At 40.2% G+C, this 52,079-nt stretch overlaps 3 protein-coding genes across 5 annotated transcripts; 2 read left to right on the top strand and 1 right to left on the bottom strand.

Moving 5' to 3' along the window:
- The first annotated feature begins 2,662 nt into the window (after nucleotides 1–2,662).
- Nucleotides 2,663–25,870, top strand: psme4a (proteasome activator subunit 4a). Of its 2 annotated transcripts, XM_029449321.1 has the most exons (47): nucleotides 2,663–3,338; nucleotides 4,588–4,728; nucleotides 4,970–5,086; nucleotides 6,435–6,491; nucleotides 7,911–7,955; nucleotides 9,032–9,181; nucleotides 10,977–11,040; nucleotides 11,134–11,208; nucleotides 11,587–11,709; nucleotides 11,809–11,901; nucleotides 12,975–13,240; nucleotides 13,405–13,591; nucleotides 13,697–13,786; nucleotides 13,890–13,954; nucleotides 14,306–14,456; nucleotides 14,547–14,645; nucleotides 14,743–14,812; nucleotides 14,934–15,001; nucleotides 15,121–15,336; nucleotides 16,023–16,180; nucleotides 16,346–16,441; nucleotides 16,845–16,900; nucleotides 17,009–17,065; nucleotides 17,198–17,253; nucleotides 17,651–17,749; nucleotides 17,844–17,906; nucleotides 18,001–18,096; nucleotides 18,275–18,406; nucleotides 18,530–18,739; nucleotides 19,773–19,909; nucleotides 20,143–20,196; nucleotides 20,278–20,407; nucleotides 20,494–20,575; nucleotides 20,679–20,832; nucleotides 20,964–21,033; nucleotides 21,159–21,284; nucleotides 21,375–21,527; nucleotides 21,748–21,852; nucleotides 21,959–22,050; nucleotides 22,133–22,264; nucleotides 22,372–22,580; nucleotides 22,690–22,775; nucleotides 22,923–23,051; nucleotides 23,661–23,816; nucleotides 25,170–25,332; nucleotides 25,420–25,553; nucleotides 25,730–25,870. In XM_029449321.1, the coding sequence occupies exons 1-47, from the start codon at nucleotides 3,142–3,144 to the stop codon at nucleotides 25,862–25,864; spliced, it is 5,544 nt and encodes a 1,847-aa protein (XP_029305181.1). In that variant the 5' UTR covers nucleotides 2,663–3,141; the 3' UTR covers nucleotides 25,865–25,870. The 2 variants fall into 2 exon arrangements, with proteins under 2 accessions (XP_029305181.1, XP_029305182.1); XM_029449322.1 differs by lacking the exon at nucleotides 6,435–6,491.
- A 2,006-nt stretch (nucleotides 25,871–27,876) lies between these two features.
- On the top strand, nucleotides 27,877–30,843 carry gpr75 (G protein-coupled receptor 75). Of its 2 annotated transcripts, none has more exons than XM_029449323.1 (2): nucleotides 27,877–28,171; nucleotides 28,511–30,843. In XM_029449323.1, exon 2 carries the CDS (start codon nucleotides 28,630–28,632, stop codon nucleotides 30,262–30,264), a length of 1,635 nt encoding a protein of 544 aa, XP_029305183.1. In that variant the 5' UTR covers nucleotides 27,877–28,171; nucleotides 28,511–28,629; the 3' UTR covers nucleotides 30,265–30,843. The 2 variants fall into 2 exon arrangements, with proteins under 2 accessions (XP_029305183.1, XP_029305184.1); XM_029449324.1 differs by having other exon boundaries at nucleotides 27,895–27,946.
- A 731-nt stretch (nucleotides 30,844–31,574) lies between these two features.
- On the bottom strand, nucleotides 31,575–37,345 carry erlec1 (endoplasmic reticulum lectin 1). The gene is made up of 14 exons (XM_029450587.1): nucleotides 37,036–37,345; nucleotides 36,776–36,880; nucleotides 36,033–36,113; nucleotides 35,751–35,828; nucleotides 35,587–35,650; nucleotides 35,455–35,501; nucleotides 35,121–35,344; nucleotides 34,844–34,988; nucleotides 34,591–34,752; nucleotides 34,446–34,505; nucleotides 33,769–33,893; nucleotides 33,608–33,685; nucleotides 33,393–33,468; nucleotides 31,575–32,538 (listed from the first exon to the last, which is right to left on the bottom strand). Exons 1-14 carry the CDS (start codon nucleotides 37,174–37,176, stop codon nucleotides 32,467–32,469), a joined length of 1,458 nt encoding a protein of 485 aa, XP_029306447.1. The 5' UTR covers nucleotides 37,177–37,345; the 3' UTR covers nucleotides 31,575–32,466.
- Between the last annotated feature and the right edge of the window lie 14,734 nt (nucleotides 37,346–52,079).

The following is a 52,079-nucleotide window of genomic DNA, read 5'->3' as shown; positions in this document are numbered from 1 at the left end:
GTGTGCATGTATAGCCTAATAGTAATAATAGCAGTTGTGAATAATTACTCTCCAGTAAAATGCCCAGTAAAGGATTTTTATAAAAGAATAAATCCTTTTTAAGTAGTTATTTCAGCAGTTTCTACCAGTGCATCTTCAGATTATTTTCAGATGTGGAGGCATTTTGAATTTGACCGATTATGAAAACTAAATATATAATATATAAAACATCCAGAAATAAATCAGTTTTTTGAGATTTTACACTGAACATCCAAAGAAAAGAAACAAAAACTACATTTTTTATATGTTTGAGGTACCGGTGTCGGTGTTTGATGTTCCGTTTTCAATATACTGTATCTAGGGATATTCCCTGTAATTGTTTAATGGCATTCAAATTACCTTGAAACATGAATCTCGCTAACATTATGTTTTGTGATATTTTGTATAAGCAATGTTTACAAAAACTGGTTGTGTTATTTATGTGAAACATTCATATGATGAAAAAATGTCCATTTTGTATTTGTGGTCATTTTAAACATATCTATACACTACATCATAGTTTAGGTTTTCAATATTCAATATATCAATTATGAGAGCTGAATTGAAGAACAAATTTTACGAACTGTTATAATAATGATTAAAAAGGGATTATTTTTGTATGGCAATAAAGTAATTCTAGGTGTTATTCAGAAAGCCCCACATTGAATACGCCAGCCCTGCATGTTTACTTCTGCCTTAACTTTTACTTGAAAATGGCTTAATATTTGGTGGTGGATGCATGTAGAGACTGTATAATAAAGCAGTGCTTAACAGTATTCTCTTTTCTCTCTTGGCGCTGGACTTATGCTCTCAATATGGATCCATTCCATTCATGTATTTCCAAGCAAACCAAAGTACCTGCTTTGACTAACTGGGAGCTACGTGATATCTTCCAAAATAAAAAGGGGGAAGTATTGCAGCGTCCAGCCAGATCAACCAACATAGCCGTCAGTAATAGATATGCAACATTGGCAGAGAATCTCCTCCAATTTTAGCAGCTGTATTCGACTGGATGTTATGATTAGACAAGAGAGCTAGCTTAGATGCTACACTGATGCAACTTGCAGCACTACAAGTCTGTATGTGTCAAACAGGTGAAGGTAATCTGAAATACAACCACAAAAACCAGGCAACTCCTCCATCTGCAAAGAGTCAGATGAGGCTAAATCTCCAGCTATACCTGTGGTCGATGTTGTGTTTATCGACAGTGCTTTTTTAGTTCACATGCTGAATCCTGGTTCTGAAGACCTTTCAGGAGTATGCAGATGATGTGTTTGTTCCCTACATAGCATGCCCTAGATAAATGTAGGCGCCTTGATGTCATTAGGGATGTGTACATGCCAGGCACAGACAGCTTGAAAACATGACACAAGAGGGGCAAGAGTGTCAGAAGGCGAGTCCTACCAACGACTGCTTTATGCCAAAGAACTCAAAGGACTTCTTGTGGAATGATGAAAACAAAACTGAGCTGTCCAGCTTCCTTTCCCCAAGAAATCCCCAAATGTCTACAGAGGAGGGAAAGGAAACATATACAAAACAAGGAACAACACGTTCTTCCTGAACAATCACCACGTTCCCTGGTAGACCACCACACCAAAACAGACAATCCCACCACTGTTGTGCAATTATCACTGCAATGTGCATTATTCACTTTTACAACTTTTATCAACGACTGTGTACTTATACTACTGTTACTCTATTTTATTCTATTTAATTATTGTGTACTCGCCAATTTACTTTCTTGTTCTTTTGCTGTAACAATGTAAATTTCCCCGTTGTGGGACTAATAAAGGATTTCTGATTCTGATTCTGATTTCTGAAATACTGTGCTCTGCTCCCCCGCCACTTGTGACCTGTGACCAAGGAAGCTGGCACACGTCTGTTTCTGCACGCCGTATGTGCTGTAAATGTGCCAATTGCAGCCCTCGAGTGAACTGCTCTGTGTAATTGCTCAGAACGTTGCAATTACTAGAAATTACAAATATGTTCATCCTGAATCATTGGACTGTATGGAAAGAAACACATATTAACATTAGCCTTATCGTAGCAGTGTTCAGATATTGTCTATAAAGGTACATTCACAATATATACTAAGCTATTGACAATACTGACATTTAAGTTCTTAAGTATTTAAAAAAAAAGAGTAACTTTAAGCTTTTTCATAAATTAATGAACAATATTTGAATATAAAATGTGTCCTTGTGCTTTGAATATGACTGTTAACTTTAGTGTATAGGCCTACATTTAATGAGAATTGTATAAAATAAATAATGTATCAAGGGTATAGTTGTAATAAGCACACCTTTTGGGACAGTATACATTTGCTTTGGTTTTACACTTTTAGTGACAGACCTACTAACACTGGTGAAAATGTCATGCTTCTAAGATAAAGTGCACAATAATAAGCTTATAACGGATGTACTACGGCGTACTAACAGCAAGTTAACTTAAATGCAGTTGCAGTAGAAAAGACATCAGAGGACACGAAGTCTTAAGTAGATTGCAGGTCATCCTGTTTGAGTGGCTAAAGGATAAGTAGTTATAAAAAGGACGAATGGAGAGGGGAACGATGGGAAGTGTAGTTCCTATTAGTCGCTAGCGGATATGACGGTGTGTTATGTAGCTTGTAGCTGGGTGTCGTCTACCGTCTGCTTTGCCGTAGTTGGATGAATCAGTCGACGTTGACAGTCCTTGGGATATGACTGTGCTTTTGTAGTAGAAAGCTAACTTTAGCTAGACTGTTAGCTTGTTGTCAGGTTTTTAGGATTTCGTTAGCCGAAAGAGAGGAATTGGAGTACAAACGCATTCACTAGACTAACTCGTGTTTTTCGTTAGCCTGAATATTTTTAAAAGATGACATTGGTCATGTTAATGTTTTCCGGTTAAGGAAGCTAACTTAACTTAAGCTATATGGCTAGCTATTGTGTCATCAACTTGTGAATCTCGTAACTTAGTCACTGTGTGGGCCATAACAACCTTAACGAATCATCAGAGAAGGTAGCTAGCTGTGGAATCGCTAGCCGTTGTATTTGCCAAGTAGCATAACAACGTGCACTTAGAACACGAGCGAAGTTAAACAGAGTAACATTTGCTAGCATACTGAAGCTAGTTAGAATTTGTGATATGAAAAAGGCGCAGTCTGATACATTGGGGTTTGTTCCTCAAAAAGACATCGTATACAACAAACTTCTACCGTACGCGGATAGGCTAGATGAGGAATCCAATGATATTTTGAGTAAAATAAAAGGAAACCTGTGCCGAGCTGTTCAGCTCAGAGAGATATGGCCCGGTGTGCTGTTTTGGACAAGGAAACTCTCCACGTAAGTAACTAGCTAACGTTAATCTTTGGTATCTTCACGTACCATTAACAGTTGTTGCACACTGCATATTGTTTTCGGTCTTGATCATTTTGAAGTAGATAACCAAACTTTTGCGTAACATAAGTTATTGTGCAACACATCTCTGTGTACATTATGTATTTGGCTGTAGGGCAACAATAAATATATACTGTTTACTAGGCTTACAGTTGGTTCCTGCTGCAACTGTACACTCTCTGGACAATGTCAGGCTCAGAAACTATCCTGTAAAAGCCTGTCATTTTATGGGTTCACTCTAAATTTTTATAACGTTGGCTGTTTATGCCTTGAAACTACAAAGTGCCCAGCGTATCTGATAAGGGACTGTGTCAGTGACTGTGGCTTCATAATTGGGGCAATACAGTGTAAATAACTCAACCTGACCCAGTCAGTTCATTGTTGTTTACTGTAAGAATCACATGTACTTAGTCTTCCTGGGGTTCTGGATATAGAAACACAATACAGATATACTTTAAAAGTAGGTACAACTTAAGCAGATAGACAATAATACTACAACATAGTAGACTAATCAGTGATTCAGGCGTCAACACAACAAATATCTAAAAATATAAATAACACATTTTAATGTTATGGTCTCACAAGTTTCTTTTAAGGTTGCTTCAAATACACAGTTTTTGATATTCAGTGTAATGTTGAGATCATCATCGGTTGAAAGTTTACTCCTATCCTTGACTTTATGAGACAATATATCACAATATTATATGCATTTATCTTTCAGTTATTTAATAATGAGTCACTTTGCGCCAGCCTAAATATTATCCATATAACAGTGGATTATTAGAGTATTGTTTCATTTAGTTGTACTTGGTTGCTGTGCTGTCTTTAATCCGTTTCAGTCTCCAGTGCTGGCGCAATGCTCCGTCCAAAAGTGAGTCACTGCCGGCTCACAGAGATGGAAAGTTTACTGTGGAGTTGACCCAGATTCTGTTCCCTGGTATTTTTGCAATACAAACAATTTTAATGGTCAATTTCAAAGGTCTCAACACAGTTTATTCAGCTTTAGTTGTGTCTAAAACAATATGAACCTTAAATGAACCGGTTTGCTTATTCCTTTTGTCTTTTCTTTTTTACACACAAGAGAACATAAGCACCTTACATTTGTGTTGTTGATGCTGCTCATAGGGGTGCTAACTGCATGTTGAAACTGGATGAAATCATCCCTGAAATTCCTAAATCTGTACTTTTTATTTAGGTACATGAGACTGTATGGGCGGAAGTTCAGCAAAGAAGACCATGTGCTGTTCATCAAGCTGCTCTATGAGCTAGTGACGATCCCCAAACTGGAGATCAGCATGATGCAGGGCCTTGCACGGCTTCTTATCAACCTCCTCAAGTAAGAATGTGCCCCATCTGTTCTACTTAAAAACGTGTACACATGTTAAACATGCACATTTAACTCATTAGTTAATCGTTTTTTTTCTCTAAGAGCTAAGCTTTGATGCTAAAAATGCTGCAACCTCTATTGTTAATACATTTTGTGATCTTATCCATTTTCTTTCATACGCAAAGGCTGTATGATGCCCTAGGATCTGTGTGTTATTCTCATCCATCTGCATGTTTGATTTATCCTACAGGAAAAGGGAACTACTGTCAAGGGATGACCTTCAGTTGATGTGGAGACCACTGTATGAGCTGTATGACAGGATTCTTTTCTCCAAGACAGAGCATCTGGGCCTCAACTGGTTTCCCAAGTATGCCCTAGTTCTTGACTGTTGCTGTTTATTAGTTGTTGTTTTTAACCTCTTAGAGCATGCTTAATCATATAACATCGGAAATGCTATTGACCTATCCAATGAGGAAAGTGCGTGTACTATAATTAAATTGTATACGTTTGAATGTGTAGTACATCAGATAATGTTTATTAGCCACATTTGGACAGTTAAGTGTTTTAATTTGTATTTCCTTCAATTACACCCTCGGTAGTCCTCAAGCTCCAGCAGGACTTCCTGGAGTGTGTTCTTCGCCCTGCAAGTTGAATTAATCAGATCTTGTTGATAGTAAAGTAATTATTGTGGGAAAATACTTTAGAAAGTAAAACAATCATTATGGCATGTCTGTACTTTCGTACATGGAAAACAGAACATATCAAGTGACTGAATTCCTCTTACTGGAAAAGCTAATGTTGAAACGAGTAAGACTAAAATCCCTGAAAATTAAATGTAGTGGGTAAAAGTTTTTTAATCTTGGAACTGATCATAAACTGGGATTTCTACCTTGTTTGGGTTACACTGTTAACCAATACATTGCCGACCATTTCCTAATTGTCCAGATGGCTTTTAGAGTATCACACACCCTTGTTATGTAATTAAGAACCACCAATGACTTAGAATATTACAATAAGTAAATACTATATGATGAGAGTCTAATCAATGTTAAAAATCAAGGTAGCACATTTTTCACTTTGTTAATTTTGTGCTTTGACGACTTAACTAAAATAAACTGTACACACAGAATATTTTAGTCATCGTAGAGACATAGATATATTTGTATATCGAGGGAAATAGTTCCATAAGCCAATTTTGCCAACTTTGATTACTCTTCTTAGGTTATGGGTTTCAGTAGTTTGAATAAAATCTTATTGCGTTTGCATGATTGGACCAGCTTTTGGGGAACGAGGAACATTTTGTGCGCCACATACCTTTCATAACTTTTTACAAGGAACAAAGTCCTATATGACCTTTTCACTTTTAGCACAGTTTTGGAGACAAGCTTAAATGTCGGTTTACCCTATACAACACCCTTATACATTCCTTATGAAGTAGCAAGCAGTGCGAGGTGCTCTTTTATGGTGCTATGGGAACATTGTACGTTTTTACAAGCACGTAGGTCACTTTTACATTACAGCTGATGAAAGCAAGCTCCTTTTGCTGATTGCCAGCTCACCTCTTTCAAAACTATACTCATGCATACAAAACATGATACTCTGGTATGACATAATAAATTGTATAAGTTGATGCATAGTATGTTCATATTTTTGAGTTATTGGCACTGTCGTGTGCTGAATGTGTTCTTTATGCCTTTGTCTCCTTTCACATTCAGTTCTCCAAGGCCTCGTTCATCCTCTAAACACATAATGCTAAAATTGGTTCAGAGGTGGTAAGGAAAATACTTCTCTTTGTGTTTTTACTTTGAATTCATTCTTTGAGGCACTTGTTTTTGTTTTATTATTTTTTTATACATTGCATGTGAAAACAAAAACTGGACACCCCACATTGTGACAGGAAAAATCAAGACTTAAGCAATGTTAACATTTCACTCATATTGGAGACTGTCGCACTGCAGCTAACAGAGTTTTTTACCCTTCTCCTATCCCCCATATCAACCATGAGAGACTGATGATAGACAATAGTGTAGTTTATTTTTTATCTTATTTCTAAGTGGCAGCAATATAGTAACAATACGATGATGACAATACCAGGAAGAAAAACAATTTATAATATATAACATGTATTTCTTCATAAGCTTAGCAGTGGCATTAGTGTTACTATTGCTGATTTTTGTTTAGTTTTGCTGTAACTTATCCCTACTTAGCCATACCTGCAGTACTACACAGCATTTTCAGGAGTCACGGAGGAGCGCAAGCTCTTGTCACGTTTCCTCCCCTCCTGGAATGCATTGGGGTGAACGCGAGGGTTCATTTCAACTCAGATACAAAGGTCATATAGTGTAGTCTGGGGTTCCTTCTGCCTGAGTGTCTGATCAGTTTGTAATGGGACACTCAGTTTGATTAGTTCTTGCTGTTGGATTTGCAGTGCATGAGTTTGAACTTGGTCTGTGGCCTGTGTGTTTTTGGTCTTACAGTGCTAAGCATTGGGCTAGACCCATGCATTTATATAGTTGCAGTTCGGCTTGAGTGTCACCCATAATTCAGCTTGTGTTAAATGTTGAGTATGTCACCTACAAAAAGGCTTGAATGATGTGGAGAATAAGTGACCAGTTGTTGAGTGGGATTGGCAGGGCATTTCCCACATGGCATGGCTTGAGCTTGCATGCAAGCAGATCGGTGGGATTGTGGGCTGGGAGCTCAAAAGCTGTGGTTATATCGGTCCAAAGCTTTCAACACAGTTATGTGACCATGTGAAGATAATCATGTCAGGAGTTTGTGATGTGTAAGACATTTTATTATTAGTCCTAAATCCAAAACCACTTCTAACGAAAGTGTTAAAGATGTGATTGAATTCAAAGCGACGTGTTATGAATGAACAGTAAGTGAAATATAAGTCTGTATATTGTTATGAGGCCGGCCAGAAAGGTCGACAACAACAATTAGCATGTTTATTTTCTGTGAATTGACTACAGTCCATAAATAATGACGTATTATTACAATTTCCTCACGACACACCAGTTCCTAAGATTTTCTCGTTCACCGTACACCAGTCAGGTGTTTTTAAAGAAGTTTATGTGTGCATGCAATCAGAGTCAAGTTGCATTGGTGTGAAGATTGTTTAACATCAGTGTTTCTGAGGTTATTTTTGACATGTCATGACATTCCTCTGTCGTTTTGTTTTTTTACAGCTCTGTGGAAAATGTACTGAAAACACTTGTGAAAAGCTGCAGACCGTAAGTACATCTCTGTCATGTATGTGGCTATGACTGTCTCTTCTTTTAAAATGTTGGCTCCTACAGGGTATAAATGAGATTGCAAAATGTTTGTATTTTTTTTTTTTCTGAGAATTCATTGATTGTATCAAAATTGATTTTAGTAAGTTGAAAAGACATTCAATAATAGGAAGAAGGATATATAGAAAATTACAATTCTGTTAATCTGAGCTGAGAAAACCCCCTAACGTCGGTTATATTTTGGCTTCTGAATAATTTGATTGTTGTGCATTAGGCTTTGCTATATTGGTTCATCATTCCAAAGCATTGCTGTCACCAGCAGGTCCCTGATTGTTTTCCCTAGTTGTGCGCCTGCAGATATCTTACGTGATTGCTAGGACTCGTCCCTCAGTTTGCATTTAGGCAGATAATCCTATTATCTCTAATTCTGTCTTGTGTGAGGGTTTTCTGTCAGTGTGCGGAAGTTGTGGATCAGCAGTGAGACAGAGGGGAAGTGGCCTTGGTTGGAAGTGACAATTCTTTTTCAAGGCCTCCAATAGATGTGGAATTGCTAATAAGGTTTTGTAACCTGAAATAACCTGCAGTGTTACACAAGCACATAATAAACCATGAAATCCCCCTGTGGGACCACACACTTTACCCTAACAGCTAAAAATATGCCAGGTGTAGGACTTGTAATCTCATGTTTGTGGACTGTTGCGCTCCAACATTGAAATTTCAGTAGCTGCTGGTTCATACAGATGGTGTTGATGAATATCAATTCAGAATGAGGACAGTTGTATGCTATTGCTTTGAAACTATTACATAAGGTCTTATTAATTTAACTTTATATGAATGTAGCCTACGTTTTTCTTAAAGTCTGACAGTAGAGCCTGGTCATCATAAAATCATCTGTCGTGTGTGAGAATGTGATTTGTAAGGAACCTAAGAGCATCTCTAGTGCTTTCTAAGTGGCTCTTCTGGTTGTGATGCTTCAAGTGTCCATACATACCTATACATAAGCTGGTGAATGACTTGTCAATGCCTTTAATTTGACAAAAAAAAATCAAATTGCTATTCTCTCTCTGTTTATACAGATATTTTCCAGCGTCTGCTTCTCAGGAGATGCTGGATGAATGGAGACCACTCCTCTGTCCCTTTGATGTCACCATGCAACGAGCAATCAGCTACTTTGAGCTCTTTCTACCCACAACTTTGCCTCCAGAACTGCACCACAAGGGTTTCAAGTAAGAAACTTCTCATTGTCTCCTACGTATGGAGATCCAAGATTGCTCGAGTCTGAAGACTAACTAGTTCTGCTAGTTTGCCTTGAGATCTGGTGGAGAATAGCTTGGCTTCTAATGCGAGGAGAGATTAATGAATGAAGAGCAGCTCTGTGTCAGCCATATATAAATGCTGAGGGTCATGACTGGCAGCAGCTCAGAGCTGGCATAATGAAAAAAGTGCCTCTGTGAATATGTGCGGGGGAGAATTGCATAGTGCGACATTGAAACGAGAACCAAGATCCAGTTGCAGTTTCCTATATTTTCCTGAATGAAACCCTCATTGATTCCTGTTACTGATTCTCAGTATTTTTTTAGTAATCAAACCCATTTTTGTATTCATTAGCGTATTGTCGGCTTTCCAACCCTCCCACATCATCACACCATAGTGTAGAGATGTGGTGAGTGATTTCTTAGGTCCCCTTAATTCTGGCGGAGCATCCCTTTTTTTTTGTTTTGTCACCGTCTCCCAAAAGCCTCAGCAATGTTGCATAGGGCAGAACAGATGCATCCTTTCCTGTACACCAGGGGAACAAAGCAAGTGATCACACTCGTGCCTCATTTCCACTGCATGGTACAACTCGACTCAACTCACTTTCATACTGGGTGCATTTCTAGATTTCGTTTTCCACTGCAGATAATATCCTGTCAATATAGGTAGGATTATCACTGATAGTCATAGCGATGCCGCGTGAAATCATCTTCAACGCGACACGCAGGAACGTCTGCACCTCGTCAATTGACCATGTCGTGATCATGCAGGCTGCCATCTTTACAAATGTCCTTCCAGTAAATTAAAAGTCGAGTCAAGCCGTTCTGTGCCATGCAGTGGAAATGGGTCATAAGATTTTATAAGGGACATCAGTGTACTTTTCAGATCCCAACCCAATAGAGCACATTTGGGATGAGCAGCAGTTGGCAACAGGAATGCTGGGCACTGTTAGCACGGACAGCATTTTTCTCTTTATTTTACGGGTCCATAATTTCCTATGAAAAAACGGCTCCATTTCAAACTTAATTCATTTATCATTAATTGTTTTTGGAAAACTTAATTTCCCATCTTTGTTGAATTGTATACAAGGCCAGCCCATATTCACATTTCAGCAGTGCACTGACGAAAACATTCTAAATTAGCTTAAACTAGCAATTAATTGTATTGAATTAATTGTCAGTTTACACATTGAAAACTATTTGTTTTATTTTCCTGATAATTAACACCAAATTACATAGTTCATAATTAACTTCTTGGAAATTATTCAGAATTATGGACCCATAAAATAAAGCACTATCCTAACTTGTTTTACACTAGTGTACCTATTACTGAGTACCTTTCGGCTTATGGTGTGTATTTCATGGCCACTGCTGCTTGTCAGAGAAACAAACTATCAAGTTTCCTTGTTGATCTTTCTCTTGGTAACTGATTAGAGGCCACTTACATCATGCTTGCGTTTCCACAGAGTGGCTGTTCTGATCCCTTTTGACAACATCAGTAGTATGTGTTACTAATAAGCACAAACGCACTCTTGACCTGTTAAGCCCAATTAGGAATGAAAACATGAAACATATCGACCCATAAAATAAAGTTCTACCTCAGATTGTTTTAGGCAGGTGTACCTATTAAACTAGCCAGTGAAGAGTGACATTAGAAGAACCCTACGTTCACTGAAATGTCCCTTTTTAACGCCTTTCTGTTAAATGTCACATGTACGTACTTAGTAGGGCTGTCTTCTGCGTTTGTAACCATGCGTTTGTCTGACAGGTTGTGGTTCGACGAGCTGATCACCTTATGGTTGTCTGTGCAAAATCTTCCAAGCTGGGAAGTGGTGAGTAGATTAAATTGTTTGAAAGATGCCTCCATGTACAATAGTCAGTATTTCTATCTACCCAGTGTAACATGTTTTCCTACATCTTTGCAGCATCTGGTCAACCTCTTTGCTCGCTTGGCCAATGACAACATTGGCTACATTGATTGGGACCCTTACATCCCGAAGGTTTGTTAAAAAAAAATGTTCCTTCACCTACTGCGCAGTTTAGTACCGATACTTGTTTGTTTTGAAGTTGTGACACATGCTCTCACGTGTGGTCTGACCTTTTATGATTTGCGCTCATGGTGTGTATTTCATAGCAATTGCTGCTTGTTGGCAAACTATCGAGTGTCCTTGTTGCTGTTGCTCACTGATGGAAAGTGGATTGCATCATGCTTTTTGACAACACTAGCATGAGTTATTGATAAACATGAATGTACACTCCTGACCTGTTAAGCCCAATTAAATGTAATGGGCTTTTGCTTTTTACATCAAAAAAGTCCACATGAAAATAATCAGACATGGCTTATTAGACCCTAATTGTTGTTTTTTTCACATTTTCAGATTTTCACAAGAATTTTGAGGAGTTTGAATCTCCCTGTGGGGACCAGTCAGATGATGGTACCGCGATATGTCACCAATGCCTACGACATCAGCCATGTGGTGCTTTGGGTCTCATCGCTCCTGGTTAGTTTGTTGGTGATTAATAACGTGTTTGGTGAATAATTGCAGTGACAGTTGTGTAGAGATTTCTTGTCACATTGACCCTTACTATGTCAATTTCAGGGAGGACCCAGCAAGGAAGCTCAAGCACAGCTCAGTGGCCTTTTCAACAGTATTACATCCTTCTTCCACCCGTCAAACCATGGCCGCTGGTTGGTGAGTCACTGCTTACTTGTTTGGCTCAAAGAGACTGCTTCATTAGACGGTCTGTTAGAAATATAAATGTTCTTGAGCAGCAGTTCAACATAATTGGCTCTGAATCAACAACCTTTTAAATGATGCAACAGGGTCAGCAGGTCCTATTTTTCTTTGGTAAATAAATAGTACAAACATAGCTGAGGAAAAGATAATAATTTGTCCATAGCCTTAGATATTCATGACTAAATACGCAACAATCAAAGTAAAAAAATCCTAAAGGTGTAGTTTAATCGGAGATGATTGACAGTGGTGCCAACATAAGCAAACAACCCTCACAACTATCATCACATTTTTAATTGAAATGTAGCTGTATATGTAACTCTGATTGGTGCACGGAAATATATGACATCATGTTTTTCCAACAACGACGGAGTGTGCAGTCACTCGTCATCAAGCTTCCTGAATCTCTGTATCAACTTCAGAAATAACATGTGAGTGAGATTGCTACAATGCCATTAAAGGTCACCGGGAGTGAGGCCAAATACCTTTCTGTTTTTGAGGAACCACCGCTACTAGATTTGAAGCAACACAGGCAGCAATGTGTCCTCATACATGAACCTTTATTTTTGGCAGGGGGATGTGTTTGTGTATATTCTAGGCTGTTGCTTGGATACACATGAGAGGGTCATTTATTACACGTAGACAGCGTGTTGCAATAAACTAAGAGTAGAAAGTACTGCTGAAGTCAGTTCATGATATATCATTCATGTCTTTTCAGAGCCTCAGCTTAGCCACTGACTGGAGGAAAATTAGAAATTGAAACTCTTATGTCACTGTGTAATAAAGTTATTTTTTGCCTGATGACATTTCAGTCATACCCGAGTTATTTGACTTGTATTAAAGCGATCCTATAATTTGCACATACATACGCGACAAGGAGACACAGCTGTGTCTTGGTTTGTGTTTGTACGTCCCTTGTGTCAACTGTGTGTCCAGATCCTCTACTGCTCCATTTGTTCAGACTACATCGAGGCACACTGTCCACCTTTTGTAATGTATCCGACCTTCTGTCCCTCTGCCCTCATGTCCAGATGAAGCTCATGAGGCTGCTTCAACGTCTCCCAGCCAGCGTGGTACGGAGGCTGCACCGAGAGCGCTACAGAAAGCCCACGTGGCTAACACCGATACCAGACAGTCACAAGCTCACAGAGGAGGATATCACAGCATTTGTGGAGAGTATGATGCAGCCGGTGCTGCTGGCCATGTTCAGCAAGACGGGCAGTCTCGATGCAGCCCAGGCCCTGCAAAACCTCGCTCTAATGAGGCCTGAGCTGGTTATTCCCCCCGTGCTGGAGAGGTAAGTCTGTACTGTACTGGAGAATCTCAATGTTACATCTTTGACCCAAGTTCTGCTTTTTAAGAATCCGGAGCACTGTTGCTAGTTTTCCGCTTGAGATAAAAGACAAGGCCCTCATTTTGAAATGAACACAAAGGGCTAACTGTTCTCTGCCTCTACTCTAGAACATACCCTGCTCTGGAGACTTTAACAGAGCCCCACCAGCTGACAGCCACTCTGAGCTGCATGATTGGTGTGGCACGAAGCTTAGTGTCAGGTGGACAGCACTTTCCTGAGGGGCCCACTCACATGCTGCCCCTGCTCATGAGGGCTTTGCCCGGCGTTGACCCAAATGACTTCAGCAAGTGCATGGTGCGGTCTAGTATTATCCATGGTTATTTTCTTACAGCCCTCTTACTGTATTTTTGTTTTTGTCAATCTTCTTCAGTCTGATACAAACATCCCTTTCCCCCACAGATCACATTCCAATTTATTGCTACGTTTGTGACTCTGGTGCCTTTGGTGGACTGTTCGTCCGTCCTACATGAAAGAACTGACTTGACAGAGGTGAATCACAATTATCTTTCCTCGCCTCGGCAATAAATCAAATGCAAGGTGTTAAATGGTCCTTTGCGTATAGATTTTTCATATTGTTTTGTATGACTTTCAGGTGGAAAGAGAGCTGTGCTCAGCCTCAGCCGAGTTTGAAGACTTTGTGCTTCTGTTCATGGACAGGTGCGTGGAGGTTTGAAGAAGGTGTTCTGCATTAACAAACAAGTCAGCAGCAGATTCTTTAGGTCAACTTATTAATGCCTATCTACAATAAATTACTGGTCAAAGATATAGTTGCTAACACAAGATGTCCAGTTAACTGGAAGAAATTTCTGTAAAAGTTCAAAGTGAATTCTCTCGTTAAAGAGTAAGTAGAGACGGCATAATTACTGCTCTTTAAAACTTGTTTATTTGAACACACTTGGATGACTTAATATTCTTACATTGTTTTCACAGCATTGTAGATGTAGCATCATAACACACAGTGAAATGATATCTGAACATTATGACTCATGCTTTTTGTTCTCTGCACAGATGCTTTGCCCTGATAGACAGCAGTACTCTGGAACAAACTCGTGAGGAAACGGAAACCGAGAAAATGACTCAGCTGGAGAGTCTGGTGGAGCTCGGCCTGTCGTCCACCTTTAGCACCATCCTCACACAGTGCTCCTTGGACATCTTCAAGGTTAACACTCTTCACAAACTTGTCTCATTCCTTTTTTACATGTAGTATACATCTACATGTATGAACACATTTGTCACATTCTTTTGACAGGTGGCTCTGGAAAAGGTGTTCAACTTTGCAACCACCAACATCTTTGAGACGCGTGTAGCTGGGAGAATGGTGTCTGACATGTGCAGAGCTGCTTCCAAGGTGAGTCCGCTCAGACTCTTCATGTGGTTCCCGAAGCATAACCTCTGTTGGAGCTTATTGGTTTAATAGGGTCGTCTCCCTGTGCTTCTGTTTTCAGTGTCACCCTGCAGAGTCGCTGAAGGTGTTTGTGCCACACTGCTGCAATGCCATAAACCAAATTGCTGTCAGTAAGTGCTCGTCACACACAGGAATACGCATTTCTATAAGAGGAGGGTTTCAAACGCATAACTTGTGTTTTCTTCCATGAGTCTTTGTCATTTGCCTGACATACACTGTTTTTGTAAACAGATGAGGAAGTGTTGAACGAGGAGGAGCTTGACAAGGAGTTGATGTGGAACCTCCAGCTCCTGTCTGAGGTGATTTAGACCACTCATAATGTACTAACTTAGCCCCTAAGTTCCTGTATTTACTGCCACCCCCTCTATATAATTCTGTACTTCACTATATATTTCCCTCTTTTCCGTGGGCCCCCCAGGTGACCCGGGTGGATGGTGACAAGATCCTGCCCTATCGTTCTGACCTGGTCCAGATTTTGCAGTTGACGCTCCACCTCAAGTGTAAGCAGGGCTACACTCTAGCTTGTAACCTGCTGCACCACATCCTTCGCTCCTCAGCCCTCATCTACCCCACAGAGTACTGCAGTATGCCAGGAGGCTTCCACCAACCAATCAGTGACTACTTACCCATCAAGGTACTAATAATAATCAAATCGGTATAACATTTTCTTAAACATGTAATCAACAAGTCTTTCTTTCTTTAATACCAAACTTCATGACTAAACTTGTGTAATGTTTTCAGCATAATTCTGTTATCATCCCCCCAAATCAGTAAGAGATGGTGTTTTAGAGACAATGAAACACTTGCTGTTACAGACATTTGTTCTTAAACGAGACGAGCCGTACAACTCTGTGACCTGATTTGATTAATCCTCCTGTTAGACAGTTAGTCAGTGAAGACAGCTCGTACTTTGATTCCATTAAGACGCTTCCCTGGTGGAGGCCTGGATAGTAGAACACTGCTGGATTACAGTGTCCTGCACAACAACAGATCAGATGTCTCGCATGTAGTTGGCACATTGTCCAGCATTAGTGCATGATGTTTGGCGTCAGTCTTTAATTTTATGTGTTTAGATTAAAGTTGCATTTGCCAGATATTCATAACCCTATTTTGTATATGAATGCGATGCACACCAGATCTGAATTTATTTTGACCTGATTACACCTCTATAGTGGAAATCTGAGTTGTGCCACAAATAATACAAATTGGTTCACTTGTATTAAGTGGTATTATTGTAGCCTGATGTCTTTCTACTTAACTAAAGTTAATGTATAATAAGCATAATCTTTGCACATTGTTGTTTTTTTTTATCCCATGCAGGACTGGGGTCGGCCTGGGGACCTGTGGAATTTAGATATCCGGTGGCATGTGCCCAGTGTTGAAGAGACATCCTTTGCTTTTTATTTACTGGACCTGATCCTCCAGCCTGAACTTCAGCGCCTTCAGAGATTTGCACAGGGAGAACAGGACATGAGCAGGTATGGAGGAACAAGTGTTTACCTGTGCTCCCTACATAAATTACATTCTGATTTCTGCTGAAGTCACTATACGTAGACTGGGTTCATTCAATGTGTTTTATTTTGTTTGGCTCTATAATGCATTTATATATATATGAGATCAAATGTTGATTTTGTGTTTTTCAGAGATGACGTCCTTCAGAGCCTCACCATTATTCAGCACTGCCTCCTCGGAGCTGGGAGTCTGATGCCTCCACTGAAAGGAGAGGCCATACCCGAACTGTGAGCAGTTGCATTAACATGCTAAAACTGACCTGACCAAGAAAACCAGAGAAAGACACAGTTGGTTCACAAATGTTAGTTAAAGTCTAGGAAAACAGTTAGCGTATGTATGGGGTTCTTCTGGAGGGAGGGACCAAGGAGTTTGTTGTTTTCATATTTGATAAGAATTTAGATTAATTAGAAGCACCCAATACCAGCTCTTCTGGCTCATGCATTGAAATACATGGATCGAAGGCCTACTGAATTTGCACATTTAGATACTGAAAACAGAAACAATCACCTAAAGACTTGATATTGGACAGATTTGAGGCACATTTTTATTTCAAAATATTAGTTTTCAGACTCCACTTTATGTAGTAGTTAACAAGGCTTCGAACCTGCTTCCCCCCCCCCCCCCCCCCAGGGTCCATAGTATGGTGAATCTAGATGAGACCAACCTCTACACTGGAGTGGAGTATGGTACGCAAGTCACTTCTTAAGAACTGTTGGATGATAAAAGTGTTGCTCATAATACATGTAAATCATAGTGTTTGTTGTAGTGTAATCTGACACTATTTCTACCTGCAGATCAGTCCAGAGAGAACTACAGAGACATTGTCTGTAAAGTGATGAGACAGCTGCTGCGTAAGTGTTATACTCAGTTATACTCTTTCTACAGCTACATCCCTAACCAGGCTGTAGTCACATCCTAACAGGCTCACAGCGTACTGTAGGTCTCTGTCCTGCCGTCTCATGTTCCTTTACCTCTTCTTGCAGATTACATCCTGGAGCACTCTGAAGATGACACCAAGTCTCTTTTCTCCATCATCAAGGTAGGCAGGCAGTAACCTGTATACCTTTATGGGTATGTGTTGAATTATGTGCCGATATTAATGCTGTAGAGCAAATGTGCCCTGTTGCACTTTGCCACCCCCTACCAGCATCTGCTGATGTGCATGGCTCGTGTCTATTACAAATCATAAATTACAAATCCTTCAAACAAAACATACACTCGCATGATATCTTTTAGAAGGCCACAGTGGAGCAGTGTTTGTAAATGATCATAAGCGGCGTGGGACATTGTGTAGGCATAGGTTATCATTGCATTGATTTCAGTCACGTTTGCCGTCTTGAATCACTCAAGGTCTCGACGCAGGCTATCGCCAGTAGCTTATGTATTGATCCCACAGCCCAACACTAATCAATATATTCATCTGTGATATCTTTCAGATTATCAGCGACCTGTTGCAATTCAAAGGTTCTCACAAACATGAGTTTGATTCCCGCTGGAAGAGCTTCAACCTTGTGAAGAAATCAATGGAAAACAGAGTGAGAAATCTAACATTTTATTGCACTTGTGTTACTTTTATACTACTGTTATCTGACTGACGGTGTATAATACTTTGTTGTCGTATTTTTTTAGCTCCACGGCAGAAAGCAGCACATCAGAGCACTGCTAATAGACCGAGTCATGCTCCAGCATGAGGTAAATGCATTTTAAAAATATTACCATATTGGTTATAATTGTATTTTTTACCATTTATACCTTTTTATAACTTTGATTCTTTGTGTTTTATTAGCTGCGAAAGCTGACAGTGGAAGGATGTCAGTACAGGAGCATTCACCAGGAGCTGATGAGAGATCTGTTGAGGCTTTCCACAAGCACGTACAGTCAAGTGAGTTCCACTGCACAGTCCACAGCAATACATTATCTACGTCATAATGAGGCATTTATTCCTGTTTTGTTTTTGTCACGGATTAGCCATTACACATTATAAATCAAAAAGACATTTGACTAGTGTTAATACTTGTCAGTAAATGATACCCTAACTGAGACTTTTAATCACCTTCCAGGTACGCAGCAGAGCTCAAAATGTGTTGTACACTGCGCTGGGAACCTACAATTTCTGCTGCAGAGATCTGATCCCCCACGTCCTCGAGTTTCTCAACCCGGACAACAGCAGTGTCACACAGCAGCAGTTCAAAGTATTACAGTCCTCTCTGACACACCTGTAGTTGTGCTTTACAGCATAGAAACTAGCAAAGCTTTTACATGTTCAAGAATTAAATGTTCATATTTTCTCATTAACATTCCGTGTACCTCTCCAGGGTGCCTTGTACTGTTTCCTGGGGAATCACAGCGGAGTGTGTCTGGCCAATTTGCACGACTGGGACTGCATTGCTCTGACATGGCCCGCCATTGTCCGCTCTGGCCTCAGCTCAGCCATGTCTCTGGAGAAACCCTCCATTGTGCGGCTCTTTGATGACCTCGCAGACAAAATCCATCGGCAGTATGAGACCATCGGCGTTGACTTCGCTGTAAGAAAAACACTACGAACACTTTCACAAATGCGTCATAGAATCAAAGGCAATTGTTATATCTGTAGGAGCTTATAGAAGCACAATAAATCAAATACAGATACTTTGAAATGGTAGGTTAGCTCTGAGAGACGATAATCTACATCAAAATATCGTATGTTTTCCCTGATTGGAAGTATTTGGTGAAATTGTATTTATTGCAAAAATATTAAGTCATAAACATTAAAAATATCAGTGTTTCAGCACATGGGTCTAATTCAACTAAATTTAAAAAGACAAAATTCTGATGTAGAACAAATGATTATTGCTACTTTAGCACCAGAATAACAGCATCTCTCTCTCTGCCGTTGTCTTTGCCCTTGAATCCACCCAGGAGCAGCTTTATTGAAGCTACCAGAATCTTCTTTACTATGTACTGTAGGGGAAAGTTTAACCGACATTGACCTTACAAACCTCACACTTCCACTGTTGTTCATAAAAATGGTCCTTAAAAGCTTGATGAATGAAGAAACACTCAGGTCAGTCTCTGTTGTCTTAAATAAATGTATTACTAAAGTTCTGGTACCAGTAAGCAGACACATCAGAGGCTGCATGTATATTAATTCCTGTCCCCACCAGCGTAGTTATAGTAAATCTGCAAAGAAAACAAGGTCATAAAAAGAGGCGTTTATTGCTCCTCTCGGCTATTTTGTCTTCTCTAAACAAATCTAGTCAAAACCAGTTTCCAAAAAGCATACCCCAAGAATCTTTACGACTGGAAGGTCTCAACCTTCACTTGTTTCAAAGGTTACAAAGCTCATTTTGAGTTACTAAACAGATGATTTAACAGTGGTTCAGCAGTTTTACATATAGATTTCAGTCATTTGCTACCACAAAAGCTAGTCCCAAAAGAAATAGTTAAATAAACCGCCCCCCCCCCCCCCATTACTCTCTGCTCTCCTCCCCTCCAGCATAGCTATGCAAGAAAAAAAGGCAATATTTTTATCAGTCACCCCTCTGTGGGTTTTAACAAAATGTCTTTTTATCCCCTTAGATTGCTGGTGAGTGCTGTGTTGTGGCCAAACAACTCATGACTACTGGAAATCCTGTTCCCAATGAGCCTGTTCCTCCAGAGGAAGAAGTAGCAGAGAGTGTGAAGAGGCAGGAGCTCAAAAACTCCGAGTCTGTTGAGTAAGTTCACATCAGGAACAAAGACAAAGAATGATCACCACACCAAAGACCTATACTTGAATACGAAGACTCTTCTTTGAGCAACCACTTCTCAAGTTCACATCATGGTCTTTCAAATGTGAAAGTACTAACTCATGACCCACCTGCTTACTCTGCACACAACCTTAATGTGAACAAGATAGATTTGGTTACATAACAGGTGCAAACACTAATACTGTTCTACTTGTTTGTAGGAAATACAAACAGCTTATTGGTGATCTGCTGGACTTCCTGAACAACAGCAACATGTAGGTTCATTTAATATTTACTTAATCAAATCCTGTTTTATATTTAGTCATCAGTCTGTAACGCCTGCTTTAACATTACAGGCCTTGGAAGTTCGAACACATAGCAATTGGCTTCATGTCATTGCTGCTGAGAGATGACCACCAACTCCCACCACCTGCTGTTACCTTCTTTGTGAAGAGCCTCAACCATGACTCCCTCTATGTCCGCAAGGTGTGGCATACACCACTAATTAAACAAGTAGTAGCATGTCTTTTCTGTGGACATTTTTATTTGAAATGTCTTATGTTCTCCATTAGGTGGCGATATCAGCTGTGGCAGGGATAATGAAACAAATAAAGAGGCCGCATAAGAAAGTCCCCGTCAGCCCGTCTGAGCTTTGTAAGGATCGTAAGGTTTTGTTTGTCTACTGTGTATGAATATTACAGTTCATGTATGTTCTCTTATATCATTTTAGTTTCTAAAAATCACTCATCTTTGTTAGGTGGAGGGAAGGAGCTAAGTACTATTGTAGCAGGGGACCGTCAAGACAACAAATGGCTCCAGTATAACAGCAGCAGCCTGCCGCGCACACAGCAGGACTGGGATGTCTGCGTGTTTGTGGAGAAGACTCACTGGGGATACTACAGCTGGCCAAGGTTCACATTTTTCACTTGTTTTCTGCACTTGACTGTCTTTTGCTGCGTTGTTATATTTATTATTTTGTTACGTGTTGGACATCATCTTTCACTTTGTTTTTATTTGCCATCATCTCATTATTGTTCTCCAGAAAACTGATGATTTATGCACCACTGGAGGAGCAGCCCAAACAGAACCTGACCAGAGAGGAAATGACAGAGGTTTGTGCACAATAACACATCTCCCCCCCCCCCCCCCCCTCCCCCCCAAGGGAAATATACAACACTTCCAATAACGTAATGTTAACTGCATTTAGTAAAACAAATGTTCATGCCCTTCCTAACAGCGGGAACAGATCATCTTCGACCACTTCTCAGACCCAGTATTCATCAACCAGTTCATCGAGTTCCTCTCTCTCGAGGAGCGTAAGGGCAAAGACAAGTTCAGCCCTCGCAGGTTCTGTTTGTTCAAGGTGAGATTCCACCAGAGTCGTGTTAAATGCAACTGAAGTCTGCCAGTAAAGACATTTATTTGACTCCTTCTGCTCTTTTTTTTTTTTTAGGGATTGTTCCGCAATTTTGGGGACGTTTTTCTCCCCCTGCTGCGGCCACACATGGAGCGTCTAGTGGCCGACACACATGAGAGCAAACAGCGCTGTGTTGCGGAGATCATCTCTGGACTGATCAGAGGCTCCAAGCACTGGAGCTACTCAAGGGTACGGAATTGAAACTCTCATGTAGTGGTGGCTTTATGTTTCACATTGGAAAAGTCATCAGAATTTATACAAGGGAAAGTTTCATAAAAATACTATGTATAATAACATCATGCTCTGGTTTCTGATGGTGCTTTTTCTTCAAATCTTTTTTGAGTGTCTTTCCAGACGATAGATCTTACTACGCTAATAAACCGGTACCTACACTTGTGCTCTTTTACAGGTTGAGAACCTTTGGGAGCTGTTGTGTCCGCTGCTCCGTACTGCCCTGTCCAACATCACAATAGAAACGTATGCAGACTGGGGCACCTGCATTGCCACAGCCTGTGTAAGCTCCTGCTCGTTTATACCCATCATGTCTTTAGCCTTCCTTTTTTGTTGAATGTGTGTCACTCCTTCCTTTTATATGACTCTGTTGTTTTTGTCTCGTACAGGAGAGTAGAGACCCACGCAAGCTCTACTGGCTGTTTGAGTTGCTAATGGAGTCTCCCGTCAACGGAGAGGGGGGCTCCTTTGTCGATGCCTGGTGAGTGGAAAGGTTGCTGCCTGAAGCAGATGTTGATGTGACTGACAAAACTGTGATGATTGCGTTTCTTTTTCCTTTCCAGTCGTCTCTATGTGCTGCAGGGAGGCCTAGCTCAGCAGGAGTGGCGTGTTCCTGAGCTCCTCCACAGGTTGCTACAATACCTGGAGCCCAAACTTACACAGGTGTACAAGAATGTACGAGAACGCATTGGCAGGTGAGGTCCTTTTTTTTACACCCACTATTTTAGATTATCAACCTTTTTTATTTCCCTCTTCCCTCTGTCTCATGTTGTCCCCCTTTTTTGATTTGATATGCTTCCAGCGTTCTCACATACATCTTCATGATTGATGTCAACTTGCCATGCACTCGGCCAACCACATCCCCGCGCATCTCGGACTTCACCGAGCGAATTCTGTTGCAGCTGAAGCCTCTAACCGAGGGCGACGAGGAGATCCAGAACCACGTGGTTGAGGAGATTGAGGTGGGAGAGCAGGATGAGAGGACGCAGGCCATCAAGCTACTCAAAACAGGTGGGTCGAGGTTCTTATCGCCGTGAGTACTAGTTATCGTAGGAGTTCAAAAACCTACAACTTAAGCAAAGCCTCATTCTTTTAAACGTAAAAAATATCCTGTCTGCAGTGCTGAAGTGGCTGATTGCAAGTGCTGGTCGCTCCTTCTCTACTGCGGTCCCAGAACAACTACGGTTGCTTCCCCTGCTCTTCAAGGTGAAACTCCCGCTCATTCATTCAAAGCTTTGATCAGTTAGCCTTGTCACTACCAACTTTTACATTTTAACGCTTAATGTATACACCATGCAGGGAATTAAAATGACGCCTGCCTTTCCGTTAACCTATCTCTGTCCTCTGTGCCAGATTGCTCCAGTTGAGAATGACGACAGTTACGATGAACTGAAGAGGGATGCAAAGACCTGTCTGTCTCTGATGTCTCAGGGACTCCTTTACACAGAACAGATCCCAATGGTCCTCAGTGCTCTGCAGGAGGTGAGTCATCTGGCAGCTGTGGCTATTATTCCACTTTTTAGCTGCATCACACATGACTGGGCTTTTCACAGACCCTCACGTCTTATGACCTACAATGCCAATAAGCAAACGGATAAAAGGTTCAAAGGGAATGATGACTTAATGAGGTTTTTGAGGCTGCCCTGTTGAACGTCCATTCTTAAATGAATCTGTTCAATAAGGAATTGTCTCGGTACAATAGTGTTCAGCTCTCTGGAGAATAAGCGAGAGAACCTGAAAATGGTAACTGTGACAGGAAGATTCTCTGGCGATTTTTGGATGCGCAACAACATGGGCAACATGAAGAGAGAGAGAAATAGCCAACGTAATTAACAAAGTCGATTAACTAACACGCTGAACAGTTCCAAGCTGTGAACTGGTATGACACACATGATCGACTTCTTCATGCTCACAATTTCTGATTTAACTGTTGTAACCCATTGCACATACATTTTTTTAAATGGGTGGCATTCTCCAAAAGAGGAGCTTTTTAATGGTGGACTCATCCATGGCATGGCCTGTTCTACTTATGAAACAAAATGCTCAGAGTATGTTATTGATTTGGGATGGGTTTATTGTTGTGTGTTGCAGATTGCTGGCAGCAGCTCCTGGCACGCTCGCTACACGGTGCTCACATACCTCCAGATTATGGTGTTTTACAACCTGTTCACCTTCATGAGTGACCAGAAAGCAGTGAATGACGTCCGGGCACTGGTGATACGACTGCTGGAGGATGAGCAGCTGGAGGTGAGAACAACCATTCATTCACAACATTGGAAACATTAAAAATGTAAAGCTGAATCATGTCAGTCTGGCATACCTGTCACTGGAAGATGGTTGGAAGTTGAGCAAACGTATGGCACTTTGATTATATAATGATCGCCAAGCTATTGGCCAATACATGCTTGTTTATGCTAGCAGGCAGTCTCACTGTCTTTCAGCTTCACTGTAGTGATTCAGCACTCTCCTCCTGGCTCTCCACTCTCTACCCCCCCTTCAGTCCTCTAGCTGTTGCTATGGAAACCACAGGCTGCAGTAATCTGTTGCTATGGAGATAACGTTCAGATTGAAGGAGGATGAGAGGGAGAGGGATGGAGTAGAGACAAAGGAGAAGTGGGGGATGGATAGAAGTACCCTTTTTTATTTGGCCTCTTAAACTAACCTAAGGCTGATTTCATAGACCTTATATATGACTCTTCAGGATCACCTTTATTAGACAAATACAAATGTTCACAGAACTTGATTAGCTAACACGACACATTTTATGCATGCAGTGACCCCTTCCTTTTATTATATTATTAAGTAACCTGTGTTACACAAAATCCTCCAGCTTAACTCATGAGGAACCTTCCTTTTCTTATTAAATATGTTTTTCTTCTGCAGAACGCTGCTCAAGAATATGCATATTACCCATTTATAAGTTTACTCTCCATGCTGAGAATTTCACTGAGAAAAGAGACATAAAATGTGCAACAGACAGTTTTAGCTCACATTACAGAGAAGTATCCCCACACACACATCCACCCCCAGTCCCCAGCAGGCTGCTATTTCCATCCAGCTGGCCAGTGTACACACTAGTGGAACACCCTGCCTAATGACATCGTTGCTTTGCTATGTGTTATACAGCGCAGCAAGAGGTGGTAGGTAAGGTGCTGGGGCTTGTGTGTTAGTATGGGCAGTAAAAAGACCAGACCAAGATGCTACGCTAGTTAGTGATGGCATAATTGCCAGAATATATGATGAACCTTTAGAACACCTGTGACTGTATGATTCACACATGGAGAATCCAAGCCACACTGTCTCTCGATGACTCCGAACGACATAATTTCCCTCTCGCCTGTAGAACTATTTATCAATTTAGATAGATTTTTGGGGTCAGCTGTCTTTATGTACGATGTAAGCAAAGTCTGCTTTAGCTTGTCAATTTCCTCCTCGTTCCTTTTATGACATCATTATATTAAGTACTGGCAGAAATTTCCAGATTAATCCGCTATTTAATCCATTAACTCAGTTGCACCATTATGTGTGTTGTAATGCACCGTAGTGACACAATGCTCTTCAAATGTCCACATCTCCACTTTCTGCCTTTTTGTTTTATAGGTAAGAGAAATGGCCGCCACAACACTCAGCGGCTTTCTTCAGTGCAATTTCCTGTCCATGGACGCCCCCATGCAGGCACATTTTGAGGCTCTCTGCAAGACTTGCCTGCCTAAGAAGAGGAAGAGGGAGCTCGGCTCTACAGTGGACACTATACCCTCTGCCGGTAAGGAACTTGTCTGGAATATGTGATGACGTACTCAATATGCTGTTCTCTCATTTTAATGGAATCCCTCCTGTTGTGTTTTTGTAGACCTGGTGCGGCGCCATGCAGGTGTTCTCGGGTTGAGCGCTTGTATTCTCTCCAGCCCATATGACGTGCCCACCTGGATGCCCCAGCTGTTGATGGACCTGAGTGCTCACCTCAATGACACACAACCCATTGAAGTATGTGTGATCGCCTACTTATCCCCTTTATACTGTTGCAGTGGAATTATCTTTCAACCTCACTTTCCCCCAACAGCATAGCTCTTGTTGTCAACAGAACCAGTGCAATGTCATGGCAATTATTTACTGTGTTACAAGAAATGAAAACATAGCCATAACTTGTGTTTGTCTTCCAGATGACTGTGAAGAAAACTCTGTCAAATTTCCGAAGGACTCACCATGACAACTGGCAGCAACATAAGCAGCAGTTCACAGATGACCAGCTGCTGGTACTGACCGACTTGCTGGTCTCCCCCTGTTACTATGCCTAAAACCTGGTAAAGCATTTTAACTGCACACTGTTCTTCAAATATGAATATTACTGAATGTGTTCACACACACATCCAAATTCATTGTTATTCATCAGTGAACACGGTCAAATAAAGCTGCTGAAAGGATCTTTTTTTTTTTATTTAGAGAAAACTCCTCGCGCCACCTTTTTACAGTGATGTTTGTTTTTGATTTACTGGTATCAGTTTGGAACAACTCTAGACTTTACAGATACCAGCCTGCATTGGGGAGGAGGCTCCAGTTCTTGACTGAAAGGCACAGCATCACCCTGGAAGAAGAGTGGCACACAAAGCAACTGAGTTGTGACACACATAAGGATTGATAAGTTGTGTATTCATGTATTTAGCTCATTTACATTTCTACTATACTTAATATTTAAGGATCAATCATTGCAGGAATGAATGACCTGCAGTTTGTAACATTACTGTACAGTTTTATTTCCTCTTTTTTTTGGTTTGTGTGCATGTGCACTGGTGTATGTGTGTGTACATTTATCGGATGCTTGAAGACATCGGCCAGTGTCCAACACATTTCTCAGGATTCTATCCCAAGTATCAACTCTGAGCCAACACGATGTCCAGTGTCAGACATACTCTTTACTATCTCCGAATAGTGAAGTGTTTGTTACAAGCCACAGAGAACTGACTATTTTCCTGGCTGCAACACACAATGTTTGTGACTGTTTGATCTATATATGATTATATGCATTGTGTGTGTGTGTGTGTGTGTGTGTGTGTGTGTGTGTGTGTGTGTGTGTGTGTGTGTGTGTGTATGTATATGTCATTGTATAGCAAATATGCACAAACATATTTATTTATTTATTTGACTTTTTTGAAGTGGTAAGTTTTCTTTTTTTCATAGAAGGTATTTCTGAGGTAAAGTAGATGGCTGAGCTTTTAGCAATGGAGCCTATTGTCATCTACTCTTGCGAAGAAAGGGAGAGGGCAAGCTCCCCACTGCTGTTCTGTGTGATGCGTTTGCTGTGAGAACTGTTTGATTACCATTTCATGTGTCGCGTTGCAAGAAAATAACCTCACCGCCTGTCCATAATTGTGACCTTGTCCCTTTTATCCCTGGTATCACTTACCTTTTTCTAAAACTCACTGAGATGAAAGGAAATTCCTTTGGTTTGCTTTTCCCTGATGACTTGAAATCAGTCCAATCATTGAAGCATTTAGTACCTCACTTACGTATAGTGTAGTGCCAAAACTGCAGTGATTCTTTTTTTTTTTAGATGTACTGTTTGCTTATTGAATGAGATGTCAATAAATTGTTTGTAACAAAAAAAACAGTTGATGTTTTTATTTTAATAGAAGTTGTGTCATTAGTGTATGTGTAGTAAATGGAGTAACTCACAATTAATCATTCTACATTTTCCCCCAGATGTTTTTAAAAGTAATGGTTTATCATAAAAAAAGAAATTCAACTTAAACTTATGTTACACTGGTGTGACAAACAATGTGACTGTAATGTGGTGGTATTTATTTTTTTATTTCTTTAAAAGTCATTTATTTCAGTAAGTCAGACAGCTTTGAATAATCACTGAGAATCATCACTGTGCGTGTCGCCTAGCAACGACGTTGTTGAGCTGCCGTTCCCAAGGACTGCATGAAAAGCGGGGGAAAATAATAAAAAATAATTGTGAATTTTTGTTTTATTTTGCGAATGTATCGTGCCAAATGATGTTAGCAAAACTCAGTGTGAACCTATCCTATAATGAAGTAATTTAAAATACTATGGGGGCACCATTTGTCTTAGAAGCTACAGTGTGTTGATGGTGATGTTCACTGCGGTGATAAAGCATTCTGACGTGCCCCAAATATGCTGGAACGGTCTTTTTCACATTTTGTGACTTTGTACTAAAACTGGAAAAACGGCTTTTGTTACTGTTAAATTATTATAAATAGGGAGAAGTGGGGGTGAGTTTGAGTCGGATGGACTACTTGAATGCAGTGGTTATGCTCATGCCCAGATACGTAGGCAGTGACTTCATACTCATTTTTCAGTGCACGTCCAGTGGCCGTCGCTCCTGTATAAGAAAGGATATATCGCCAAGAAAACGAGTATGCTATCATTTCTTTGCGCTCTACACGCGTTAAAAATTAATGCATGTAACGAAACGTATTTTATGTCAGTGTTTGTCAATGGGTTGCTCTGTTTTGGATGGTTTGCTGCTTGAAATACGTTTTTTTCCAAAGCCGCGGTGCGTTCACTTACTATCATATTGCTTTAAAATCAAGATGGGCTTTATGAAATCATGATGATGGATGCACGATCGATTACAGATGGTAGGTTACATTTTCTCATCGTCTAGATTATCCGAGCCATTTTACGGTTTAAAATCTAGATACATTCGGAAAACTGTGATGTACACATATTCTCTCTTTCAGCAGACGCTGTGTTTGTGCGTGTTGGGGGGAGAGGGGGGAGTAAGGTATAATTGGCCGAATGCAGTGGTGCATAGTTATAGCCTACTGTAGCATGTAGTGCATCACAGCTTCTTATTAAAACTGTACCTACTTTACACTGGTAAATTGGATTGTTCCCTTTCATCATCTATAAATGTATTAAATGTGATCTTCTGCACAATAAAATAGCTAATGTATATATATTTCTATCCTTTGTAGCACTCCAAGGTGGCAGCAATGGTGGAAGCAGCAGATACTGTGTTCATCATGTCCTTCCATATAAAGGAATAATGCTGAAATTGATGACTGTGGGATCCTTATAAATTGTTAATAATACAATGAACACCACTGCTACACCATCAGACCTGGTGGATGTGCCAAGACAGCAGAACTTCAATGGCACACAGACCACGTCAGGTTGGGCTGTGATCCACACTGCTACCTTGACCTTTTGCTCTCTTCTCCTCATCTTCATCTTCTGTCTGGGCTCGTATGGCAACCTTGTGGTGTTCCTGTCCTTTTTTGATCCAGTGTTTCGCAAGTTCCGCACCAACTTTGACTTCATGATCCTCAACCTGTCTTTCTGTGACTTGTTCATTTGCTGTGTGACTGCTCCCATGTTCGCACTGGTGCTCTTCCTGGATGCGGGCGGAGGCGATGGTGTGTCCAAGAGTTTCTGCTTCGCCTTCCACCTGACCAGCTCGGGCTTCATCATCATGTCCCTGGAGACGGTAGCTGTCATTGCTTTGCACAGGCTGCGTATGGTTTTGGGGCAGCAGCCCAACCGCACCGCCTCCTTCCCCTGCACGCTGGCCCTCACCGCCCTGCTGTGGACATCCAGCTTCACCATGGCTGCCCTCCTTACCATGCGAGCGTACCCACGTAGAGATGGACCCTGCTTGCCCCACTTTGGCCTGGGAGGTGTACAGGCCAGGGTTGTGTTGTATGTCTACCTGGCAGACTTTGCCTTTTGTGTAGCTGTGGTGTCAGTGTCCTATCTGATGATCGCTCAGACACTGAGGAAGAATGCACAAGTGAGGAAATGTCCCGTCATCACTGTAGATGCCACATGCCCTCCACCCCCACCACCTCTCATTGCAGCAGGCTTTGAGAGCATGCAGTGTGCTGTTCAAGGCCCCTCTCTGTACCGTAACCAGACTTACAACAAACTGCAGAACGTTCAGACACACTCTTTTGTCAACAAGAACAGCCAGCCTCTGGTTCCAGGCGCTGCCCAAGGAGCCACCTGCTGTCAGTTGGTGTCTACAGTCAACTTGGCCACAGCCAAAGACTCAAAGGCGGTGGTCACGTGTGTAGTGATTGTGTTCTCTGTGCTGCTCTGCTGCTTGCCGATGGGAGTTTCACTGGCACAGGATGTTTTGTCACCAGAAAGTAGCTTTGCACACTACCAGTTTGAACTGTGCGGCTTTGTGCTCATTTTCCTCAAATCGGGCATCAATCCTTTTGTGTACTCGCGCAACAGTGCAGGCCTCCGCCGCCGTGTGCTATGCTGTATTCAATGGGCGGCCCTGGGCTTTCTCTGTTGCAAGCAAAAGACTCGTCTGCATGCGATGGGCAAGGGCAGCCTGGAAGTCAATCGCAATAAATCCTCCCATCATGAGACCAACTCAGCCTATGTGCTGTCACCCAAGCCACAGAGGAGGCTGGTAGACCAGGCATGCGGGCCCAGTCACTCCAGGGATTGTGCTGGTAGTCCAAGGGCCACAGGTGCGCGCAAACCTCGCCCCCCGAGTACGTCGACACCTATCAACACCCGCATTGAGCCCTACTACAGTATATACAACAGCAGTCCCTCTGCAGGGCCTAGCTCCCCCACCAGCCTGCAGCCTGTCAGCTCTCAGACATATGCCTTTGCCAAGTCTTATGTAGCCATGCACTACCACACTCACCAAGACGCACTACAAGACTTTGAAAGCACCTCAGTGCACCAGATTCCCATTCCCTCAGTTTAATCAAAGAGCTGCTAAACAGAAAGTTTTGGACAATCTCGCCATGGCTTTAAATCAAGAGGAACATACAAACAGCCCATTTTATGTATTTGGAATCTGTATCTACCTTTTGTTCTCTTCTACAGTGGAAATACATGTTACGTTTTCTTGAGTGAAAAAATGAAAGAACCAGTATTATAAGCATTGCCATGAACCTAAAAACAAGCAATAGATTTGTAATGACGGTGTCTGTTCCAAAAAGTTATTTACTGTTCTTGAATGGACCTTTCTGTTACAGATACTGCATTTTTCACATGAATCTGCCCGTGTTGCGCACGCATGTGCCATTATAACCCGATACTCTGCAGGTTCTCATTGCAGCCTGCAAGACTGCAGTTGCTAGATCACTGCTGTTTCCTCTCTGGCTGAAGTTGCTGAGCACTGATATAAGCTGCTGTGGTGTCGGGCTGCTATGAAACCCTGCACAGGCCCACACATGGCTGTCGATGGCATGTGGTTGCACTTTGATGAACTTTTGCTTCTTAAGAGAAATGTATTTGTGAACCTCATACACTTTTTAACACAATAAATGTTTGGCAAGTACAGTGGATCTGTGCTTTCACTTTTTTTAAATCGAGAGCTAAAACGATTAATTGATTAGTCAATTGACAGAAAATTGACTACACTGCATGATCGGATATAACTCCCTATAGGAATATTTAACTACCATATTAAATTGATTTAATGTCAAAAGGTACAGTAAGGTCACTATAATGTGGGCTACTATTCAGAACCACAGACTCATTGTAAGTTCCCTTTAGAAATATTAGGCTTGACTGATACAACAGCAGACAATTCAACAGAGTAAGGTCAATAGATTTAGGAACCTTAATGATTATCTGTGAATCTGTGTTTTCTATGTTGTATATATTGATTTAGGAGTCTCTAGATTTTTTTGTCATGAGAGAGAGAGAGAGAGAGAGAGAGAGAGAGAGAGAGAGAGAGGAGAGAGAGAGAGAGAGAGAGAGAGAGAGAGAGAGAGAGAGAGAGGAGAGAGAGAGAGAGAGAAAAAAAAAATAAAAATGTTTCTGTAAGTTATAAATAATAATTTGAATGTCAATGTTATGAATGTAGCTTCATACCATCTTAGCCCTACTGAGAATATTAAACAATAAGCATAGCCTTATACATTAAGCATGGCTGCTGGGTACCAACAAATATAAACATCTTCTTTCCAGGAGGGAAATAACAGCTTTAATATTGTACTTAAAAAATTACAAGAAAACACTAAATTACTTTCAAAACTTTAGAACTTAAAACTAACTAGACATCCAAATCATTTTTAAGAATAGACATTTATTGCCATAAAATCTTTATATCTCAGTCAAATCAAATGTTTTTTTTTCCCTTTGAGGTAATGCAACACTATAAATGAGATTTCATGTCTTAGTTTTATTCTTTGCTGCAAATGTTTTGCATCCGTGATTCAGCAGTGATCAGGATCCCAGTGTGCATCGTCATAAAACCACAGAATACCTCTTACAGGAACCCACAGACATTCTGTACATCCAACAAACTTATAGGAAATTTTAATCAACCATTCACTTTTGTTGCTACTCCACAGCAAACGAATGCATAAGTTACACTCACTCATCCTGAAAATCAACACAATACACATTCTTACTGCTGCAAAACATTTCCGCACACCTTTTCTCCCTACCTAAGTACAAGTGCTCACAGTCAAGCAGCTAATCATTTTCAAATCACACGCACAAATAAACCTTAAAAGACAATAAAACCACCATGAATAATGTGATTCCCCTGATGACTATGAATCCCCCGATTCATCACTCCTTCGTTTGCAATTAATCAACACAAAGTGAAGCACAGATATAGAGTACAGGCAATGAATCCACTGCCTTGAGGAGTGAGGCCAATTCACTGTGTTTTCACAAAGTCTGAGCCAGCCTGCTGGATTAAGGCTGTGATGTAGCATTGCCCGTTGCACAGATCAGGGCACCGGGGCTGTGCTCCTCGGCTACATGAAGTCCAGCCTCAGGATCAAGTTTAACCTCAGTTTAACCTCGATTTTGGCTTTTAGCGCAGTTCCGCGGGCATCTCTCTTCCTCCACCAAACAGGCTTCTATTTTATGATAAATGTTCTCTCCTCAAGTGCATCTCTCTTTGTCCTTTGCGCTCCATTGCTGGCATATGATCTTTGTTAGTTTAGCTGGAGATTGACAGAAGTCCATGTTCATCAGCAGTGTCAAGAATCCTGCATATGACCGGAGACTCGACCTGGGAAAGAGAAAAAACAGATGTCAACCACCTCCAATGTGGTGCCAATCATCTAGGCTGACCTCCGGTCTGCACACAGAATAGAATACTGTAGTTACTTCGTCGTCAGGCATAATGTTAACATAGGGTAGGAATAGGGTATCCACTCGTTATCAATAAATTGGCTGTAGGATTCACCGTCAGCCGACGTAGCCTTTATCTAACGTTCCTCTAACGTATTCACATACTATATTTACGTAGGTAAGTATTCACGTACGTATTCCGTATTCACGTATGTCTAACGTAACGTCACGTAACGTCTGCATATCTTATGAAGCACACGTCGGGTACGTCCGGTAATTTTGAACATGCTCAAAACATCAGTGTTCAACAACGCACCCCAGCGTAACACAGTGAGCTCTTAACAAGTACCACTTATACCTTACCTTATATCAACGTACACCAGCGTGTTGCCGATATTTAGTATACGCCATATTTTTGTATACGTTATGCATTCGTTTGATACATTTTGTATAAGTAAGTGATACTCTATCAATAGGTTAGACATGCGTATCTGTATACGTTTACTTTTCCGATCCGATTTGATGAAAAGTTGGACGTATTTGGACTCTGACAAGTCTTCGTATGCGGCGGCATACGTTTCTGTCATACAGATATGTGTGACAGGGCCTTTAGTATTTGGTGGGTATTAATACCCACATATGTTGGATTTTTTTGTACTTTCCTTTTATATACACTCAAAACTTCAGTCGGTGTAGACCTCTACCTAAGGTTCAGTTTTAATCTGACACACTGCTACTAAGCATACGTTTCTTTTTTAGTGACTGTGACTCATTGGTTACTAGAGAACTTACCCCAAGGATGTACTGACAAGGCTGAGGCTCCAGCATATAGACAGTGACAGCATGGGGAGACTCAGACTCCTTACATCTGACGGAGAGAAGAGAAATGAGACGAGTGAATCAGCTGGGAAACATCGGGGTGTTGTCTTAATCATGTGTTGACGCAGGGTTAGGGTCACTGAACCGGTGCCACGGTTCTTCCCCTGGACACATAACTGTTCACTCACTTGAGCTTGACAATGACCTGTCTGGGCTTCCCTGTCAGATCGCACACATCCCCGTAGCCATAGAAGTGGGAAACCAACCTGTCATGGAGCGGAAAGAATTAAACGATATGAATCAACAATAATCTCATCCAGGTTAGGCTTCAAAAATGTGAATGTCCTACTTGACTTTCTGCACTCCATCATCTTTGAGCTGGTAGGATCGGGCGACGTTCTTCTTGGCCCACTCAGTGTGCTCCATGGCGTTCCAGTTCCCGACCACCACCGTGTTCTTTCCTTGCTCTTTATCCTGCGGCACCAAGGGACATTTTCATCGCTGTACAAGTGCAATATAATCTCCCAAACAATCTTACGTGCACAATTCAAATATGGAATGAAACATTTTTCTTTAAATGAATATGTCGTTGGAAGTAGAGCTGAAACAATTACTCAATAAATCAATTAGCGGAAAATGAATGGCCACCTCATTTGTAAATTGATTAATCATTTAAGTCATTGTTCAAGGAAAGATGGCAACAGTTCTCCAGTTCCAGCTCAATACAATTGTGACAATCTGCAATTTTTCTTTGTCTTATGTAATAATAAACTGCATATCTCTGGCTTTTGGACTGTAGGTCAGAACAAAGCAAGCAATTGGAAGACAGCAGCTCTAGGAAACCTATTTTAGTTTTTCACATTTTATAGACCAAAAGATTAATTGAGTAAATAATCGGCACCTCATTGATTATGAGAACAAATTGTTAGTTGCAGCCCTACAGCCAAGTTTAACTGATATTAAAAATATACATGTATTTTATTAACCAGCTTCCACACAGACACACGAACAAGGAGGGACCCTTACCTCATGGTACTGATGGACATGCTTTCCATAACAGAATTCATATTTCCACCATCCTACCCCCTGAAACACACACATCAAGATGATGATATGTCACTGGATGGTTTATTAAACGCTGCTCAGATGATATCGATGGAACATTCCTCACCCCATGCAGACAGTATGAGCCACTGAGAAACTCCTTGATTAGCTGGTCGTCCGTCAAACGAGAGATGTGAGTGGTGCCGACAGTGACCTGAGTCTGCCCTCCGACAGTCATGGGTTTGTGAGTGGAACTGAAGGCTTCCTCTCTCATTGGTGGTGTCGGCTCCTGTAACACGTCAAAGATGTAATTGATCCAAGTGTCGTCGGTACACAATGTCCCCATTTTTCCCCCTCTGTCATTTCTGTGCATGTCTCACCTCTCTGGTAGTCTCGGTGGTGGCGCTGAAAGGTGGTTTAAGCTGCTCCTCTTGCTCCTTATCCAACTGGGCGAGCCGTAAAGGCCGTAAAGGGGAGCCTTCCAGAGCCTGGCAGAAGATGGCGTTTACCGGGGAGGACTTGAACCTGCAAGGAATATATGTCGATCGGAAAATGCATTTCAGTAAAACCCTGACACGCAGGACAAACACATACTTCTACTAACAAGGCGTAATCCTGTGAGGACAATATTCAAATTAAATCATTTTGAGAGATTACCTGTACTTTGGGTGTGCGCAAAGCAGCGGTGTCAACACCACCACCTCGTATTCACAGGTAGTGACCTCAGCGACAGACAAGATCTCATGCTTGGCCTCTGGATGACAGACGTACAGCACGGACGAGGAGCGAGCGTCGTTCTGTTTCAGCACACAAGGAGTCCCATTTCCCATCTCCAATGAGAAGTAGGGAGTCAGCTGACCTTCTATATTCTTAGAGGGCACCTGGACAAAAGTGGAAAGAGTGAAGGAAGCAAAAAAGAGACGACAAGTGTGAGAAATGACAGCGAGTTTGGAAATATGGACGGTTGTTGCAGTTTCATTATTATAATTACTTCAGTTTCAGCTGCTGGTTTGACATTTTCTGCCTCTTCAACTTTATCTGAAGAAAAAGAAGAATTATTTAGCTTTAACACATTAAAATAATAAAATAATAATCATATAATTACATTCACAAATGAACTCACCTGTCTCTGTTGCCTGGCTCTTCTGTGCCATATTCCCCAGGAAGTACTCTTGAACACTAATTTTCTGTGGAAACACGCATGATTAGCGTCAGTACTTACTGCACTAAGTGCTGGCTTCTCATTCAAGTAATCTGAAAACGATTTTACCCTCTCAAAACACTGACCTGGCCAGTCTCCTTCTCCTCATGATACTGTTTTATATGCTTTCCATGGCATACTTCATATGTCCAGTATGACTCAATCTGCAGTGTTGGTAAGCCAAGAACAAGTTTAGATTTATTCAACTCACCAAACACCCTCAGCCCCACAGCAGATAAATAACATCATGTTTTTAGTTATGCTCTGCTAATGTAGCGTGAACGCCATCTGAACACAGTTTCAGTCTCACTGCTGAGAGCAGGAGGCAAATTAGATGGATATAAAAAGTAAAAAGTAAAAAGTCTCACCCTGTAGGAGCAGCTGCTACGTTTGAATAGTGGCTCCAGGAGTTCACCCGGACTAGGCCCTGTGTACTCCTTATCATCATCCTAAATCAACAAAATACACCATACAAATGCAAGAAGAGTGAGAGAGCGATAAAGCAGCATATGGAGCTGTGCAAGTGAATACAAAAGTAATAAAAAAACAACAAAACATAGATTAGAATGTCTGAATTAAATAGACATTGCCATCTTCTTATGGATCTTTCATAACATAGTTGTACGATGTGGAATCCATCGATGTTGATACTTGTTTTGACAGACAAGTCTGTTTTAGTTAACAAATTAGTATTTCAATCTCAGTTTCACCTTCTCACGTGTGTTGCCACTCCTAAATTATTGGCTCTGATAATATAGTCAAACTAGGGACTTGATACAGTTGAAGATGGTGCAGAGACTGCACATCTCTCATAGAAAAACACAGTGTAATCCAAGTTCACCTCTCAGAAATGTTTAAAGAATGAAGGAACAGAGTTGTGTCACGCCAACTTTGTAACATGACATACCTTTCATTGTATGTACAGTACACCTCAAGAGAATTGAGTATGCAATGTAAACCAGGAAGAAACTGCTTTATAGCCCTATGTATTAACCTAGTGGGATAAAGTTGATCTGCTTTGTCATATGTTAATAACTGAGTGGTAATATTTATAATATGTTTATAACTAGTATATGAAGAACAAATTAAGAAAACAACTTTAATGGCTTACCTCATCTCCAGATGTCAGGGAAGGCAGGAGACATTTATACTTCTCCTTCTCTGTTGTTGTCATGATGACAAAGTCATCTTCCTTGTAAAGTATCCCTGAAGCTGGCTGAAATCCACAGACAAACGTGTTACTTTAACTGTAACGTCGGGTTTGACAGACAGAGGAAGCTAAGCTAAACACACAGCTGACAGTAACATCTCCCCAACCTCTTGTAAATGTTTCTTCCAAAAAACGGTGTTAATAAAAAGGAGCAGACATACCAGTGTGAATTCTGCGCCTGGCCAGTGTATTTTGAAAGGGATTTCGTCTGTAAAGGAGGGATATCCCCCTCTGTTTGCTGACACTCCGCTACAGACCTCCAGCAGCCCCCCGAGAAACACCATCAGCAGTCCAGCCATCATCTCTCCTGTCGGGCTGCTTTACTCCTCCAGCCCGCTCCTCATGTAAGAGAACAGCCTGTTCTCCTCACACTAACAGCGGCTTGAGTGATGAATTAAAAGCTACTACAAATTATGAGGAAGTCAGGTTTTGACAGGCGTAAGATATGGCCGTTTGAGACGGATGTCAATACAGCACAGAAATACAGGAAGTGAACTGTTTACTTGCCACGTCGTGTTCCGCCTGTGCGTTGGGCTGAAAAAACCAGCAGCGCCCTCTGGCGACGACACGAGGTATTGAAAGAGAGTTTGATATCTGGAAAGAAAAAACAAATGAAACCCTAGGAACTTTGGACTTTAAAAGTTACAGGAGCAGAACGAAGACCAAGCTTTAATTAAATCGCAGTTTTTATTATTATGGGTTTTTTTTTGTACCATTTTCCCTACCATCCTTTGCCAATGTACATTGCTGCCTCAAGTCAAATATGTAGCAACACAACTTCAGAGACCTATGAACCAGTGGCGGGCCGTCAGGGCCAGCAAGGCCTTCTCTGCTGGCCTAAACATCATCAGAATATAAATTGGATTTTGAAATATTTTTTCCACAAATATGTATTAAATTATTCCCCATAGTCTATTCTCTTCATTTCATAGCTTTGTTCTTGGTTGCGCTGCTTCCAGCCTCAGAGATTTTGAGGTCTGGCCTTTATGTTAGAGCTTTTATCCAATCATATTTCAGCCATAATGTGTTGTCAGGGTCCAAGAAATCTGCCCTTAGGCCTTCAGAATCAACAGTGCCTGTAGCTTAAAGTGAACGGAGACAAAACTGTGGCGTTAACCAATCAGATTTCGATTTGGCGACATCGGGGCCAGCTAGAAGGCGTACGATAACATCAGCACATCCACAGTCTTTTGATTGGATACGCACTATTGAGAGGCAAAGCTATGCAGAGCTAGCAACTGACCTTGAACGAGCAACATCGCTGACATTATCACCAGCCAGAGTCACTCAAATCCACAGAACCTTATTTTCAATTCTAGTGAAGATCCCAAAATCTCCTAAAATACCAGATATGCAAGGCTACATTTTTAGAAAAAATCATAGAATATGTAGAACATTTGATATGAAATATGAACTAAAGTCCGCTACAACTGTGTCTTCTTTTAAAATCTTTTGTTTAAAGTTTAAAGTTATTTTTAAATAAATTTGACTTCACTGAAATTGTAAGACTGGATGTTAAGGTGTTCATGAATGTCACAATATATGATCTGAATTTAAAAAAAGAATGTAAATACAGTACAGAATAATAAAAGTTTTGAACAGCAGGTCATTCAAAAGAGATACATCTTTATTTATCTCTTGATGTTTCTGGTAGTATGATCTGAAATGAGCTATTAATCATCTCAAAATACATATGAATGTACAAGTGAACAAAATGACAAACAAACAAATGAAAGCAATTGATGGTAATGAACTGTTTTTCAAAACAAAGCACCATGTTCTCTAGCTGGTCAAAAGAAGGTCAGCAATGTAAATATTATATAGGCACATTTACTTCTCTTGTATGGGGGAAGCACAATTTCCCCTTTGTTTTGCTAAGCCTAACCACATCCTCATATGTTGAGAATAGTACTTATAAAACTGTTATCGAACACAAACCACAGCCTGCCTGAAGCATTTGGCTTCTTTTGAGTTAAAACGCTTGAGAGAGGTTTCCAGCTCACATAGGCTCAAAGCAAAGGCGGATTGCCTCACCTCTGTCTCCCAGTGGATAGATTTGGAAGTTTAATTGTGTCAGTGTGCATGCTGAATACATAGAGCTGATATTTTAGTATCTCACAATTATTTTCACACACACACTGAACAGTTCAAAAGGATACTCTCAGTTAGCAGGAAATTTAAAGCACGGACCTTGAAAATATGTGCCGTTGCATTTCACTGTCAGGGGGAAAATGTAGAGAGCGCCTTGGACCCGTAGAGCGTAAACCTGAGATGAATCCTTTTCCACCTGTTGGTGGAGCTGTTGATATGTGCAGCACAAGAGGCAGGAGAAGAGAGAGAGATTCTAACAGAGATTTTGAGACAAAAAGTGAGAGGATTAGGAGGAGAAAGGGATATGGTGGAACAGGGAAGGATACAAGGGAGAGAACATCCCACTAGATCATCCACCCTCTACAACCACTCCCTCTGCTAAGATATACAGCTTACACCCGTCTCCTGTGTCCACACAACCTACGGATGTAAATATTACTATACTAAACTATGCTATACGATATGTGTGCATATAGTATGTACTGTATGTGTTTATGATAGATAAATAGATAGATAGAAATATTTAGTTTCCATGGTAACTATTATTTTGCCAATGAATGATGGTGTATTCTGTCAGCATTTGTTTTTTCTTGTCTGTTCTTGTTTGTCTGATAAACAGTATAGGTGGGAGTGATCATATTTCTCTTTTTCTATAGAAATGTTTACTTCTTGACCTTGGAAACTAGTTTGAGATACACATACTAGTTTATTCTGGAGCTTTTAACAGCATCTCAAAGTCTTCCACAAACTTAATCTGCTGAGGAAGACCAAGAAATGCTGTTGAAAGCTCTAGAAAAAGATGGACCATGCGTTGAGATTTTCTCGTTAAAGCAATATTTCAACATTTAGGAAAATACGCTTATTAATTGTCTTGCCGAGACTTAGAGAAGAAGATATAGACCCCTTTTGTGTTTGTTTAATACAATTTAAAGCTATAGCCTGCAGTCGGTTAGCTTAGCATAGTTTAGCACAAAAAGTGGAAACAGCTAGTCTGACACTGATAAACAGTAAATTGTTGTTTCACACTTTGGTTGTTGTATTGAATAAATGAAACGGTAGTTAGTGAGCTTTATTGTTGCTGGTAAGTAGATTTGGTTACCTTTGAACAGAGCCAGGGTAGCTTTTTCACCCTGTTTATGCTAAGCTAAGCTAAGCTACTGGCGCAGGCAAAAATATTTATCTTACATACATGAGAGTGGTATTGATGTTCTCACAACACTCTCGACAGAATAGCTACACCACATACAATTAAACAATAATATAATAATTACTTATTTTCTAAAGCATACAGTTTTCTTTCCTTAAAAATGGCTGTAACGATGTCCTGAGACCTAAAAAGATTTGGTTGTTGAGATAAAACCAGATTCTATAAATCAAAACTTATATTGATCTCTTCCTCGGTGGTTGTTCACAGACTTTTCCAGAGCCTGACTAAAACTTACCAGAACTCACCACTTAATTTATTTTACTTCGATCCATGGTGTGAACTTGATTTGCATAAATGCCCTCCACACACATTCACCTTATGCATAATTGATACAACTGTCATTTCCCCAACCATAATAACATCATTCCAAAGGGAGCAGAGAGAAATTAATCTTGGCATTTGAAGGTTTCGAGCAAGATTAAGATATCCCCTGAGCTGTCATCCAAAAATACCCATGAAGTATGTCAGATGACAGATCAATATTGTCACTTGATTTTCTTAATTAAATTCATTATGGATTTGGCTAAAGCAATTGTACATGCTGTATTTCTTTTGTCATTTAAATAGGTTTCCCCTGCTTTTTTCCACTAACTAACACTTTAGACTCCATACAGAATGTCTAAAGAATCAATCATGGTTTATGATAGTGTTCACATTAATGCAGCACACATATTGACATCACATCATGCCTTTTTTCTAATGCCCACATCATAAAGACTCAATGTATGAATAGATTTTGTTGGAGTGATGAAAACAGCAAAAGGCTCAAACTGATTTTACAGCTTGAATATTCAACTAACAGGTGCGTGTGCTTACCAACTTAAGGAACGAAGTGTTCGATCATGTGATATGCTTCAAAGTATTCATTTTAAAGCACCCTTGAGCAAACTCCCCTAATCCTGTCTGATCTGCATTAACACAGTTGTCCCGTGTGCACCTGTTTTGTGTTTTTAGTCCAAATAAAACACTGTGCTATTGGAAGAAGCATTGAAAGAAGCAAAACAACAAAAGTCGGTGAAACATGAAAGAAATGGAATCAAACCATGCCAGTGGATCGGAGCGCTGCTCTCCACATCCCTGCAGAGATGATAATGAGAGAGTGTTTTTGTTTGGATGCGTTCGGATAGGCTCCAGATATTCTTCCTTGTTTTATTTTCTTGTGATTGAGGCTTAACTCATATGAGAATGTCAGAGAGAGGTCAGTTGAGACACAACATCCCTGAGTCCCTGCATCGTAATGGCACAGAGCCCACAATTACATTCATACAGTGTTAACCAAAGTCAAAGTGTTGTATCAATCAAATGTTGAGGTTATGATACTTCTTTGAATTATGTTTTTGGTGTTCATGGGTCGACCCAAGCCTTACATGAATACAAACTGGGTCTTGGTTAGTGGAATGGTATATTTTGTATTTATAGCCTGGCTTTTCTGCCAGACAGCTCCCAGCTTGGGGGAAACCTCCAGTTAAAGCTTCATTACAGCTAAAGCGACCCATCCGACCATGACCATTCTCAAAGGTGACCGTCGATGTTTATGTAAATGCTGTTTGCATTGTCTGAGACTTTAAGCTGTTTCACAGAGTCTTGAGACGCTATACACTCGGATAGAAAAGTCATTGAAACCCCAGATGTATGTTTTGTCTATGAGCAAGAACAGAAAGTGGGTTAACTACTTGAAAATGCATCCTAAGCCTTGTGCATAAACTAGAAGAGTTTACGAAAACTAGGGAGACTTTGACAGTGAAAGCCATTTAGTGGTTCTTCACAGTTTGAGAGTGAATGGTACAAATACTGCAAGGTAAGAAACAGAGGTGTTGACGGACTGGGTGAGGAAAGGAAACTGAGATATTTGATCAATGTCATCACTTCAGCAGCTACAAAAGACTGAGCAGGATTACAAGGTAAACCAGATAACAGGGAAAGAGATTATCCTACAACGTACTTAGAAACATGAATACTAGGTTCAAATACAACTCTATAATGATTGTTGCTATTTAGTGGTTTAAATAACACCTGTAAATATAGGATACTGTATCTTTTAATGTTTCCTCGAAATGATCATATCTAAAAAAGATAATTTGAACAACATCTCACATAAGATATTGACAGAGCAGCTAGATACATTCCTTTCTTAACGGTTCTTTAACTTGCCCATGAACTGTATGTACTGCATTTGCTGAGTCATTTATATTCAACTGGCTACTTTGGTGTTATTGATGCAAAGAAATCCTCCACAATCCATCATCATTTGAATGCAGTCACAAGATCTCTTTGGCACCAATTTGGACCACAGATGGGTTTAATTGGCTGAGATATGTGCGCGATGATGGCTTTTTCCATTTTATGTATGAGTACACTGTCTACCACTTAGCTGCTATAAAGAATTCATTATATGAGACTAATGGATGACAACTGAGATAAAACAAGTAAAGGCAATAGTTTGAAGTAATAATCTTGAAGATTTCTAAAAGAATATGTTAAGTCACTATCTATCGCCAAACGAGGTAACATAATGGTAATTGAGCCCACGGATGAAAGACGTTGCTCTTCAAGTATTATGAACTGGGTGTCTGTGGCGACATTCTGCGGGAGATTTAAAAACACACTTTTTTTTTACCACCAAAGAGAACAAAACTGAGATCTTCAAGATTGTATCTTAAATGTATAGAATTTAAGCTTCAAGACCAAAACCAGCTGCAACAAAACATATTCATATTAACTATACAAAGGAGGAATAACACACGATTGAACAAAAATGATTGAACCAACCTAAAATAACATAACATTATATTTCTAGTCAGCTGATGGCTGAATGAGCCAATGTGAAGCATGAGAAACTGCTGATGCCATTCAGCTAATGCAGCACAACTTCATCGTCATAACTAACGCTACGCTTCATATAACATAACTTAACCTCAACATATTCAAACATCCAGGAAGAAGAAGCCTTGTTGTTATCATGTGGATATTATTTGCTCCTTTGGATTGTTTCACATTTAATGAACTGCTTGTATTTGTATGCATGTCACAACATAATGTAGCCATTCATTCTACTTAGCATGCAGAGAATTCCCCTCTATTACACTTTGTTCAAATGTTCTTTATATCTACTGCAAGTAAAGAGAGTGACTAACTGATTCAAAATTAAATTGAGGTCCTGACAAAAATAAGTAGGTAGCCGACAAAACACATTTTATATTTGGCTTCGTAAAAGTTAAAATGCAAACAAACACACTGTGCCCATGTTTGTATGTTATTCCAGGTCTCCCCCCAGGGGCCCAAAACAACTTTCTATCTCACCATATGCAGTGTTTACTTACTTTCTAACGTTTGTGTGTTTTTTTTACAACACTAGAACACAAAACAAAGAAAAAGCACACTTTATTTTCACTTAGTGTTGCAGCTGAAATTATATTTTCAATACATTTTTATTCATCACTGCCCCTCTTTCATTGTAGCCTCCAAAGGTGCCAGCAGTCATTCAGCCACAGCAGATTATTTAGGAGACAATGTATGGTGTTAACACTCAGATGAAAAAGACATGCTGAAATTATATTGGCAGGCTGGTATCACACTGCCTCTTTTCCAAATGGCACAAAGAGTCTGACCTTTTCCTGATCTGAGCGCTGTCAAAAGATGACCTTTGTGCACAGCAGCACGTAGTCAATGTGTATAAGTTAGAGTCTTTAGACATGGCACATACCCTGCCTTTTCAAAATCACTTGTCAATAGCAAGATTATGAGCAAAAAATAAATAAAAAAAGCTATCTTATTTTGCATAAATGTACCATATTCCAGAAGTCTGGTTTGTCTGACAATATTTTGGTGTCTAAAGGAGTTTTGGTTAGAAACACAGAAAAAAATAGAAGAATGGGTCAGTCTATTGGCATTGATAGAGGTAGCGACTGAATCTCTAGGGAATAAAAGAAAACTCAATTCAAACACCCACATAAAATCTGTTTATGTTTTTTCAGGACTTTCTCACACCTCTTTTTTCGTGCAGTTGAGAAACTTAGTAAATCAATAAACTTTTGTACACTTCTCGGTTAGTGGATGTGACCTGAGGGAATTTGCAGGAGGAGGAGGTTGAGGATCGGCAGCTTGGCTTCCCTGGTGGGTCAAGGTGAGTCTGTTAGCCTGATGGCTTGTTCACTCTGCAGATGTCACCTGGTCATTATCCCGAGGCAACCATCTGCCAGTTGGTCCTGCAGGGCCTGGCCACTCAGTCTTCTGGGCCCTGTGTGACTGGCAGGATCCATGCTGCTTTCTCTTCTGTCCTGACCTGCTACTTCACCTGCCTCCAGTGTCCAAAAGGCCAGGCTGGTCAGGGCCACAGGGAAGACAGAGGACACACGCAGAGAAACAAAAAAGCAAGCTTTGAACTGCCACAACGTAAACTGGGATAAATTAATGATGCATCTGCAAGTTTTTACCTGGGCTCCCCTCACAGCTGACTGCTTGGCTTCTCACCCTCAGCGCTGCTGGGATGCAGAGGTACGCTGCCAAAATAAACTTCAGCCTCCCCGATCGGCTCACCCATTTCACTTGCTGGTGGTTTTACATAGAAAGTGCTTGACATGATTATTCTATTTCTAGAAATTATCTAGAAACCTCAGGTACTAAAGCGAATGAGGGGAGTCGTTACATCAAAAAGTTAATTGTCAGTCCTTAAATCTTGAAGAAAGTGTTTCATGGCGGGTAATTATCTTTGAAAATTAGAGTCTTACTTTAGGACACACTTAATCATGCCCTTCTTCAAGGTGTTGGATTTGGCTGTGACTTCTGCTCTTAAGATGTAATTTTCACTTGATAGGGTTTTACGTTAACCTCCTTGGCTCATTACAATGAGATTTAATTTCTGAAGTGAAGAAAGGAATATTTCTGCATTTTACTGAGAAATGAACGTATACATTTTTACTCTATTTTTCTTTTGTACATTTGTTTCCCACAGGCCTGGTGAAACAATTGAATGCATTTTGCTTTGACTTAAAATAGTTGGTTAAAAGTGATGTGACAGTTTCGTAGAGTGAAGTGATCTTGTTAGTGTCTGTGTATGAAGCTAGAGCAGGGGTGTCCAAACTACGGCCCGCGGGCCAACTGCGGCCCTCGGTCCATTTTTAATTGGCCCGCAGCAAATCCTAAATGGAATATGGCCCAGATAGAAACTTGCGCTTGAATGTTTTGTACTTCTTTGTTCTAACACAGAAACACAGTTTTGACTTGTTAGCTAACTTAAAACATCAAGTGTCAGATAAAGCTTGTGTTTTAGATTCTTACTGCAATTACACAACTACACAACGTCAATGTTGCGCACTTCCCCACTCAAATATGTGAGCAAACACTTTCTGTTAACTCTGAACAAAAGCAGGTTGAGAGCCAAAATGAGCGACAGCATCTCTGTGATGTCCTTCGTATCTCAAACACCAAACTTACTCCTGACCTGCAGCATCCTTCAGTCCACAGCATCACTGCTCCCACTGAGCGCAATGCTGTTCCCATTATAGGAGAGTTAAAACATATATTACAAAGTATTCATGTTAACAAGCCCAATAACTTATTTGTTTTAGCTTGAGATATATCCATCCCCATTTGCAAGCTTTTGTAAAAAATAATAATAAAAATAAAATATATAAATTGAGGGTTTGGGAATTTCTTGACAAACTATTGTTTATCCATCTGCGTCTCAGTGTACAGCGCTGATTGTAAGTGAAAGCATATAACTCCACATACAATCACAAATTGCTTCCCGTCTTTATGCTAAGCTAAACTCATCATCTCATAGCTCTAGCTTCATACAACACATTACTTCTTGACTGTTTGCGAGCGATTAACTGTATATCAAAGGAGACGAAAAGGATCTCAGAATTAGCTTGTATTTGATACTATTTTATGTTTTAATTCATCACTTCCGATAAGAGAAAAGGTGTACGTGTTCGTTCTCACTGGCGAATATAAATGCGTTGTCAACTGTTAAATCTTAGCTTCTTGTCACAGGTCGCAACACTTGTGGTAACTTAAAGTAAAATTACTTTTGTTTGTCAAGTATTATCATCCTAAAAGTTATTTTTCTCTTTCACGGTCCTGTACTCCTTTTTCATCAGTCCTGCTGTGTCACACATGCTGATAGCAGGGGTTATTTGAGGACATGTTCACAGATAACCAATCAGGTAAAACCCATAAACACACTCAATTTCTGCCTGCCAGAAAATGTCAAGGAGGCTTTAAATTTTTTATCATCTCCACACTTTCATCATTTTTTTCCGACCACAAAATACCTTCACTGGCTAATACGCAGTACGTACACACTAATACACACACTTGCACACCTTTGATCTTGTAGCCTCGGTGATTCTGATATTTCATCCTTGACCCACTTTGAACTTGGGACTTGCAGTAATGTGCCGGACATGAATGGCTGCCTGGGCAATCTGCTCCTCCTTTCCTTCTGTGGATTTTTTGGATCAATTATGCTGTTGTTCTGGAGGCCGGCACACCACAACTTGAGGCTTGGCTGTGTTTCCACCCCCTGATATAGAAAGGCAAACCATGGTTGTGGGAGGCCCACCCTCTAACCTGCCTGTACCCCTGGCAGCCAGAACGGGCCAGCTGGTATTGTCAGCAACCCTGACAGATGACCTGCTGAGCGGATACTTTTAGCTCATGATTCACCCATCATTATACAAACATACAGTATAATGAACAATGTGCTAGAACAAAGTCTTCTCTTGATTTAGGAGCATCTGCAAATTGTAGTACGTGCAATTTTGGCCGAAAAAACTAAAATATTCATTCTAAAGCACTACCGTTAAGAATCGAGAGCTATTTCTGGCTTTTTTGTTGTTGTTTGCTGGTATATTTTTGTCATTACTGAGTATAAGTAACCACACATAGATTGCATTTTATAAGATGCTTTCTATGTAAAATGGAGCTGATTATAAAAAAAAAGGTTTTTAACTCTAAATGCTAAATGCCACGTTTGAAAACCTTTCACAAAAGAGAAGAACAAATGATCACTTGCAACACAATTTGCACCAATCTTCAGCAATCATGCAGGCAGGAATCCATTGTTGAAGAGAAAGAAATACAAACATTCAGACACAAACAATAAAGCATTATGTAACGTCATGGTGTGTTTAATGTTAGTGCGCAAGGTCACTCAATGTAAACATTTTTGCTCTCTTACAGTATATTTTTCGCTATCAGTGTTACATTCGCCACCCACACAGATAACCTATGGCTCGATGCCATAGAGTTTTGTGCCCATTCTGGAGGCTGTTAGAGGGCATTATGGGAAAAGTACCAAGTGCAATGCAGGAGTGCAAAAGAGCTGTAAATTAAAACATCTTGTGCGCACTGCAGATCGCAGACGACATTACATCTACAGACAGATTACATACAGTAGCCGTGTATATTTAAATATAAAAAATGTTCTTGCCTTCCTATACATAAAGACAAAACCCCTACTATTAGAAATATGTCTTAAAGTAGACAAATCAGAGAAAATGTATATTGTAAAATGTGTAATATTGACATTATGTCTTTGCTACAACCCAGAGATGTTCTAGATAGCGTTGGTATCATCAAGCATTGTTTTCAAGCAATATGTATGAACACATCTAGTGTGAAAACAGAGTGAAGCGAATAACTTAATTGAATTGTATTAGATTTTTACAAGACTCAAGCCAACCAACACTAAGTAAAATTCTCAAGTGTATTGCATTGCATAATACTGTGTGTTTTCTGTCTGTGTATGTAGATGAATCTCTGCTGTGCACAGCAGTCATAAAATTCCCTCCTGCATTAAACTGCTGCCTGCTTGAATAATATGCTATCTGTTTATATGATATGACGTGATTTGACACTTCATTCAACATGAACAGATATCAGTGTGAGCACAGATTGAATTTGAACTGCATAAATATGAATTCATCAAGCTTACCCCGAGCCGCTGAATTTAAATGTCTTGAATACGGCAATTCGAAATTGAAAGCAAATACTTGGAATTGAATGTGACAATTATTGAAATTAACCAACTTACCAACAATTACATACCATTTCCTCAATTCATATTCAAATTTCTTTAGTTCAGACTGAGCTGTGAGCGCCCGAACTTCTGGAATAAACCTTTGTTCCCTGAGTGACGGAAGACAGCTGCCTCCTCCAAGGCTGCCGACAGTGGTCTGAAACTCTTCACTTAACGAACTGCAAGCCATGTGGCACTGTACCTTTCTCGTCTCATCAGCCAATGAACAAGTCGTCTTCACATTTGGTGAAAGGGATGCAAATTGCATCTCATAGCTGCTAATTCTCTGGTGAACAGAACCCTCCTATGGGTTTGTTGCCTTGCTTGTAAAACCTGCCTCCTTTGCAGGTGCAATATTTGGACAGTTGTGCAGAAAGGGGCTTGAGTACACGGTACAATATTTTTTAATTTCTCTGACAGTGTCAACAAAAATGAACATTAAAGACTTCACAAAGTTACAGGGCAAATACTGGACTGCTTGTATTGTAGAGGCATTCATATGATGTTTTCACCACATAATTCCAGTATAACCACTGATGAAAAAACACTAGTGGTAACGTTTTAAAGAAGGAAACAGGACCATCGTTGGCTGAGAAGATGAGTAAGGCACAATGCCACGTGTTGTGGTTGGCTAAGAAGCATTAGTTCACAGTTTGCAGCTTTGGAGGAAGAAACTGCCTTCAAGTGTACTTTAATGGCTGCCATCAAAGTAAAGCCAAAAAGGTGATGAAAGGGTCCATTTTTGGTAGTCCAGCGGCTGGCTGCAGGGTCCCAGGAATTTAATCTCTTTATAGTAATAGTCTGCTCATACTAGGGGGACAGAAAGGAAAGTAAGAACACTTGACTAAAGGTGACATTATACAAAAATATCCACTCCAAATACAACCTAAATGCAAACACAACAGGACAAGGAAATGTATTTGTGGCTAGCAGAGGTGACCTTGGGATGAGTGGTTGTCAGAGATGAATTGCTGAACAGTGAACAATATGAAGGTTCTTGATAAAATTCAGTATATTCAACTTTTACAGTTTTTTATTATTTATTTCACATTTGCGTCAAAGAAAAAAGACTCAAACATTTATTTTGCTTGCAAAATATATCACATATTTAAATGAGATCATAAATATCCTGCTAATGTTACAACTACACTGATAACCAGTGTAGTACTCCTAGATCATATTTCTGTATTCAAGGGGTTTGCTGAGTGTAAATGTGAGATTGATTTAGTGAGCCTATCGTGTTTGTGTATACTTTATTTCACAGTAATGCTAGCAGTTTTGAACAAGGACCCATAGCAATCTGTGTATCATTTAAAGATAATACTTGCTGAGATATTAATTTACTGCATTATTTGGAACAAATGTAGCTGCAATAGAAAAAAAAATATTTAAGGTTTCACAAATGCCCATTCTTAAGTGCAACAAACTGTTATTTTTTATTTAACTGTCTGTAAATTGACATCTCTTATTGACAGGCTACTGACAGCCAAATGATGAGTTAATTTACCTGCTAAGATTTTGATACAAAAATCATTTTCTCAGACTTACAGTAAACACAAGCCCTGAATTCCTTTTCAGGTCCTCAGATAACATTTACACAGTGAATTATAAATGAGAGCTGCACCACAGTTAAACCACACTATGTTTATTAGTTTATGATCTGTTTTCATGTTTAATACAATATCGCCGTAGTTATCTCCTTAGAAAAACATCTGCATGGTGAAAACTCACCGAAGCCTAGAATCAATACAATAATTGTTAAATACACTCGGGAACAGTTTCTTGAGCTTGCCAAGACCCTAAGGATAGCTTCTGATGTGCTAATTTGATCGCAGTTGTACAGTGCCTGTGCATGTGTCAGCAACATGAAAGCAACTGTCGGGAAAATCCTACACATAGAAGCTGCGGCTCGTAACTTGACAGTATGCGTGTTCGTTTTTCTAAGAAGATAAGCTAGCAACTGAGAATATCCACAACACCTGTGAACACACAAGTGTCAAATGTAGCACAGATGATTTAGATCTGAGGTATATAAACTAATGTAGGAAATCTATCTTTATACTCCATAGAGGTGCTTAAATTATTTGTTAGCAGACACATTAAATACATGTACATGTGCACATTATACTCATACACATTATACAACTGTGTGTGGTTTTTACTTGATACTCAATTGCTATATATTGAATAAATGTGTTGTTGTGTAACTGCCAAGCTGCCTCCTGTGTGTACAGTTCCATATTGCCTGCTGTATGAGCTCACATTGTGCGGGGCTTTTAGGGCTGTGCATGGTAGAAAGAGCCCACACTTTAATTCCCTTAAGCACTGTGCATTACAAAAGGCTTTATGTGCAAAAACACCCGAGCGACCCACCGGGACAAACAGAGCTCAGTTTTCGATGAAGAGCTGTAACCACCTAAAAACAAAGCAAAACAAGAGGGACTTTAATGAATAAGATATACTAGTGCAGTCAGACTGGTCAGAAATGTGCTTTATTTTTAATATTGAATTGGGCTCTGACATATAAGGGAGAATAAATAATAAATCTTACTTGGACAGTAATGTAAACATGGCACTGTTTGCCCCCATCGCTCCTCACTAGAAAATCCCTCTCTCTTTGTGTCTGAGCTCTGAGGGATTTTCTCTCCTTGTACTTTTATTATAGCCTGTTTTCAGCATTATCATTAATGAGACACCAATACGATACCACAAACACTCAACCCTGTCACAAGTACACAGGGTGTTTTTACTGGCTTTGTTACAACAATCTTCCAAAACGACCCATGTGACTGTTCCAAAGATTCTTTTCTGATCGGCCAACATTATCCCATGATAACATTTATTTTGCCGTGTCTCTTTACTGAAGACTACCGCATTGCAGTCACTGTGTTTAGTTCATTAATTTACTTAAGAGGTTTAGTGGAGGCGGGTCATTTTTTACCCTTAGGAGTAGTATACAGGATGTTAAGACCGCAAAAGGGTTCATTTACAGAGAACAGCAGAGATTGCTTTGCTAGATGTATTTTTATGAAAAAGAAGAAATAGAATCTTGCTTAAAGTTGTCTTCACTATCGACAATTTCTACTGACATAGGGATCGGAATCGAGAACCGGTTCCTGGATGTAAAATAAAAAAGATATTAGAGAGGTAATTATGTCCTGTTTAGGTTTTTAGCATTAGCTCTAAGCAGCTTATAGCACATCATTGAAACTACTCATGCCGAGATTTGTTTTAATCAAAGCAAATATTTAAATAAAATGTCAATCATCTATTTCCAATTAATTTGAACTGGTGTTTTTATGCCAATAACCACCACGGATGAGAAAAACATTAAATAAAATAATGACATTTAGAATTAGTTATTTTTCAGGATGAAATTAAATGAGTTAGTTTAGTCAGGGGCCTGTGTGTATTTTTCCACCCAACAATTTCTCAGGAGTCGATGTGTAGTTTGACTTCAGCTATAGCCAATGGCTGCTACACACATACAGTAGCTTCAAAGCTAGATGCTCCTGATGCAGAAGTATAAACTCAGCTTTATAGTAGAAAGTTATTATTCACACCACAGCAAGAGGTCAACATACTCCATCAAACGAGACAGAAAAATACTTTTACATCAAGCGTTTTTGATCAATCTAATGAACTAACAAATGATGCTGTTTTTTCTTGCACAGGGTGGGACTGCTTTACAGCGCAGATGTTCTTTCACAGAGTTTATTGTAAAGGAAAATGCTGGGCAGAGCAAAAGGCATGTTGATTAACCCCTTCACTATACGGGCGTGAACCTTCATTCACGCAAAAAGCTTAAACGTGGCACATGTATCGAAGCATCCTTGGAAATGTCTTAGTTCTTAAATGCAGCATTGCGACTTTGTAACATGAGA

Source organism: Cottoperca gobio, chromosome 15 (genome assembly GCF_900634415.1).
Source record: "Cottoperca gobio chromosome 15, fCotGob3.1, whole genome shotgun sequence".
In the NCBI taxonomy this organism is placed as follows: Eukaryota; Metazoa; Chordata; class Actinopteri; order Perciformes; family Bovichtidae; genus Cottoperca; species Cottoperca gobio.
Note: the sequence above shows the minus strand (reverse complement) of the source record. Positions and strands in the feature narration are given on the sequence as shown.

What these genes read in the sequence shown, in the direction of transcription:
- erlec1 (XM_029450587.1), bottom strand. Translation starts at nt 37,176, where the DNA reads ATGATGGCTGGACTGCTGATGGTGTTTCTCGGGGGGCTGCTGGAGGTC. An exon ending in GTAGCAGCTGCTCCTACAGG is followed by an intron (nt 35,829 to 36,032) that starts GTGAGACTTTTT and finishes CCAACACTGCAG; the next exon opens with ATTGAGTCATACTGGACATA. An exon ending in CTTGTCAGTACATCCTTGGG is followed by an intron (nt 32,539 to 33,392) that starts GTAAGTTCTCTA and finishes TCTCTTTCCCAG; the next exon opens with GTCGAGTCTCCGGTCATATG.
- gpr75 (XM_029449323.1), top strand. Translation starts at nt 28,630, where the DNA reads ATGAACACCACTGCTACACCATCAGACCTGGTGGATGTGCCAAGACAG.
- psme4a (XM_029449321.1), top strand. Translation starts at nt 3,142, where the DNA reads ATGAAAAAGGCGCAGTCTGATACATTGGGGTTTGTTCCTCAAAAAGAC. An exon ending in AGAAATCAATGGAAAACAGA is followed by an intron (nt 17,750 to 17,843) that starts GTGAGAAATCTA and finishes GTATTTTTTTAG; the next exon opens with CTCCACGGCAGAAAGCAGCA. An exon ending in GGACACTATACCCTCTGCCG is followed by an intron (nt 25,333 to 25,419) that starts GTAAGGAACTTG and finishes GTGTTTTTGTAG; the next exon opens with ACCTGGTGCGGCGCCATGCA.